The sequence below is a fragment of the Urocitellus parryii genome, unplaced genomic scaffold (assembly GCF_045843805.1).
Source record: "Urocitellus parryii isolate mUroPar1 unplaced genomic scaffold, mUroPar1.hap1 Scaffold_40, whole genome shotgun sequence".
NCBI lineage: Eukaryota > Metazoa > Chordata > Mammalia > Rodentia > Sciuridae > Urocitellus > Urocitellus parryii.
In genome coordinates, this window is record NW_027553586.1 from 4,325,911 (window position 1) to 4,397,999 (window position 72,089).

The 72,089-nt window shown below is 44.0% G+C and overlaps 1 pseudogene; it reads left to right on the plus strand.

Moving 5' to 3' along the window:
* Nucleotides 1-22,003: 22,003 nt before the first annotated feature.
* Nucleotides 22,004-57,322, plus strand: LOC144252319 (ankyrin repeat domain-containing protein 60-like; annotated as a pseudogene).
* The last annotated feature ends 14,767 nt before the right edge of the window (nucleotides 57,323-72,089 follow it).

Genomic DNA, 72,089 nt, shown 5'->3' on the forward strand with positions numbered 1-72,089 from the left:
GAGTAAGGAAAAGCTCTTACACAAAGTCTTGAGGATGTGATCTTGCTATTTAAAATACAGCCCCAAACCCATAAGAAGGGCTCCAGAGCCACACTCAGTTCTTTGGTTGTACTTGAAAATTCTGACCTCCTAGCACAGTGCTTGATACATTAGTATATGCCCTAAATATTCCCAGAATGTGTCTAAAATCACTGGCAGAAATAGCACACAGCTTAGGAATTATTTTGGTGTAATGGTCTTTTTCCTGTAACAGCAGCAATAGTGAGATTTGACCTCTGCATGATACTCTGATACTCTCCTAAGGAACAAAGAAATCTGTGCTCAGAAATATCACAATCTCACTGCCAAAGGGAGCTCCACTTGCTGGCACAACCTGAACTGGTCCTTCCTCTACCTTTAAGTTGCTCTTTCCCAAAGGGAAGGCAATCCTCATCCAACTCTGTGCCACCATTTCAGGTAACCCCTTCACCGTCCCTCTCAAGAAAAAGTCATAGTCCCCCCAGAACAAGCCTTTCATTTTTCAGCTAAAAATGTGGAACCCAAGGCCATTAAACTTTTGATAGAAAAAAAAAACAGGGCTCCACAGGGTCAGAAAAGCATTTTTTCTTCTAGTCATTTTACTAATCAGAAACAGGCCTCAACTGCCATCACCATTATCCATCACCAGAAGGCAAGGGGAGAAACACACACACACACACACACACACACATACATCAAGACAAAGCAAAATCAAAGCCAAAAGGCAATGAATCCTACCCCTTCTTTCCTTATATAGTGAGGGTAATGACGTCTCCATAGAGACTTCATTCAACCAAAGAGCCAATGATGCCAGGAAGTCACCTCATCCACAATTCACTTCCCGGGATTGCTCAGCTGAGCCACTTGTCAGTGTGCGCCACTTTCAATGTCACATAAACATCCCCACCATAGTCTTATGTTCTTCAAAATTTTGACAATCTACAGTCCATCCCCACAAAGAGACCTCAAAATAGGGTTACTTGGCCATGCTCTTTTAATTATTAAGAGAGTGTATTCTCCTATAAGGAATTCAGAATCAATAAAGACAGAGTTGTATTTGTTTAAAAAATTAAGGGAATGGCCACACTACTGAATTTCTGTGCTTTAAGAGGTTATGGCAAATACCTGAATAAGCTACCACAGAACTCTGCAAAGCTCTATTCACAAAAGTTTCATGCCAGGCTATATTCAGAAGTAAATATAAACTATAAAAGTCATAGAAAGAATTACCTGGAAGTCACAAGCCCCATCATCTACTCACATCCTGTCAGCCAAATTCCTTCTATTGCAGTTGAAGGCACCATTTATGGAAGGAGTTGACCCTCCTGGTCCCTAGAAGCCTTGCTGCTGGGCGTGGCAGATAGCAGGGATGCATCTTTCCTGAACTCCTCTGGTCCCCTTCCATGAACTCTATTGTTCTATCTCCTAGTAAGTTCCAGTATGACCTCCACAGACCTGATACTACTTGTCCCTATACAAATATGTTTTGCAAAAGAATACCAATGGGCTGAGATTGTAGCTCAGTGGCAGCGTGCTTGCCTCACATGTGTGAGGCCCTGAGTTCGGTCCCCAGCACCATATAAAAATAAACAAATAAAGATAAAGATATTTTAAAAAAAAAGAATACGAATGTATTTGTTGGGAACAAATACTGAAATTTCACAGAATACTATTTCCCTACCTTTGAATAAAACAATGCTTCCATGCTTAGGGTTCTTGCCTTTAAGCTCTTTAGAAAGCAGAAAACAATTAAAAATTGAACAAACAAAAGAGCTTTTTCAGTTAACATTAATAAAATAAGAGATTTTAGAACTTAGGCTAAATGACCTCTTATTTTTATAACCATGGTTGGATTCAGTAACTTTTTGCATCTTACCACAAAACTACATCTCCTCATTTTTAGTACTTTCTTTTTATTTTTCTCTTCAAATCCTGATTTCATAGAACCTCAGAGGATTTTGACCAACAGATACTCACTTTTGAGTAGCATTTCATGGGGAGAGATGCCTACCACATCAAAAAAAGCAGGTAGCCCACCTCCATTGTACTTTCTATTCTCTGTGTTTAGGTTCCACCTTACCTGAATAACCCAGCATTCACAGCCCAGGTGACTCCCAGAGCCTCCCAAAGCAAAGGAGGCTAAATAGTGGACCCTGACACCCAGAAAGGAAATGAGTTTTAACTTTCTAAGAGTCTTGTCTCAGACCCGCGCTAATTTTTAGTGGAGTCAAACAAATTAATGAAGATTGCATCCTTTACAGCAAAGGAATTTTAAAAAATCTGGACCTAATACTTTGTAATATACACATAGTCACAATATGTTCATATATAATATGCACATAGATGTTTGCTACACTCCAGGAATAATATGATGACATCACTGATATTAATGTATCAACATTGACATGGATAATGCATTTTACAAAAGTATCTCTAGAAACTGAAGCTCCATTCTTAAGCTTTTCCAGTACCTACTTCTAAGTTCCATCTAGTGCATATGTCACCCTATCCTCCTTTCTATCTCTGCTAAAATACACTGGTGGCTGGAGGCTGGCTGGTTCAGAGTTGTAATGTAACATGTAGCCTTTCACCTTTGGGTCACAATACTAATGCCAGGCCACATTAGCAGCATCTGAAAGCAGTTACTGTACCATCTAATGGCCTTGCTCAAGACAAAAGCCTCTCACTGTTGTAGCTTTTGACCCTGGTGGAAAGTTTTAACCAAGAAAGGCAGCAAGGGCTGGATAACAGGCCCCCCAAAGAAACTCCCAATTAGCCTCAGTCCATTAGAATGGTTTGAGAGAGCCCTTTGCAAGAACAGATTGAGAGCTTGAGAGTCTGGTGATTCTGGTGCTTCATCTATAGCAGAGGCCCTTGATGTGTGACACTATGATAAAATTCTCCTTTTTTAACCTGGGAAATGTCAGACACCAGTCAAAGACAGGTATTCAATAACCCATGAAACCTCACAGCTCAGAAGTGTCATTTTCTAGAAAACAGCTGGCAGGACCCAGGCCTAAAGGACATCAGGAGTCTTAGGGTCTAACCTAAGCTTGCTGGTGACATTGATCAAGGGTTAGAGTCCTGAACAGGGACTGATACAGAAGATATATGGAATAAATAGCTGTTGAATAGGAGAAAAATGTTTCTTGGCCTCTTGATTCTTCTCTGTCTTTTGTCTATTAAATGAAGACAGACCACCCCCATATCCATCCCTCACATTTCCTTAAATGGATCCTTTGAGAAGAAGCAGGAAAAGTGGCAATGGCCCAGTTAAGTAACTTGAAAAAGCAGCTATACAAATATAAGGTGGTATTATCTTATCAGAGCTTTAAAAGAGTCCATTTGGTCCAACTCCAAAAAAAGTTATACGTGAAAAGTGTGTTGGCAAATTTGGAAATATTACACTGCCATTCAACATACTACTGTCAAGGACCCAAAAGCTTAATAAATCTTTTTTTTTTCTTGGAGTTTACTGTAAAATGAGAAATGTAATTATAGCAATGCATTAATGACTATTATGCAGGAAACCATTTAACAGCTGCTCTCACAAAGATTTATTTGCTAGCTTAATGTGTTTACTCAGTTATTATGACTGCCCATGAAAACTTTTCAAACTATTAGAGCCACAGAGGAGATGGCTGCTTTGTGTTGAGATCTACAGAACAGAATAACATGGAGCTGGCTTATTGCACATACTATTCCATAGCAAATGCAGAGGGAGGAGTCTTGGCTAGTCATGGCCAGCTCTCTTCTCAGAAGGCAAGTAGAGATCAGAGAAAAGAGAGGGAGGGTGGGAAATCCTATTCCTACATCCCTCTATAGGTGTTCAACTGGCTCCATTTCTGGATAACCTTCCCCTTCCCCTCCTGCATGCCAATAGGCAGAGGACAACAAGTAGAAGCCATGCAGCAGATAGTGCAAGGATCACCTCCTGCCTTGCACCAAATCTTGCTGCAGGATCTTGGTCCAAGAACCTAACCATGCCAAGTTTCCTCTGCTATAAAGTCAGGCAGTAATAGTGCCTGCCTCAGTGTGTTCATGAGGTTCAATGTGAGATTACTCATAATGAGTAACAAATATTATCACAACAACCTTTCATGTGTCATTACTGCATGATCAGGCAGACCATGGGGCTCCATCTTCCCCCCGAACACGATTTTGTGACACAATTTGTAATGTATTATTGGGGGAAGGGAAGGTGATTTTATATAACATCAAATGTCATGTAACATAAAACTGATCATTTAACTATTTTCCAGCGTTCGGTTCCACAGCATTAAGTATTCCCACCATTATACAACCACACATCCCCACTTCATCCAGAACATTTTTCATTTTCTCAAACTCTTCCTAATGTCCATTCTACTAAGGTTTGTTTGTTTGTTTGTTTTGTTTTGTTTTGTTTGGGGTGGTACTGGGGATTGGACCTAGGAGTGCCTTACCACTGAGTTCCATCCCCAATATTTTTTTATTCTATTTTATTTTAAAACAGGGTCTCACTAAGTTGCCCAGGCTGCCCCTGGACTTGCAATCCTTCTGCCTCAGCCTCAGCCTCAGCCTCACTGAGATTACAGGTGTGTGCCACCACACATGGTTCCATCTATGAATTTGAGGACTCTAGGTGCCTCCTGTACATGGAATCATGTTTGTCATTATGTGGCTGGCTTACTTAACTTGCAAATTTCCTCACAGTTCACTGATATGTAGCTTGTGACAGAATGTCTTTCCTTTTTAAGGCTGAGTATTCCACTGTACGGACATAGCACATTGTATTTAGTCTTCTATCTGTCAATAGTCCCTTGGGTAGCTCCCAGCTTTTGGCTTTTATTAATAAGGCTGCTATGAACATGGATCATCCTCTGTTCAAACTCAAGCATAAACCTTACAGTGTTATTTCACTTCTTTTGAAGCCCTCCCACTTGGGACACTTTATGTCTGTTAATACCATTTCCTAGGGCTCCTGCACATCTTCAAGGCTGATTCTGGTCTCTGGGTCTGAGATTCCTCAATTTCTTCACCAACTCCTAAGTATCCATTCCCACTATCACCTTTCCCCTCCATACCTAGCCATGACATCCCTCCGAGGGGTATTGAAGGAAAGAAGGGAAAATGGCAATGGTATCCTACACAGAAGCTCTGGTGACTGTTCCCTGTGTACATGACCCCATTAATATCTGTGGACAAACCATCCTGCCACCCACCTCCTGCCTCTTTGATGTTCTGGACCAAAGGACCTGAAACCAGCTCACATATTTCTCCTCTCACCTCCAAGCTCTGAGGGAGTCTGAAGGAAGAGTCTTAAAGGAAGGATGATTCCTTTATTATTATCACTCCTCCTCCACCCAGGATGTCATTATGTGTTACCATCTCAGCAAACAATGGAGATAGTGAAGAACCACATTACCAGATAAAGGGAAAAATTAAACCCAATACAAACACCATCAGGGAGCCAGCGTCTGGGGAACGAGCCTCATCCTTGCTGTGACAGATGAAATATTTATGTTCCACAAATTCATATATTGAAAGCTCACCCCAAGGTAATGGCATTAGGAGGTGAGGTCTTTACATCTTTCACAATTAGGACATGAGGTTGAAGTTCTCATAAAAGAAGTTTGTGCCCTTCCACAAGAATCACTAGTGAACTAGCCAGTCTTCTCTACCACCTGAGGATACAGGAAGAAAGTACCCCACTCATGAACCAGAAAGCAGGCTCTCACCAGATCCCAAATCTGAGTATCCTGGATTGGATCACTAACAACACACAAGGGGTACAGACTCAAGAAGGAGACACACAAGGGCAAAGAGCTGGGTAAATAAATTCTATCAAAACCACCATAGAGATTCAGAAGCCCAAGTTTTTCTGAGTGACCCTGGGCATGCCTCCTAACACTCTCCATCATTCTGTTATCTCCTTCCTGACCCCCTAAAGGACCATTATGAAGAATCACTAAAAACTAGGAGGACTCTATTAAAAATAATAATAGTAATAATAATAATAATAATAATAATAATAATAATAATGTTAATCAGCACACACCACCACCACAAAAAGCCCACAATCCAGCAACTTTCTTCCCCCAAGTAGATACCTCACACAGGAAGCAGAGAGCCCAATTAGGCATATTAAAATCATGCCTTTGTATTGCATTTATCACCCTGGCTGCAAAATATGTATACACACACACACACACACACACACACACACATATGTGTGTATATGTGTGTATATACATATATATGTGTATGTATATATGTAAATATATGTATACACTCATAAAGCCATCATGGGCATTCTTGCAGCTGCCACCCTCCTCCTCTGCTCCATTCTCAGCCTGCTGCAACAACCCACTATCTTCTCTGCTGAATGCCCTTTTAATTGCACATCCCCTTGACCTCCAACAAAAGCTTCAGCCTAACAATGTCTGAAACCTGAGACAGGATGTCTACCATGTTACCAACTTGTATGCTTCCTTTAGGGTCCACAGAGTGTGTACACACACACACACACCCTTCACACATGCATACACACACACACCCCACATTAGAAAGTCTCCTTTAGAAATTTCAGAACCTTGCAGCTGGGGTTATAGCTCAGTCGTAGTATGCTTGCCTAGCACATGTGGGGCACTGGGTTCCATCCTCAGCACCACATAAAAATAAATAAATAAATAAATAAAGATATTGTATTCATCTACAACAAATTTTTTTTTAAATTTTCAGAACCTAAATTTTATGGTAAATTTAAGGGTAAAGAATAAGAAAAGTAATACAGGGTACACTATCATAATCAGTGAGATAATAATCAGTGAAAACTTATGTGGAAGGTTGGCTGTGAATAGGCCAAAACCCTGTGTTGCGTGGGTTTGGCTACAGGATGCTTTGTTAATGTTGTAATAATGGGTGTGCAGAGAACAAAGAGGAACGATGAAGATGAGCACAAGGTACTTCTGTACCTCGTGCTGCTCTGTGCCTGTTCTCAACTATATTTGCTCTGAAGTCTTAATGTGTGCTGGGCTAGTACAAGCCAAATGAAGCTCTGCTTTTAATATCTGTACTCCATGAAATGTGTTTATACAAAAACATAAAGTATTAGATTTGAAATAAAAGTTGGAGAAAACTTCCCCAGGAAGCAGGTAGTTTAAAGAGGCAACCAGGGGTAAGGATAAAGGTGAAAAACCAAATCAATATTAACTGAATGTTTTCTGTTGGCCCAGCAGGCAGCTACCTGTCATCCTTTTCTCAGCCTATAGCTCAAACACTTCAGGACCATCCAGGCCATGGGCCAATAATATATAAATACTGGCCTAAACAGTTATGGCCCCCTCTAGACACTTGTAAATGCAGAAAAAAAAAGAAAAGAGAAATCAAAGTGGGCAAAAAGGATTTGAGGAAGGTTTCAACAGAGAGTCTGTTTTTAAGAATAATGAATACAGTGTTTAGAGTCTTGGTATTCCTATATTGCTATAGGAAACTCTCCACAAATTGTTTCTAAATCCTAATCAACATGGCAGATATGTTCAACGTAAAACTAACTATAAGTAGGCCTTTCTAAGTCCTAAGGTCATTCTTTGCCTCAAATAATCCTCAATCCAATTGCTCTCATAAAGTCAACTGTCCTTTTTGTTCAAGTTTATTTCTATTTTAAAACATGAATAATATAAAGCAAATAGCTTTACTAAAAACAAGAAGAGGGTCTGGGGGTGTAAATTAGTGGTAGAATGTGTGCTTTGCATGCATGATGGCCTAGGTTCAATTCCCAGAAGAAAGAGAGAAAGAGAGGGAGAGAGGAAGGGAGGGAGAGAAAGAAACAGGAATATCTTTGTCAATCAATTTATGATCCAAATTCCAAAGTCAGAAGCTTCACTGATGAGAGGGCTACCGGCACCTTCACCGGCTGACTAGTGTGATCCAAAGTCTTGCCTCGTGGCAGCCCACAGAACAGCTTGAGGCTCTTGGTTCAGCCAGAAATCTATGCAGGGTTTTGTCAAGCATATTCCTCTGGAATGTGGGAGCCAGGAATGGACTCCATAAAGCTCTGGGTTCCACACCCAGCACCACAAAGAGAGAGAAAGCACAGTGAGCTGGCTAACTTTCCCAAGATCACAATGCTAATTATGCTGGAGGCTGGACTGTAACTCGGTCCCCAGCTCTAAGCACAGTTCTTCTTCAATAAAAATTTGGGATTGTAGACAACCTCTGATGCCTATACCCCCCACTTCTTTGTTTTCTATTTCTGTCACCCTCTCTCTCATCCATCCTCCCTCTCTTCCCCTCTACCCCCCCATCTTATTCTCCTTCTAATCCTTCTCCCCTTTGTCCCTCAGTTCCCATTGCCATGCCTCCTGGCTTGGTGGAAGAAAAATGATGCTCCAATTCCCAGCCATGGTGTCATGAGGAAGATATCCAAGGCCATCTCTTTAGCTGCTCAGGATATAGACCTCCCTCTACAGCTGATTGCTTTTCTTAAACAAAGGTGATTGCTACTTGTCTGCCTGAATTCGACTTTTATTTTCTGCATAACCTCTATATTAGATAGCTCAACAGATTTTGGTGGTTGTTATTTTTGGTGTCTAATTAGTTAATACCTAAGTCTCCCATTGCTACATGAAGCTACCAGTTAGATGGAATAGAAGTAGAGGCAGTGATTATAACTCCAAAGAAAGCAACCACGATAAATAAGGTGATAATGATTCATAGGAAAGCATAACTGCTCACCACTGCTAATTAATAGATGAAATTATATCACAATAAAATCTCAAGCTCTCTAAGCTCCTATGCTATCTTGGGGGGGAGTCCTAGTCAGATGAGATAAAAGAATTATGAAACTAAAATTTATCTTTTTGTTATCCTGTGGTGGAAAAGCATGTTTTGACTTATTATTTCCAATTCATGCTTTTAAACAAAAATCAAACAGAAATTTATCATACATGTAAAAACTATCAAAGACTGGAAAAGCATGCTATGTGTAGAACTAAAACTTCTTCCGAGAACCTTTTGTGGTTGCCAACAGTATTGAACTACAATTCTAAAAACTAGAAAAAATGAATTAAAATAGCCCCTCAGCTGCCACCTAGTCTATGGCACTTAAGATACATTCATATATACTTCTGCTTATCAAAATAACTTGCTCTAGCTTCAGAGCCTTCAGATCTGGAAACCTGTATCGCATCATTCAGAATACATCCTCTTTTTATACTACAATTTACAAGAACCCACTCCTTCCATGTCAACTCCAGCTCTCAGAGCTGAGATAAGGGCAGAAAATACTGCTTGGTGGGGGAGGGTATCATCTCTATTTCCAGACTTCTCCACAGGGTTTGGTTGGAATTGATGCAACAGGATCAGCAAACTATAACTGCAAAGAAAACTGTCTGAGAAAGATAAAACTGGATTAGAAGGCAGATAAGCCCAAATTCCTAGTGATGTTCAGATCTGCATATCACATGCACAGTCACTGGAGGAAATCTGCACTCCTTCTTTCACTAGAGCCTGAAATATAAAATCCTGTCTGCAATACTCCCTTTGGAGGGAGGGGGGCTCTGAGAGGGCAGGGCTTCGAGAAGGGATTTGCATCTGTGACAAAGACTCTCAATCCACATTCATGGTAACCCAACTAAAAGGAGTGGCTATTTGCATCAGTGGAGCTCTCTTAAAACTTTCAATGGTGCTACCTATGAATGAAGAAGTATGAGATGCTTTGTTGACCTGGAGGTGAAGAAACAGCAAAATAAGGAGCTCAATGGCTCCAGTGTTCTCTGACTCCATTTTTCCCCCTCCAATTTTATGTTAAGCCACTAGCAATTGGGGGGAGTAGAGAAGAAAGAAATGAAAGAGAAGAGAAAGGAGGGAAGGAAGGAAGGGGGCTTTCATTAAATTCAGTTTTCTTCTTGTGGAAAGTCATTGGAATAATAATAATAGAAAGTGATGGTTAAATATTATCTCAAAGTTTCACCTAATCTTCACAACCAACCTGGAGGGGTCCTTTCATTATTCCATTGGACAGATGGATTAAGGGATTTTCCCAAGGTCACCATGAAGTGATGGAGCCTGGTTTTGCACTGAAGTCTGTGCACCCCAGGTATTCATAGTCATAAGAACATCAAAAAACGGATCTCTCATAAATTTTAGTGTTCTGACAACTCCAGTACTGACTCACATGTCCTCGTCTCCATCACTACTGAACTTAACTGTCATTGTCTGTCTTTCTCCAGGATGCTAGAAACTCTTCAAAGATCCCCCAAAGACCTTTTTATTTTCCAATTCGGTGGTAGTCTCAGTCGCTGCTTCTTTGATCTCACCAAAGTATCAGATTTCTCACACCAAGCCCCTGAAGCTCAAGATTGCCTCAGTTTGTATATCACCACTTCTCCTATATATTTTTCTACCTCTTTTTTTGGCCTGTTCTTCTTGGTCTGTCTTCTTGACTCCCTTCAATGTCAACAAGCTCCATGGCTCCATGCTCCACTGGTTATTATCCCCACACACCCACACCCACAGGGAACTCACACCATCTGTGAGGTTATTCTATTACCTTGTTCATGTGGGCATCTCCCAGATCCACGTCTCCATCTCTGAACTCACCCTAAGGCCCCAAGTGGATATCACTATATCACTCAGCCTCAAGCTCTAGAAGCCCAAACCAGTTTCATTATCTACAACCATCCTTGAAAACCAGACTTCTAATAACAAAAACTCTCTCCTGCCTTTATTTCCTGTCTGAATAGCTGGCAACACTGTCTTCATACTTGTCCTAACAAGAAATCTATGAGAATGCCTCCTCTCCTTCCTACCCTGCATCTCAGGAGCTACCCAACATGGGTTTTCTACTCACTCATTCAGATCAAGCTGCCACTTCATTTTTGCAGTCAGTTGACACAATTTCACTCAAGCCACTGCAAGGAGTCTCCTAATTGGTCCCTATGACCACCCTTCCAGTCCAATCTCTCTCACAATGAGCAGCTCATTTCAGTCCCTTCCTGTACATCCTCTAATAGCTGCCCATTGCCTACAGATAAGTCCAGATTTTTGCCCACAAGACCCTTCAACCTTTCCCTACCACCTTCCCACCTTATCATTCATTCAATGCACTATGTCAATTCCCCTAGTGTACTGAGCATACATAGCCCTCTTGTGCTTCCACCTGCCATTTCCTCTGACTGGAATATCTAGGCTTCTCCATATTCATATCCTACCCAGCCTTCCAAAGCCAGTTGCAGGCTCCCCTGTCTGCATTCTGTTGCAGTCCTATTGTAGCACTTGAAACACTGTTCCAACTCTTATATTCTATATCTGTCTAATACTAGACTGAGTGGCTCCAAAGCAGGGATTTTAGTCTGTTTCATATTTTGGTTATAATGTGGCACAGTTACAGTAGCAATTGGTACCTAAATGAGAATCTGAAATAATCAGTGGCATATGAATATCAAGCAAAACAATAAATAAAATATCAACCAACTGAATCTAGCAGCATTTTTTAATGCACTGAGACCAAGTAGGATTTATTATGGGAATTCAAGAATGGTTTGCTGTTAGGAAATAAAAGATAATAATTTGCAGTATTGGGCTGGGGATATAATTCAATCAGTGGAGTGCTTGCCTTACATGCTCAAGGCCCTGGGTTCAATCCCCAGCACCACAAATAATAATAATAATAATTTTAAATATTAATAGATGTAAAGAAAAAATTCACATGATTATCTCTCTAAATACTGAAAAGATACTTGGGAAACAACAGCTATCCTAAATAAAATAGTAATTGATAGATACTGCCTTAACTTGTATAACTGTAGGTAGATCTCAGACCGAAAGCCAAAATCTTACATTAAGTCAGGAAAAAACTATAGACACTACTATTTAATATCATGTTAGAAATATTAACCAATATAATAATCAAGATAAAACAGACATACATCCAACAAAGAGAGTTACGACATCTATATTTGAACATCATTTTTTATACTCATGAGTATTAATTTTTTTAAATGAACGTGTTAGTAGAATTTAATAAAGCATTAGGATTATACTAATATGTAAATCAGTATTCCTCATGAATATAACTATCACTTAGAAGAGATAATGGAGGTAAAGACTTCATTCATAATAGTAACAAAAGATAACACCTAAGAAATTTGAGGAGAAATGTGCAAAACCTACATGAGGAAACTCTTAGGAATTGTTGAAATGTAAAATTGTTGAAAAGAAAGCCATTTCAGGTTCTTGGGAAAGTCTCAGCATCATAAAGAAGCCAACTATCTCCCCAGATTAACATGCAAGTGTAACATGGTCCCAGTGAAATTTTTTTTTTTCTGGAGTTAGGCAAGTTTATTCTAAAGTTCATAAGGGAAAATAATCAGGAAGAATAACCAATGATTCCTAGAGAAGTAGGGGATTGTTTGGGTCAGAGAGAGCTAGTCCTACCAAACATTAAAAGGTGCTATAAAGTTTCTAAAATGGTATGGAATTGGTGCACAAGGAGACCAACAAATAAACAGAATAGAAAATCCAGTAAAAGATCCAAATATAACTGGAATTTTGTTTTATGATAATGGTGGAATCTTAAATCTCAATAGGGGAAAGATGGATGTATTAATAAAGGGTTTGGGGGCAATGGATACATATTTAGAAAAAGATAAAATTGATCTCTACCTTTGTGATACCTCCAAATAATCTCCCAATGGATCAGAAATCTAAATACTAAAAAGGCCACTCCATATAAGAAAGCAAGCATGGTAAATTCCTATCATACCTAGAAATAGTGGACAGACCCACTTTTAGCCATGATTCAAAATCCAATTTTCTCAGATGAGTTCCAGATCAGGTCCAAAGGCAAAACAGGATGATAAATACAAACTAATCTGGTATTCTGATAATTATCCCAAGAGTAATTTAGGGATCTTTTTGTACCTATACAAGTAAACTTAGATATTTCAGATTGGTGCATATAAGTATGAAAGGTCAATTGAGAAACCAGTCTAAACAATGTTCCTTTGTCATAGTAAGAAAATAGAGAAAGTTTTCAAAAAGGAAAGAAAAGATGCTTATGAAGCTTGTGACTTGAAAGTGGCTTAGTTTTGTATTCCTGAAAAGAGACAGGGGACCCTCACACACACTGACCAATTTACAATCTTTTCAAAGACAGAACAGCCTAGAAGTCCAGCAGTCCTGCTGAAGTACCACTGAATGTTCAGCTGCAGGGCTCTTCCTCTCAGAAGGTCAGGACAGGGCCCTCAGGCAGGGTTTTCTGTTGGAAAAGGACTGACAACAGCATCTCAGCTGAATGCATTCAGAAACAAGGAAGTTCCCTTCCCACCCCCACCACAAGCCAAGAGAATCTAGTCAATTCAGTCTTGACACTCTTGCATATTTTCCCCAACCTCTCTGCCCCCCAAAAGTGAAATTACCATCCGTGAGCCTAGATAATTATAACCTTCTCAGGCAGGGGTCTTGGAATCACTTATACTGCATTAACAGTGACCCCCCAAAAGCTTTGGGAGACAAAGCATGCTTGGATTTATGTTCCTTATCTAACTTTTTCCTTCTTTTTGTGACCTAAATAATTATCTCAAGCCTCTGGAATTCCAGGGTGAGGAAAAGATATCATGCTCATCTCTTTGCTATGTGAGATTGTGTGTCTTGGTACAGCACCCAACACATAATGTCAATAAGTGTTAGCCATTCGTAACCATCATTATTACCATCACATTATTAGCTGATTAATAGCACAAATTATGATATGATGCCAAACAGCAACTGAGGGGTGGACTAAATTTTAATTGACTAAATCCTTCCAAATGCTAACAAACTACCAGCCTCAGCCCCTTAAAAGTCCCATATCTAAGGCAATAATCCTATCTACAATGAGTGTGGAAGAATTGATTATAGGCCAGGGATTTTTGCAAAGTGAATTAAGTTACTACAAAAACTGACCATGTTGTTTCCACAATTAAAAGTCTAGGAGAATGAAATGTCATTATTCCATAGCTTGCTAAGCCTTAAAGAAGAAATTACAACTCTCATGGCTGTACTGGGAATGTTGTTATAAACTCCTACAATGTTTCAGAAATTATTTCACGATAAATGCTGCAGGACGTTTTCATTATTGATGTTATCAAATAACTACTCCTCTGTCTACAGTACTTCCAAAATGAGAAATTCTAATGAAGCTTTTAGAAAATAACCATGTTTTCTTAGAAGGAGATTTCAACTATAATTCCTTTATGATTAATGAATACTTAAAATGCAATCTCTACTTTTTCTATTTATAAAGTGTTTATGATGGCTTTGGGGGGACCTTATACATAGGGTTATTTTCCATACCCCTCTTTTGGAGCCAGTAAAATACAGAAATATGTATTTATATCTCCCCAAGTCTAGACTTCTCTGGGCCCTGGCTATTTAGAGTCCATGTTTGGTGTTTTTAACCCCTAGGACACATTCCTTTCTTTCATCTCTGTGATTCCTGGCTTCCCTTCTCAGGGTGTCTGGCTAATCTTGCTCATATTTCTGGGGCATAAATGGGCTCAGAATATTTGGCTGCAAAAGGAACATAGTTCTGGACCTTCTCTATATAAAAGAAGATTTTCTTTTATTGATATAGAAATGAACAGATGCCTGATAACCTTTGGCCAACCTGAAACATTTCTTTGTACTTTATGGAATTTCTTTGGACTGATGTTTTGCAGAACTTACACAGTCATTTCAAAAGTTCTATCACCCAATAATAGAATGATCTGAGCTAACTCAAAAATAAGAAACTCATTCCTTGGCCTCTTCTGGCTTGGTGTCTTAACCATCATCCAGAAAGCAGAAAAGACACTCTCACCACTGGACATTAAATAATTTTATATTTACACAGTGGAACACTGTAGTGGGTAAAATAACTGTCCTCACTTAGAAACCCAACACTTAACACATCTGCTGCAGGCTGCTTGGCCCCGGGTCGAGCAGGCTAGCTGAGCTCCGCTCTTGCCGCTGCTGTTGCCGAGCACTGCCTGCCGCACCCCTGCTGAGTGCTTCCCTGCTGGGCTGTCAGTGCACGCCCGGCTTGCAATCTTGCAACCCGGTTGGGCACAAAAACACAAGCCAGTCAAACTGAGACAAAGTTTTCTTTTGTGAGAGGCCGTGTGTGTCCCCTAACAAGTGGGTCCACCACGTGTGTTCTACCTGAGGGAGGGGGGGCTCCACTTCCCCCGGAACACCCTCCTACCATCCTTTCCCAACCAATGGGAACTCTCCCATTACAAGAGTGACATGAGTAACCTGAGTCCCGAAACTGGCCCAGGTAAACAGCAGGAGACAATTACCATAATGTAACTTAACATAATCATAATCTGAATGGCTGGCTGGCAGTCACTAAACCCAAAGGTGCCTGTATCAATATTTTTGCTGTGGCTCCTAGCACACATCCACATTCTTTTGTTTTATCTGACCACTACCACTTACCAGCACTAGAAGAGAAATGATATAAACTGAGTATGCCCTTTTTATTGACTAAGGTAATAAAAGTCAGTACAAATGTTTTACAATCTGCCAACAGGCACAAATCTCTCCTTACTCAGGTAAATTGCTATTGGAAAGATGAATTCAGAGAATCATTAAACAGTTATGTGAGCTCACCCTTGTCATTTCAACATTGCAGAATCTTGAAATAGCCAACAACAAACTGTTTTAAGATCAAATCTTCCTCCATTTTCCATTTCTTTCCAGAAAACTCAAATTCCATCCATATGAACTCAAATCCATTATCATCCTCCTCTCTGTGCTCTATCCAGATCTGGGTCTCCTATCATCACCATTTTCAGTCTCAGTCAGCACCATCACCACCAACCTCGCTACCCAGTAACATCCAAGTCATGTCACCTTCTATCATGAAACCCTGTCATCCATGGGGCCACATAATTCCTAATAGTGCTCAGAGTAGACCAGTAACTCTCAGATCACCATAGCAATTTAATAATTTGAGGGACCAACCAGATACCCTGCAGGGACCTTCCATAACCTCATCTCCTCTCCTTACCCAACTATCCCAAAGATAAAACTAAGGGATCAGGGCTTGCTACCTACAAATTGACATAGTGTGAGAATTAATATGGCAGTGTGATATTTGGGAAATATACTAATGAAATTAGAACCTGAAAGTTGCTAATTTTTTTTAGGAAATAAATTCTATAACATGAATCTAACAAAATCGTTTCTAGTTAATAAATATCAACCAGCACAGTTTACACTGAAGAATGGAAGTACTTTTTGAGCTTTACCTTGGATAATTCTTACAACATTCTAACAGTTTGAATCTTTTTTATTAGAAATGTAATGGGAAAGTTAAAAAATAGAGAGGAAAACTGATTTATTCAATGTCAGAAAATAAACCAGTGGTGGAGAAAGAACCATAGCCAAATCCATCCTAAAATAATAGGGCTCCTGGGTATACTATTCTGCCTTTAATGTTTAACTACTTACCTATGAGACTTGTAATGATAACTAGTAGAATTTAATACTCTATTAAGGAATATATTCCCCAAATACATTTAAGTATCTTAAGCAAATTACAAAGATTATTTTTACTAATATCGCTCAAAAACATATCTTTATCTTCCAGCCTCTAAATCTCCAGGGTGAATTACTTGCTGGAGTACAATGACATCTCTTTGTTCTAATGAAACTTAACTCCTTTGGTGCCTGAGGGCTTCAGAGGTCCACAGTTTGCTCATAAATCCTGCCCATGAGGATTTATTGCCCACCATTCATGGTTCCCAGAACATGGCAATTGTTTTATTAAAATGTTATGAATAGCCACAAGAGGTGGCACACTTCTGTAATCCCAGCTGCTGGGGAGACTGAGGCAGGAGGATCACAAATTCAAAGCCAGCCTCAGCAAAAGTGAGGTGCTAGGCAACTCAGTGAGACCCTATCTCTAAATAAATTGCAAAATAAGACTGGGGATGTAGCTCAGTGGTGGAGTTAAATCCCCAGTGTCCTAAAAAAAGTTGTGAACATTAAAAGGTATAATGGAAATTGGACCTAATGAGAAAGTAGAAATACTTACACACACACACACACACACACACACACCCCTAAAATTATTATTCCTAGAGACATATAAAAGATTGGTAGTTAAAATTGAGGTCCCATATCTCATTACTAATCATGAGCTTAACCAAAAGCACCCTCATTACTGGCTACATCCCTTGTATCTAATGTCATGCTTCACTGAGCTACTTCACATCTAAACTCAGGCAACTATGGTTGTGTTATACTCATATATGCACTCATAGTGATCCTGATGACTACCCCTGTGATGACAGCTCTTCCCTAGATGCATGCCTGGATCACTGTGAGACAGTGTGCAGCACTGAGGTTCAGCCCATCCAATGCTGCTTCTGGAGCTATCACCTTGCTCTGACAATATTATCAGTTTCCCAACATCAATAAAGTTGGCAAATATATTGAGCTACCTCCTTTAACACTGAATGACATTTCCAGGAAGTTTCATCAAAAACAAAAATCCAATTTGTCACATGACCTCACAAATCATAATGGATGCATTTAAGTTTCAATGTTTGTTTCTTCTTCATGTAAGTTTTCCTTCCCCTCTTCCATTGTTATGAAAAGAATCTGTTTTGATTTACTTTTGCGACTGAAGAGCACTCAAACTACAACACAAAGAATTTATTATAAGAATGGGTTCTCTAGAATATTCTAAAATAATTTGGTAGGCTGCAACTTACTAAGATTGCCAAATATCAAATGCTATATGTCTTCAAGAACCAAGACCAAGGTTCTTTAAATCTTTATCAGATGGTCTAGTCCCATTACATAACCTCACAGAATGCCACACTCCCTCCTTCCTAGCACTCAACACAAGTGAATAAATAAATTATGAACTGCAACTTGTAGTTAATGTCTGTATCCTCCATTAGAATACAATCTCTATATAAACAAGGACTGTATGTTTCTGTCATTTTCTCTGCTGTTCCTGACACTTTGCATTCAATGGGAAAGGAAATCAATGAATACTGGCAAATCATCATAAGAGCAAATAAATCTGTGAGTGAAAAAATGGTGTTATATTGGAGGGTCTAGCAATGCAAAGGTGAAATAAGTTTTCAGACTTCCTGGGATTTATTCTTAGAGTGTCCTGGAAGATTTATTAACAACCTATAAAAATGGCAAACTTACAACAATCCATGAGTTAATTATTCTTGAGAAAGGTTATGGATTCAGAAGACCAATTCTGGTGGTGAATTTTCCATATTTTGAATTTTATAACAGTCTGTGGGGATTTGTTTAATTTAACCCTTGTATATAAAAACATCAAAGTGTTGTTTGGGTAAACAGATGAGGCAAGCAGATGCAGTTATTCCTAAACTCCACTACTCGAAATCACAATATTTCATTTCATGGAAATATAAACCAGAAAATGTCATTGAAGGGTGACAGAAACCTCCACAGCAACCCACTGTTTTCTTGATATTTCTCTCTAACTACTGATAAAAACTCTTTGAAGTGGAAAAGTAAATATTATCATTTGATAGTACTTGGACCCAACAATGCAAATACAATTGCATTGTGTTACACTCTGGGGTCTCCCCTGCAGGTCACACAAAGCAGCAGGGTTGCTATGGAAGAACCAATGTGCCTTAGCGCAATAGCAGGCCAGGATGTGGTACTGCTCTTAGGAGCTATCCACCTCTTCTTAATCTTCCTCAGATACACACACACACACACACACACACACACACACACACACACACAGAGGCAGAAAAAGGGCTGGCCTTTGAATGTGTTTCTGTTTCTGTAATCCTGGGGAGGAAGAACCACAAATATGCGATGGGAAACGACAACACCCAAATATCAGCTTGCTGTTACTGCTCCCATTGACATTCTTGTAAAGGATCCCATGTGGGGATGGGAAGAAAGATTTCATAAGCAGTCTGGAGTCCCGAGTGGCGGCACAGCCAGACAAACCACCTGGGGCATCCACCTGGGGCATCCCGGGTGGACCATGAGGCCTGAAGCTGCGGGTGCGCCAACACACTCCTGAGCTAGTTCCCCTGCCCCATGGGGCCTAGGTAAGGGTCCTCCCCAGGGCCGCCATCTGCGCCCCATAGTGTGTAAAGCAGCCCCCTAAATAGCCAAGACCCCTCAGGTGGCGGCGCTGCTCAGGTTCACGATGGGTGGGGCAGCTACTACTCCCCGTAGTTGTCCTGGCCACTGCCCTCCCGGGACATCCCCCGTCCTGGGTCGCCCTCCTGGCTGTCCTGTCGCGCCGCTCACCTTGCCCGGGAAGGGCCCCCGGGAGGAGCAGCTTGAGAGCCTGCCTCTTCAGCTCCACCAGGCTGGCGTTGCAGTTCTAGCACCAGACGCTGAGGTCCCAGCCGGGGGAGGAGCCGCCGCCGCTGCCAGCGCCCGGGGAACCGGTGCCAAAGCCCGGCGAGCCGCCCAGGGAGCCCGGCGAGCTAGTGCTGATGCCCGGAGAGGCGGGACCGGGGATCCGGTGAAGGAGCTCGCGGACGAAGTGCCCGAGCCGGGGAACGGGGTCCCAACGAGCCTGGCGCCGAGCCTGCGCCCACAGGGGTAGGCCAGCTCCCAGAGCGATTCCTCCTATGCTTTCCTGTACCAGCTCTCAGGGGAGAAGGGAGCCACGGGCTTGGTGGGCGAGCAGACCTCATTCACCTGCAGGGTGTCAGGGGCCGAGAAGCAGTGGACTCCCGCTCTCTGGAGCTGGGCCGGCCTGGGGGCGCCGTTTTGCCCACCCGCCGGGGCATCCGCATGCCACTGAGGCCTGGCTGAAAGCCCATGGGCTCTGGTTCCGGGCTGCTGCAAGCCCTGCAGCTAAGTTGCTCTCCATCTATCTCCTTAATTGTCCTAAGTTGATTCCCCGCCTCCCTGACTTCTGCTCCGGTTTCTGGGTGCCGGTTTCTGGGTGCCTGAGGTCAGGAGAAAGGTTTACTTGAAGGGTTTTTCAACGGTTTCTGCAGGGGGTACCCACAGATTCAGCGCCCCAGTGCTTTTGGACCTGGCACCCACCACTCAGAAAGAACCCAGTTACAAGATGCTAGCAGACTCTATTCTGAGGGTCCTGTGACTTATGGGTTTTTATTCATTCGGGGAACAGCCCACCAGATCCTGCCGGTAAAATGAAGAGATCTCCTAGATTCTGGGAAAGGATCCGTTCTACCAAAGGCAGAGAATTCATGGGAAACATGTTTTACGGCTTAAATCTGCCTAGAAGTCCAGGAATAAGGCAAAAGTTATGGGTCCAGGGAAAATAAAGGATTAAACGGACTGAAAAAAATCTGAGATTGAAGTGAGTGTGCGGGTGTCCTCGCAACAGACTCGCCTCCGCACACAGCAGAGATGTCCCTGCAGCGCGAGGAGAGCTCAGATCCGGCGCGCTGGCCGCTGGCTCCTGGGGATAACTCTGCCAGAGCCACCCTTTCCGGAGAAGGAAAGAACCCCGGCAGAGATGGGTCTGGTAAGGCGTCTGAACCCGTCACAACTTACCCCGTATTTCTTGCCCGGTTGGAGACTGCAGCGCAGGCCGGGATCCATTTTAAGGTGTGGCGCTCCTGCCTGACTTTGGGAGGCTGAGGGCCCGGCGGGGGGGGGTCCTAAATCTTGCTCCTGACCGGGAAGTTACTGGCGAGTGGCCTGTGTCCAGGGCTCTAATGAAACAACGCTGCGGAGCCTGGAGCTGAGGAGAAGCGCTGAGCGAGCGTGGTTGGATGGAAATGCTGCGCCTGAGCCTTCCCCCGCCCAAGTTCTTTCTCTTCCTGGTAAGGCTTGCAGGTCTGCCTTTGAAACTCTGTGTAAAACGGATTGAGTCACAAACAGTCCGCAAACATGCCGGGTCCTCTCCCCGCCCTTTGTTCTCCAAGACCTGCCCAGCAAACCTTGTCTAGAATTGCCCTACCACCCCAGGACAAGCCAGGGAGCCTCCCTCGGAACCACAGCCAGAGGACTGGGGACCTTCGGCCCCGCCCGCCGGCTGCACCCTAATCTGTGAAGTACTAAACCGGCCATGGTGAGCCGAGGACCTAGCGGGGTGCTGGAGAGCAAGGGAAACTGAGGGATTCGCTGTGCTGCTCAGGAGCACCCGTACCGCGCGGGCCTGAAGACGAGGCGTGGCCCGAAGTGGCCTTGGCCTCTCCTTGCCCGGGGTCGGTCCCCTCACCCGACTTCCACGCTTTTCTTCCCACATCCGGGATCTGTGGGGTTTCCAGAGCACCCAGTCAACGCCCCCTCCCCTATAACCGCTCCCCCTCCACCCGCCCCTCACACAGTGCCCAGAGGCGCAGGAAGCCGGCATGTGTCAGGCTCCACACGTGGCTGCTCCGGGGTGTCATTTTTAATTTCTCTGGAGGACATTTCTTCTGGTGAGCCAGCAGGTCTATTTTGTTGTGACCTTTAATTAACACCCTGAGAGACACCTCCTGAAGGACCAGCCCAGCGCTGGGATCACGTGAGGTGTAATGGCATCCCCAAGCTCCCAGGAGAGACCGGGTCTGGAGGTAGGTGAGGGAGCAAAGGACTTCTAGGGCTTTCCAGTCGGGGGCTTGGTTCTGAGATATGGGTGAGGCAGGAGGGGGCAGGAAGAGAAAAATTGGGGGTACTGGAACTCTGGGCAACGCCCCCACCCCACTTTCCTGGGGGAAAAAATCTTTCTTGTCCTCTCTGGTGCTGCCATTCCCCCTACACCCCTGGGCTGCAGCCTTTGCCTGGGAATATGTCACAGATACCAAGGCGAGGTAAGAAGGGCAAAATAAAGATGTTGAGAACAGTGTGGAAGTTTCCATTACGTTCCTACTAACAATTTAAAAGCGATCATATCAGTAGAGAACCTTAGGGGGAATAGGAACACCTCCAGGCAGCACAGGCCAGCTCCAGCCGAATCTGTATTCCATATAGGTGCAGCGGAAAATATTGTTGCCATTAGGTATGGGCTGCTTATCAGCCGGAAAGCAGCGTGTGGCCAGGTGAAATGGACGAGCTGGTGAAGACGCGGGTGGGAAGGTGGGATGTGGAGGGGGAGCAAATGGGGAGCTGCGCGATCCACCATGGAGACTGATGAGCCCGGAGCTTATCTGATTTGCATCCCAAAGTATCTGGGGCCCCAGATTGTGTTTTATGGGTTCGGAGAGCCCTCTGTTGATAAAAGTCTATAACTGGAGGCTCCACAAATGATTTGAAGCGTTTAAAAATGTACACGCAGTGAAATGCAAAAATTTTAAACGCATAATTCTGTGCGTTTTTATAAATGTATGCTCATTTTTATAAATTTTATACTCTTGTATAATCCACTACCCCAATTAAGATATCAGTTTCCATCACTCCAGAAAATTCTTTCCTGCCTCTTTAGGCAGGCAGTCGGTCCCCACTCCTCATAAGAAACCACTGTTCTGATGTCTATCACCATAGATTAGTTTTGACTGATCTCGAATATTTTTGTACATAGAACTCTTTTGTGTTTGGCTTAGCATACGTTTTCTTCATTCCATGTTGCCTTTTATGGGTCAGTTTTCCGTTATTCTGTTTCTCATTCCTCCATCTCTCCCATCCTCTCTTATTAATTGAATAATTTTTAGTATTTAATATCATTCTTCTATTGGGTTTTTGTTCTAATGATTACAATATGCATATTTAACTTACTATGGGATAATTAGTGTTAATATTGTACTACTTCACCTAAAATGTAAGTTTGCAACAGTTCAATTCCATTTTCTCTCTCACCTTTAGGCTAATATTTGAATATACTTTATGTGTATATACATTATAAGATCCTGTTTTAGCTAGCTTTTTTGATGCTGAGACCAAAATACCTAACAGGAATAGCATAAAGAATGGAAAATTTATTTGGTGATGGGTCACAGTTTCAGATGTCTCAGACCATAGATGGCCAACTCCATAGCTCTGGCCCAAGGTGATGCAGAACATCATGGACAAAGGGCATGGCAGAAGAAATCAGCTCAAGACATTGTAATCTGGAAGCACATAGAGAGGGCTTTGCTCACCAAGAACAAAATATAAACCCCAAAGCCATGCCCCAGTGACCTACCTCTGCCAGCCACACCCCACTTGCCTATTACCTCCCAGTTAATCCATATCAGTGGATCAATCCCCTGATTAGGTTACAACTTTAATACTCTAACCATTTCACTACTAAATGTTCTTGCATTGGCTCATACATGATCTTTGGGGGGTACACCTCATATCTAAACCATAACAGGCCCACAATACAATTTTATCAATTTTACTTTAAACAATCTGTCATCTTTCCATGAAAAGAGAAAAAAATTCAGTGTTTTGTATATACCTAGTTTTTTATAATATTTATTTTTTTAGTTGTAGATGGACACAATACCCTTATTTTATTTATTCATTCATTTTATGTGATGCTGAGAATTGAATCCAGGGCCTTGCAAGTGCTTGGTGAGTGCTCTACCACTGAGCCACCACCCCAGGCCCTATACCCAGTTTTAACATTTCTGAGACTGTTCATTTTTTTCCCTATTGTGCCAAATGTCCAACTAGATTGTTTCCTGAAGAACTGCCTAAAGAAGTTCACATAGCATTTTTTATAGTGAGGGTTTCTTTACAACATATACTTTCAGATTCTGCTTATCTGAAAATGTCTTTATTTCACTTTTGGGTTTGAGGAATGGTTTAATTAGATGTAGGATTCTTGGTTGGCAGTTATTTTTCTGCCAGCCCTTTAAGAATGTCATTCATTGTCATTCCATGCTTCTGATTAAAGGTAAGCAGTAATTCTTATGGACATTCCCCTGCATGTATTGCATCCCTTTTTTTCCCCTCTGGGTGCCTTGAAGATTTTCTATTTATCTTTGGTTTTCAGAAATTTGACTGATGTTTCTGGATATGATTTTCTACATTTATCCTGCTTAGGTCTGCTGAATTTCTAGGACCTATAAATTGATTGGTAAGTTTTTGATCAAATTTGAGCAATTTACAGTCAATGTTAAAATACCCTTTCTGCCCTATTTTATCTCTTTTTTCTCTGTTTGGGACTTTTGTAAATGTGTATGTTATTATGCTGTTTGATATTATTCTATGGGTTACTGAAGTTCTTTTCATTGTTTGTATTTTTATCCTTATATTCTACGTGTTGTATAACTTATATTGTCCTTCATTAAATTCACCAATTCTTACTTCTTCTATAAGGCCTATCCAGTGATTTTTTTCATTTTAGATTGTGTGTGTGTGTGTGTGTGTGTGTGCGCGCACGCACACATACATGCACACTCACACAGGAGAAAGAGAAAGAAAGACATTTCCATTTCATTTGTTCATTTCCTTTAACTCTTTGAATGTAGTTATAATAGCAGCTTTAAAATTCTTTTCTTTCTTTTTTTTCCCCCAGTGCTAGAGATAGAACCCAGGACCAAGTGCACTACCACTGAACTACATCCCTGTCCCTAATCCTAATGCTTTTCTGAATTCCAACATTTGACTCATTTGGGAACCACTTTCAATTAAATGATTTTTCTCTTTGACTCTGAATCACATTTTCCTGTTTCTTTTCATAGCCAATAAACTTTAACTGCATACTGAATATTGTGGATACTACATTGTAGAAATATTATATTCTGTTGTCTTCATTGAAGAGTACTGATTTTTTAGTCTAGCAGGCAGGTAAGTTACCAGTGGATCACCTTGAACTTGGAGAGGCTTGACTTTTTACCTCTAATGATTATAATATGCATCTTTCATTTGTCACAGCCTACATTGGAAATACCTCTGCTTCAAAACAATGTTCATTGACAAGTACACTGCACAATTTCTACACTCAGGAACCCCTGGTGTACAACCTTATACAAGAGAAACCTCACAAGCATTCTTAGAATACTCTTGCATTAACTACCATCATAAAAAATTAACTATGTATAGGAACATAAAAACAAACAACGTTGGAGATGTGCTTGAAGCTATTGACACCAAATATAAATTCTCAAGAAAAAATAGCAGAAAATACCACCTTCACACATTTCAATAATTTCACTCATTATACTAATAAATCATATCTTGCAACAATAAGAAGGAAAACTATACACTAGAATCAGCATGAATAAAATTCAACTTAATAAACCATACAATAGGAGAACACTTATAATGTTTCATGGAATTGGAAACACACATGAACACACAGTGTGACGCATTGGAACTCAACTAAGCCACATTTCATACTTCTAGAAAAGAGTGTAGTGGCATTATTTGACTATAGAGCACTTCCTATTGCATCATTCATAACACCATATAGTCCACAATATGATCTCCAAACAGAAACCCAGACATATAACAAAATGTTGGTCATGTCTCTATAAGAACTAATGAGAGTAACAAGATTTATGAATACATCTCATAGTATAGATGACAACAAATGTACATCCATATTATCTGTATTCTTTTTGGGTGACCAAGTAGGTGCAATACACATGGACAACAGATTAGACTTTGAAATTTCCTTATATATAAAAACAGACAACCAAATATACATAATACCATAACCAGATAAAGGATAAGACCCTAAACTTAACATAAGTAGTGCTGTATGGATAGATGATTATGTAACACCAGACATACTGATAGGATTGCTGCACTGGAGTCAATGTAAAATTCAATACACCTACTTCTACCCCAGGTATAAGATAAAAGCAGCAGACAAAAGGCCTTAATCATGGTGGAAACAGCAGGCATGAATTTTGATTGAGTATCACAATATAGAGTAGATCATAATATGCTCTACGATTTCTACATGCTACTACAAAAATGGAATAAGCCATGGGAATTAAGTCAAAATTATTTTGTGGCTCAACAGCTCTGTTTAAAAAGAACTTTAATTGCTAAAAGATCATGGCAGAAACAGGAACATGTATTTATTTGTATTATCCATGTCCTCTGAAAGATGTTACATCAGGGACCAACACCAACCATGTATAATTGATAGAAGAGGTATTAATGCCACACATAAACTATTTACAGCACATTACCCATCATGAATGAAATTCTATAGAGAAAGTCCAAGGCTAACAACAATCACCTTATGTAATACCAAATATACAAATTCCTTCACAAATAATTGTAAATCCCATAATTCAGAGGATAACATTAACTATTGACACAACACTATATGCTAAGGAGCTATATAGGAGATGCCATAAAAAAAGAAATGCATATTCCAACAATACAAAGACAACACATTAGAAAAACAAGGGAGATTTTAGAATAGATAGCTATAGCTGGACAGCTATAGCATTAGAATAAATCTTTAGTGCAAAACATAGAGGACATGGATGTTAGAATTACAGCCCTGGAACACATTAGAGACAGAAATTCATGGACTAAAAATAATTTCCAGATCTTTATATACAATCACAGATATCATACATCAAGCTGAACTACAGAGGTGAACTATAGTTCAGACACTAACAGCCCATAAAGAATATTATGATGCTTTTATACAGAAAATGGATAAGAGAATGAAATAAATAAACACATAAAACCACTAATATCAGAAATTAGCCTCAATGGAACAATTTTACTGGAAGTTTCAGTGATACCAATTGACACATTAACTTACCTATACATAAACCATCATATAAACCATCATGAGTTACATGTATCTAAGGTCACTATAATTGTGAAGAAGTAATACGATTCAGAAATAATCTTTTTGCTGTCTGTTCACCTAATACCTTTAGCATAACTATCCATGTAAACACATATACCCTAAACACAAACAATTACAACCACACAAAACACATCTGACAGCAACTCCCACAGTGAGGATTATTATTATTATTACTCTGAATATTCTGACACCAATATATGTTTTGGTAAATGTAAAACAACCCATGAAGCACATGGAAGTTGACATTATACACTAAATCAGGTAAATGTATAACAGCTTTCTCAAATCAACAGATACAGATAAAACACACATTACAAACTAATATGGTATTTGAAGAAAATTAGAGGATAAACCAGACATACAATTGGAATGTATGAAGCAACTTCAAAACCAGACTTAACATATTATACAACAACTACAAAGACAGGATGCCCAAATAATATTGGATATAGCACACCTTAATAACAGAAATCACATTGTCTCACCAGTAGTACATGTAATAAAAACAGATTATTTATCATACAAACATAATGTAGTCAATAGATTATGATGCTCTTGGGCAGATTAACTCTATAAGCTCCTCAAGTTTGACACAGTATGCTGGCACATTCCAAAATGGTTCCAGGACATAAAAGAAATTCTCCACTATGCACTGCTAATATGCATATTCATGATAGCCTTAAAATTTTTAATATGCATGCTAAATGGAATAAAAAAATTAAAACAAGACACAAAGAACTTAAAACACATGTAGGTAATATTAGATGGCTATGGGACCACTCTGCAGTCACCTCTGAATAAGGAGAAGTGGATGTAACATATATGAATAACACCTGCACTTTACAGCACACTTGGATATTGTTGGACCCAGTTATCTGTGTTAACACCCACCTGGATTTCCTGAGAAACAGACTGGGAAACTGAAAATACCATTTTATGACATTGATTGAAAATTACTTCTGCCTTCCATTTGATGCTAACATTTTGACATATATTGGTTGTAACAACCTAATGATTCTTGCAAAATTGTTATAAGTATTCTTAAATTTAGGGTTAAGACTTTGCTGTGTGCTTAAAAACTTTGGAGTACTATATAGACACACCTTAGTTGAGCTGCTGTGGCAGATAATTCCTAACAGATTCACTAGAAAATTAAGATATTTAGGATTTAAGAGAAGCTGGGAACAATAAAAAGTGAGACCATTTATCAGAATTTGACAGATGTTTTAATGACAACCAGACCAGATGTTTCTGACCCCAGGATAAGGGATGCCATGGAGAAATCCAGTGGTAGCTGATAAGGATTGCTAGGGGAAGGTCAAAAAGCCTCAAAATATAGTGTAAAATATAGAGCTAATGGACAGGGATTCAGCCAATAAAAACAAGGGTGCACTTGAGCTGGAGAGCCTGATGAGGACCTGAACTTCCAGCACTTGTCATCATTCTCCTGATCCTCTGTGTGATCCTCATCAATCTCAAATTCTACAGCCTTGTCTGGACCTTGTTGAGAGACTTAACATCTCCCTATGACCCTCTCCTCAACTGATCATCCACTCTATGCTGGGAAAAGCCTGCCTTGGTTCCAGACCTGATCACTGTGATTTGAGTGAGTATGCATATGCTAGACATAATACCTAAGACTTGAGACTTTTGAATTTAGCATGCAGAGAGAATTTCTGTCACTAGCCTCTCATGACTAAGTGTGCTTTGCAATTCTTAGTATTAATCTAGAATTGTTTGCTGTGAATTGATTATGTCTATTGCAGTGCCTACCAATAAGGATTTCTGTTTTCTTGATTAAGAACCTATAGAGTAAAATTATATTGAGTAATTTGAATGAATAAAGCATTGAAAGGGGCAGAAGCGTGTGGACATTCTTTATTTCTCCCTTGACTTCATAAGTCACAATTTTGCCCCCCTGTGACAGGTTGTTATTATTTTTAAAGTATAAAATTAAGGGATTCTTATCACTAAAGATTATGTTTGTCTCCAATTCTAAATGTTGACTTTATTTTTGGTATTATATCTGTACTTTGACTGTTATTAGGTTAAAGATGATTGCTAGAAAATACTTCCTAAACTTGTACATGTTGGGTTATTGGGAATATATGGCTATGTGTTTGCTCTCAAAGCAGAAAAATAAAAAATGCAGAACTTATGATACCAGAAACACAAACATACAGACATCACACTTGCCAGAACATACTGTCTTGGTCTCCAGCACCCACTTGAAGGATTTCTAGAGTTTAATAAATAATATAGTTAATTTTTCTCAAATCTCAGTATTTGAATAATCCTCTTTGTTCTTCTGTACATTAATGGAGTAACTACATTTTTGTTTTGGTGAGAATCATGTCTGTTTTGGATAAGTTATAAATGAACTAGTATGATACACAGACTTTATAAACATTATGTAAGTTATAAGAATATGAATCCAATTTATAGAAATATAATTCTGATAAAAAGTGAGATCACATTATTTTGATGCTTATTATAACGCCTCTATCCCTTCCTGTAAATAAATCAGAATTTTTTTATATATCACTTAATTCAAGGGCTTATCACAATTATTCATACTATATATCATAAACTGAATTAGAGAACAAATTAAATATAATTGCTTTTATATGACTGATAGATAGTCAACTTATTTTTCATTGCAGAATAGCAAATGAGACTGTGCAGAAAGATGTATTTTAGTCTTGGCCATATTTCATTATGGATTTAGACTTAATGACGTGGATTTATATACACATTTGTCTGTTGAAATCTCAAATTTACGAGTACAGTTAGTCCATATTATTTTTCCCAGGTACTCACAGTCAGCTATGACACATAGAATCGGAAGAATTACCCACTAAGACTGGGTTTTTTGGGCTCAGTGGTATAGTACTCACCTAGCATGTGTGAGGCACTGGGTTTGATTCTCAGCACAACATAAAAATAAAACAAAGATACTGTGTGTCCACCTACAACTAAAAATAAATGTTAAAAACAATTATCAAGTAGGAGCATGTGAACTCATGGCAGAATAAAGATGATTCGCAGGGAGACTCCCATGCCAGTTGTACTTAATACCTCAAGTCTTGATTTTATAACATTTTCAATGTTGGTCAGTAAATCAGTGACAGTACCAGTCATACCATGTCCTTGGCAAAATAGGGTGCAGCATAATTACAAAGGAGTGAGGAGGGATGGAAAAGGGAGGAACTGAGGTACAAGATTGACCAAATGATGTATGTACGTATATGAATAGACCTCAGTAAATTCCACCTTCATGTATATCTATAAAGCACCATTTTATTAAACAATAATTAAATGGAAGGAAGACAAATAAGGGGCATGGAGTAGAGGAAGGAGAAAAAAAGCAAAATAAAAGTACTGGGAATAAAATGTAGCAAATTATATCCCATGCATGTACCCATGTCAAAATGGACCCCACTATTATGTATAATAAAGTCCTCTAATAAAACATTTAAAATGAGGAAAAATATATATACACTGCCAATTAAACTGAGAATTTCTCAACCAAATAAAAATGTAATTGATGTGTTTAGTTCCAAAAAATTATGGAATAAGTTTTTAATAAATGCTGATTTTATTAAGAATGATAGTATTGGGGGGGCATAAGGGAAAAGATTGGTTGAGAAACGAGCAGCAAGGAGCACTAGTGAGGAGAAGAACTCCAAATTATATTGTACTCTAGAGGATCCCAAAAGACAACAAAACTCCAATTTCTGTGCACCCATTCACACTTTCTCACAACATTTATTGGCTATCAAGCCTCATAAATTTTCTAGTCTACCCCATATATGATTCTGCACAGAGTTTTTAATGGGAAACTTGTTTACAGATTAGGGGAATAACTGGCCATTCTTACCATACCTTTGATAAACATCTGTTCTTGGGCCTGAAGCCTGCACAGGTGCATTTATACTTCAAAGGGGAGTGGTCAGACTCTCAAGAGAAGTTCTCTACAATCCAAGTTGTAGGGACCCACAGTCAATCAGGCTTCCTGGAGAAAGACTGAGAGATGGCAATGGAATTGACACCTTACCTAGGAGTAGGTTTCTTACCATAGTATTTTTACAATTTCATTTTCCAACCAGGTCTGTTTTGTCATCACAAGGTAACAAATAACTTAGTGGTCTTAACACACTTTTCAATTTTTCAATATTTTTTTAATACTTTAACACTGAAAAAAAAAACATTAATACATCAAAGAAAACAAGTAATTAATTGCACTTGGGACCCATCCCCTCACGCTCAGGAATCTCCATCAGCATTCCTGCTTATTCCCTGCCAGGTTCACAGAAAACAGTGAGGTCACAGTGTTAAATGATGAGAGGCACAGTCTCAAGAAACGGTACTTATTTTCAGTGATACTGTACAAAATAGTGAAGGAGAGAGCTGGGATCAAGCTAGGTTTCCCTCAGATCTGAGGGCCGGGATAAGCCCAGCCTGCATTCCTAGCTTTTATTTATTTATATATTTATTTTATTTTTTTTACAAATCTCAATACAGCTTTCCAGAGTTGTGCTTATTTGCATTTCTACCAACAACATATAAGTGTACCTCCCCCAATTCTCACCAGCATCTAGTATTATTTGTATTCTTTATGTTTGCCATTATAACTGAACTGAGATAAAATTTCAGTGTAGTTTCAATTTTCATTTACCTTTTTAACTAAACTTTTTAAATGTATTTCTTGGCCATTTTTATTTATTCTTTTGAGAAATGCCTATTAATTTATTTTGCCAATTTTCATTGAGTTTTTTTGTTACTGATGTTAAGTGTTTTGAGTTCTTTTATCTGGATATTAATATGTGGTTGGAAGAGAAGCTGCCAAAGATCTCCAATTCTGTAGACTTTATTTATACTTCTGTTTCTTTTGATGAGCAAAAGCTTTTACTTCAAATTCATGACACTTATTTATTCTTAATTTTATTGTTTGAAATTTATGGGTATTTTCAAGGAAGTTGGAGCCTTGAAAATATATTGAAGAATCAGTTTTCTACGACCCCAATATGGCCTTTTCCACGGACTTTCATGTTTATTTTAGAACACCATTATTTTGAATTGAATCACACAGAATAAATAACACTTTACATTTTGCTTTTCAAATGCTCTTCAGCTTCTGCCATATAGTTCATTGTCCATAAGTATTAAAATATATGCAAAGAATAAAGAAAAAGAAGGCTGAAAAAAAGAAAATGACTTTAAAATAGCCATGCATTCCTCTCCCTTTTTCTCTTTTCCTTTTATTCATTCATTCATTCATTCATTCATTCATTTTTAGTACAGGGGAGTGAGTCCAGGACCTCATGTATCCTAGGTAGGTGCTTATCTACTGAACAATATCCCCAGTTCTTTTTTTATTTGGAGACACACTCTTGCTAAGGTTTCAATGCTTGTCTCAAACTTGAAATATTCCTGTCTCACCCTCCCTCTTAGGTGGATAATAGGCATTTGTCACCATGTCTGCAACTTCTCCTGTTAACATTATGCAATGAACACCTGTCACTTCCTTAGCATCTTTAGACACCTAGAACAGTATAGGTAGTTTTAATTGGTGGTCCAAGGAAAACTGTCCCTGGATTCAGTGTGTCTGCAGACACCTAGTACTATGGAAGGTGGTGAGTATGGCAGACTCTCACTGCCTCTGCTCAGCTCAGCCTCAGCATAACCTAGATTGGGATTTCAGGAAGAAAGTTTAAAGATTTAGATCCTCTGAAAGTTAGTGACCACCAAGGCCTCTACTCCTCATCACCTCCTGCCCCCTCCTGCTCCCAGCTCCAGGCACTCAGAACGTTCTCCAGACCTCACATCCTCATAATGCCTTTCTTCATCCTCCAGATACCCTCTCCAAATATTCACCTTTCTCCATATCCTGTTCTTCCTCCAGACCCCACACGCATCCTCCAGACCCTAACACTTCTTTACACACCATCCCTTCTCCTGATTCCCCCAACTCTTCCATATCCACTTTTTACTGTGATCCTGTCAAATTTGCAGTCCCTGCCCCTCTCCCAGTCTCCAGCCCTCCTCAAGTCCGTACACCTACTTCAGAGAAGTTCTCTGTTTCAGGATCAAGCCCTTTTCCAGATACCGACCTCCAGATCCCACCCAGATTGAACCTATTTCTGTATAACCTAACCCTTCCTCTGGACATGTCCCTTCCTAAAGACTCCAACTCTCCCATGCCTTGCCCTCCTGGAGACTCTGCCCTTACTTCAGACCCCACCCTTTTCCAGGCCCTGGCCATTCTAGAGACCCAACCTCTCCTCCAGATGCACCCCTGTTCTCACTCCACCAAATCCTAGCCCCCTCCAGAATCCACCCCATCCCAGGCCCACCTCTCCTCCAGACCCACAGTCCTCCTGTCTCTGCCTTCCCTCCAGATCCCTCCCACCTCTCTCCTGGCACCACCTGCTGGGCAAGGTGGAGCAGCTACACACTGTGTTTCCTCAGTGTGCTAATTGGCAGTTTTTGCAGTGGTACATAAAATAATGCCTATTTTATAGACATCTCTCCTGCAGTGGATGAAGTACCTCAGGTTTTCATATGCGTTAAACCAAATTTTAAAAAAATTCCCCTCCTTCTTTTTTAAATATTTATTTATTTATTTATTTATTTATTTATTTATTTATTTATGTGCCAGTGATCAAAACCAGGGGTTTCTATCCACTGAGCTCCTGACTCAGTGCTTTTTTACTTATTAATTTATTTAATTTTAAGACAAGGTCTTGCTAAGTAGATGAGGCTGGCTTTTAATTCCTGATTCTCCTCCTCCTGATTTGTCAAGCAACTTGGTTAATCACAGACATTAAAATAAAATCAGCTGGGGTTGTGACTCAGAGGTGGAGCGCTTGCCTAGCATGTGTGAGGCACTGAGTTCAATTCTCAGTATTGCAATAAAAATGAATAAATAAAATAAAAGTCGATCAACAGCTAATATATATATTTTACAAAAATAAAATCATAATTTGTCAAAGGTTAATTAACAGCCAATGCTGATCCCTGATGATTCTGATTCTGTGGTCTTTTTCAGTGAAAGATCTCTTAGCATCAGTCCATGTTTTCTATGTTTATTGGTCAGTTTATAGTTTCCTTATTTTAGAGTCATTTTATAATGTCTGTATGTACTCAGAAATCCCCCATGTCCAACTGTCTTCTAGTTCAGCATTTGTTTTCTTCTTTTTCTAGTTTACAACAGAATCTTGTGAACTTTTGCTGTTTTTTATCAACAATATTTTAAAAACATGCTTTTAATTTACTTTATTTTTGATTAAAAGACTTATCTTTTTGGAGATTCTTTTGGTACTATTGATTTATTTTAATTAAGTTGAGCTTATTTAGACATCTTTGAGGGCTGGGCATGAAGCTCATGGCAAAGCACTTGCCTAGCATGTGAGAGGTCCTGGGTTTGATCCCATCACCACACATCCACACAGAAGATGTCTTTGAAAGGACTCAAACATAAGAGGTATCCAGAGATATGGTTAAAAAGATCATGTGCTTATACATATATGTGCTCATAATCCACAATACATCTTTCTTATTTGGATGAAATTATTCTAAGCAAATTTTTTAAAATCAGTTTTAGAAGATAGAAGCAGGATGGTGTGTTTTAATTTAACTTTTTTTTAATTTTTAGGTACTTGTTCTAATCAGTTATACATGACAGCAGAATCCTTTTCAATTTATTGTACACAAATGGAGCTTCCTTTTTCACTTCTATGGTTGTACACAAGGTATGGTCATGCCATTCATGAAATTATACATGTACCTAGGTTAATGATATCTGCCTAATTCCACCAACTTTCTGACCTAGGATGGTGATATTTTTCATATCAACTATTATAATGCATAATACTTAAAACCACTATAGATTAAAATTTCTCAGGACTCAAACTATTACAATATGTAAGAGATAAGTCATGAGCTGCATTTTGTAATTTAAATACATTTTCTAAATAATCTATTTATTATATCTATTTATAATTATTTTTTATAATTTTAAAATTTAGAAAGCATATCCTTATATCTTATTAAAATATACATTCACCAGAAAGTTAATTATTTATTGGTTGCTAGTAAAAGGACAGGCTTTCTGATAAACATCAAACTTTATTGATATCAGGAATAATTGTTGTAGAACTCTATTATGCTTCACTCCTCTTCAAAATATCATTTAAAATGCACCAATTGTGATTTTGGTGTTAGAAGTTTGAATTTTTTTTCTTTGAGATTGTTTGTTTATTAGGGTTATTTCTTGTGAAAGTTCCATGATAATATTTTATCTTAATGTTGGTGCCTCCATGTGCTTATAAGGTAGCTTTTAGAGCAGAGTCAAGTGTACATTCATAGTATTTGGTGGATTCATTAGAAAAGCACACACACTTCTCTTTTTTAATAGTTATAGATGGACACAATAATTTTATTTTATTTATTCATTTTTATTAGTTGTTGAGGATTGAACGCAACACCTCACAGATTCGACGTGAGTTTTCTACCACTAAGCCAAAACCCAAGCCACAACATATACTTTTTATAATATTTAAAACGTTATCTTTTTGAATCATTGAAAGCAGAGTTTAGACATGTTAGTATTGTGAGTTCAGGTATAGTTTAATATTTTTTTGTAAGTTTACATAGTGGCTTCTGCCCTATTCTACTTCTTCTATGATTGTCTGTGATCAGATATATGACCTTGAGAATTTTTTGCACTGTTGATTGGACCTTCGGTTTACACATGCAGGGCAAGCACTGAAGTACAAATATCCCCCGCCCTCTTATAAAGTGTATTTTGAGACAAAGTATTTCTAAATTACCAGGTAGGTCTCAAATTTGTAATCCTAATTCCTTAGCTTCCCAAGTATCTGGGATGACAGGCTAGTGTCAAAGTTTCTGGTGTGTCCTGGAGTATTTATGTCAGTATCATGTTTCCAGTATATTAATAATTTTTAAGCTATACTATGCCCATTTTTTTTAATTTCCCAAAAGTAAAAAAAATAAAGCTTTTTTGGTTGTTTTGGTGGTGTGTTTAATGTAAACATACTTACAATGTTAAACTGAAAGTTTCTCATAGTCTAGCTATGCAATTTAATGAGAGGAAAGTATTTTGATTCTGATAATATCAACTGTATTTCAGGTCCAACATGTTTTCCTAAAAGCAGCGATTATTATTATTTTATTTGATTATACAAATAAGGCCATTTGTTTTCCTTTTATGTGCTGGGAGTTTAGCCCAGTGCATTCTTAATGCTTCTACTGAGTTCCATCTGCAGTTCTCTAAATCTTTTAGTTATTATGACCTTTTTGGCTAGTTAGATTGATAATAAAATCACATTCAATTGAATAAAATTCAATTGAGGTTTTTCCCCTGACTTATTAAGGTGTCGTTGACAAATAAAAATGATATATTCAAGCTATAGAATGTGATGTTTTCATATCCTTATACATTATGAAATGATTGCTAAAACTGATAAGGCAACATACTCATTATCTCACAGTTAACTTTCTTTTTAATGGGAAGATCATTTAATATATAATTAATATCTATTAAGATAACTTAATACTCTTTGCAAATTTCAAATATGCATTGTTAACTATGTCTATTAACAATATGTAGTATTAATTATAGTCCCCATGCTGTACATTAGGTCTCCAAAATTTAAGTGGTCATTTTTGTTTCAAGGCTTTTTTTTACTTTAAAATTTATTTATTTATTAAACATCAGAAACTTATTGTTGCTCAAAACATTACATTGATCTTGACATATAATATATCATACATTTGTTTCAAATGGGGTATGAATTCTTATCATTCCCATGAGTACACATTACAGGACCACATTGATTATACAGCCACATTTATACATACTGCCATACTAGTGTCTGTTGTATTATGCTGCCCTTCCTATCCCCTTCCTATCCCCCCTCCCCAAATGACCGGGCAGTGTCCCTGAGTGGGTGCGAATCAATTGAGTCTTGAACCATTCAAGAGTTACAGCATCTAGTAATTCCTTGTGATTTTTAAAACATAAATTATTTTTTATAAGAAAGCACCTGGGCTGCCATCCATGTTGCTCTCCTCACACCACTTCCTTCAGAGCAGCAAGAGGAGGTGAACATTTATTTTCTATTAAACACTTCTGTTGGGAGGTTTCATTTATTGTGATTACCAACCCTATTTATATTTTTTTGACTACTGGTCACAGTAACAAATATTTGAATCTATCAGTGCTAAAGGATAGGCATAGAAACAAATTAAAGACACTTCTTTGGGAGTGGTGATTCAGACACAAGTAGCCAAATTGCCATTGCAATATATTATATTTTTACACAAAGTCACTCTTTTAAGAAAATTCAGCCATTAAATTTATATAGACTGTTTTTTTATTCCAGTGATCATATTCTTAGAAGGCACACACAAAATGTAGTGACAGAATATATATAATTTACATATGTGTCATGACTTCACATAAACATGTAAAAGAAGAGGCACATATCTTGAATTATATATTAGTTTGGATTCTTTTAATTTTCTTGTGGGTGCTGTGGATTGAACTCAAGGCCTTGTGCATGTGAAGTAAGCACTCAACCTAGCCCTTGATTGGATAATTTGATTTTATTTAATAAGTTTTCATAATATAATAGACAACTAGCTGAGTGTGTAGTTACCAGTAATTTACTGTATAAATAATTTTAAAAGCCTGTGTTTGAGAAAATAGAGCCATGTCTTTATGTTTTATTTTACTGTGATCTCTGCCCTACCAGTCTCTGCTCCAACCCCTTTTCTTACCTCAGCACGGGTAGTCAGGTGGATGGAGCAGGTGCAGAGATGGAGACCATGACCTGACTGAGGTGTGAGAGCAGAGAAAGCAGAGGGCCATGACAGGTTCACCAAGGGACACCAAGCCTTGCACTGGGCTGCCTGCAGGCTATGCTGGAGCAAGGTGGACAGTGAGGAGCAGGGGGGACAGAGAGGAGGAAAGAAGCTGGAATAGAAGCCCAGCTGTCTGCCTGAAAGAGCTCACATTGGGATGTGCACACTGTAAGAACATGGAATTAAGTGCTCTTGAGGATACTGGGCAAGGTGATGAGGAACAGCAAGAAAGACTGCTCAGAGACTGGCGGGGCTGCATGGCCACAGACACAATTCTGGTTGCTCTGCAGAAAGGCTCTCTTTGCCTACATCAACCCCTGGTCACAAAGATGACAGAAAAATGGCTTGATTATTACTGTAGACCTGGTCTTGTACATTCCTAACTGATGAGAGAGGAATACGAAGATTATGACACATGTTTTATAAAAACTAAGGAGCAGAAGCCCAAGGCTTCATGATCTGTGATGACCCTCAAGTGGGCCTGAGGCTCCACACAGAGTGTATGGAATGGGATGAACCAAATCTGGCAGGATCTGCTCAGAAGTGTTTTTGTGATCCACATCAGTGCACACAATGTATTTTTATTCCTAAATACTCATATTTTCTAAAAATGAGAAATTATCTTCTATAACTATGGTGCAATGATCAAAATAGGAAAAGTATAACTATATAGTCTGTAAATCTTTTTCAAAATTCGTCAGTTATTTCAACAATTGTCTTTAAACAAAAATAAATTCAATTTTGGGAAATTTTTAGTATTAATTATTTTTTATAACTGGGATTGTTCCTGAGTATCTCTGGACTATTCATAACACCTATGATTTTTGAATGATGTATGTCAGTAGTAGTTCTGTAGATTTTCCTTCAGTTTGAATCATATGTTTTCTCGTAAGTGGATTCAGGTTATGCCATTAGAGGAAGACCATCATGCATACAATGCCTAGTTCTTACACTAGATTGTATTCTGGCAGCACTGACAGACATGATTACAAATTATGATTAGCCTCTAGTAATGGTGGACATATCCTCCCAGATTTAGACTTAGCCTCCACTTAAGAGTAAACAAATATCTGGGGTCTCATTCACATAAGCCCAAGAAACTATGGAAGTATACAGTGTCTCCATCACTGGTTATTGTTGACTAATTATTTGGGTAAGTAGTATCTGCCAGTTTGGTCCATGATAATCATAGTATTTATTTGTGTTTATAATTTATAAATATTTTATGTGGAGATACTTTGGGAGTTTGTAAATATCTGCTTGGTCCTTAAGATTTCACCCACTAGAATTAATATATTTCCTTGATGATTCCTCCTTGTGTCAAATTATTACTATTATGGTAGCCAAATGACAATTTTTTTCATTGATTCTACATTAACAAATATAGCAAAACCAAACAAAAGTGAGCAAGAAGAAAAAGCTTATCATTTTGGTACTCACATGCCCCAGATATGGACAGTAACTGCCATTTCAAGCTGATTGCACCGATTTTTTATGTGTTCCTATTCATCCTGGAGTGCTTTTGACTTTCTTGCACAACAAGATGTTTCAAGCACATCATTTATTTTCTTGTTATAGAGCTGGAATTATCCTTTTTTTTTCTAGTAGCTCTGTTTTCTCTAGAGGAAAAATAGCTGACAAGTATTTGTGATGGTTGTCATTATTACTTTTGGGGTTTTCATGTTAAGGACATTTATCATATATATAATATAAAAATGTGTATTTTTTCTTTTTAATAGTTTTTCAGTTGTCAATGTCCCTTTATTTTATTTTTTAATGCACAGTGCTGAGAATCAAACCTAGTGCCTAACACATACTAGTTAAGCGCTCTGCCACTGAGCCACAATCCCAGGCCAAAATGTGTACATTTCATATAAAAAAAAACATAAAGAAGGGTCTTTTGTATATATTCTGATTTTGTATATATATATATATATATATATATATATATATATATATATATATTCCTATTTAAAGATGTATACTGAAAAATTATACGTACATATGTAAAGAATCTTTATTATAGAATTTTCTTATGAATTAGAAATAGTCTAAATACTCTTTCAGAATTCTGGATTTTATCTGTAAAATAATGTAGTATGTTATCATTTTTAAAAATGTGAAATTTATAGAGTATGTATTATTTGAAATATAAAGCATATTTAAAACACTTAGTTTCTTAACACATCTTAAGTTCACTTCTAATACTTCTAACAACTTGATAAGTTGAGGAAAGAAGCTGCCTGCCACACTGGCACTCTACCTGCTTACGGAAATTGTATTCATCATTAGATTTTAATTTTCATTACCAGTGGATAAATGCTCAAATATTTGACTCTCAAATTAACCTTAATTCTGTAGGTGGATTGCACATAGGGATACCTGTCCCACCAACCTGTCAATATATTTGGTGACATTAAATCATATCAATGGAATTTGCAAAATATTTCTTCAGAAGACCACATCATGAAAACTTTAGGCTTTGTGAACCAGAATTTCTCTGTGGTCATAGCATAAAATCTGCAATATATAATAATTGAATACCTGATGACATTCCAATAAAACTATATTTTCAAGATAAGGAAGGGACACTCAGTCGTAGATTATTTTCCTAGCATGTGTAAGGACCTGAGTTTGATTCTCAGCACCACATATAAATCAATAAAATAAAGGTATTCTTTCGAACTAATAAATAGTTACAAAAAAACAAATATCTAGTATTTAACCCTCCGACTTTGAACCATATATCACATTCTTAAAAAAAAAAAAAATATATATATATATATATATATATATATATGACTTGGTATCAGCATAATACAGTGTTACAAAGTCACATCAATATTTATAGCAAAACAATTCACAAGAGTTGAGCTATGGGACAAAGCTAGATGCTCATCAACTAATAAATGAATAGAAAAATTGTTGTATATATAAACAATAAAATATTACTCACCCATAAAGAAGAATGACTCTATTACAAATCCCAGTAATTAAATGGATATGAAGACTCATTGTGAGCAAAACGAGAAAAAAAAAAAAACATAGGTGGAATGTTTTTGCTGATAATTGGAGGCTAAACCACAATAAATGAGAGAGGAAAAGGGGAGAAGTTCAGTAGATAATCCAAAGAAGCCTTCAAGAAAGATAGAATAGATAGGAATAGGAAAGACATTAAAATGAATAATTAGAATAATTATGAATTATTGTTTTAACTGGACAAGATATCATTATTTATTTTTATGGTGCTGAGGATTGAACCAGATCTTTACATGTGAGGCAAGCACTTTACCAATGTACTATATTCCCAGCTCGAAAAATTATGAATTATAAATAAGAGTTTCTATGCTTGTATAATTTTATCAAAATGGATTCTATGCCATGTAAACTTATGAATAACAACTAAAATAAAGTTAAAACTAGGAAATAGGAACATGAAACAAAATTGATAGAATAAAAGTCTGATGATTAAATGTCTTTAGGTTCATTTCAGAATTTTCTGAATCTCTCCCTATGTGGAGTCTGCCAAAGTTATTCAGGCCTGAAAGAAAGGTAGAAGTTCAGGATGCTGCAAAGAGAAGACGAAGGGACTGCACCTCTGCTGCATTGATATACAGGTGAAGGGATCCAAATGAGAAGATAATCTCAAGGTCCCCCATGTTTAACTAGGGCAGAGAGGAGCAAGGTGCTTGATTATATATTTATTTAATGGCACATACATGGAGATATATATAGAATTATAAAAATCTGAAATTAGTTTTCCTGGATTTACAAATGAAAGCCAAATGTTTTTTCCTTGAAGAAAGAGATCCTTGACCCTCTTTTAACACTAAGTCTCATCTGTATTATATGACTTTTTGCACCCCTGATGTTTAGGGAGCAAGATACAGATCTCTCTTTTGAATCTTATCAAAACAAGCAGGCAGAGGTGAGAAGTAAGTAATGCTGTTTTTTTTTCTTTGTAAAGTGCAGAGTGTCCAGCTGCAATTAAGGATGCACCCCTTGGCAAGGCTTTTTTGACTGTTGTAGGAAGGCAGGTGAGCACCCAGGTCCCAGAATCAAGGTGAGTGGCAGGAGGCAGAAAGATTGCCCAGGTTTGCCTTGTTCTGTGGAAATCTGCCATCATGTGGCCACCATAGGTATTTCTTTCAAAAAATGTCTCACCAGTGACCAAGGGAGCCCAGGGACAGCTGGATTTTATATGTCTGTGCTCTCTGATGTCTCTTCTGTGCTAATCTTCTTATTCTGCCTCCAGAATAAACCACTTAGAGAAAAACCAGGCTCTAATTCTGACATCCACATCCAAGTCTACTACAGGGCACCTGTCAAGCCTGCTGGAAGCACTCACCAATGTGGGCAAAAGGCAATGTGTTTATTTGGCACTGAATATTTCTTTTCTGTTTCTACTGTTTTTGTTTTAGCTACCTGCCCCAGGTAGCCCATGTAGCAGTCAATTCTACTGGCCTTCCAGTACTTTTACAAGATGTATTGACAACTTTTTAACAAACTGAAAGACCATATTCATTTGCATATGTTTAAATATATAAAAGATGAAACGTCAGCACTCCAAAGAATGCTTTGTGATAGTCTTATTATAGGAAGTGGCCCAGGTAATGAAGCTTTCAAATCAACCTCAATTTTTTAGCATTAGATCCAAATAGAACTTAGAACTCTGGTAACCAGGCACACACATTCCATAGAGGGTGCATTATTCATCTCATATAAAGGGAGATGCACAAGATAAAGAGATGTTTTCATGACATATTCAAACCTTTCAGGGTTCTAGGCACAAATATGTCCAAACCACATTTGCACATTGGCTCAGCCTTCACATCAGGACCTATGACTATTTATCAGAAGGCATTTATGGGTAAAAGAGAGAAGTTTAGAGAAGACCAATCCAGACAAGTCCTCATCTGGGATCACAGCTGGTAAGTTTTTTGACATTCCCCTTCTGTATGTGGGGGGGGGGAAGTAATTGAGGGGCACCTTCAATGGAAGAATTAGGTTATATCAGGACATGGGTGGTAAGGTGGATATTTAAATATTGGGTTCTAGTTTTTTTTTTTTTAACTGAAATTACTATTCAAAGACCTTATTCTGTAATCCAATGTGTGGAGGTCTATGCATATATTCATCTATTTCTAGATGAGTCGCATCCCCCCAAAAATAAAACCACTAAAGGCATGACAGTGCAGTTATGTTGGGTCACAGGCTAGAATGGAATTAATCCATCGTGATGTCTTATTTAAGGGGAACGAGTGGGCGATTATGCAGTTCATGGCCCTGAGGTAGGAACCAGATGCCAGATAAAGATCACTATTAGCTACCCCCCAAGTTAAAATGGGATCAGAGCAAGAAGAGGGACACTGAGTGGGCGAGTAGATGGTTTCACGGAGGTTGGTAGATTATGAGACCAAAGTTGGTAGGGGATAGTCATTTGGAGCGAGAAGGGTTTATGACTAAATGTGGTATGTACCGCCAGTGATTTTAATGTGCTATGCACTTTGAACGATGGCTATATGGTAGATCACTGTCGTATTGACGAGCATTTAATGTGAAGGGATAATATACTGTATTATGTACTATGTTAGTATTATGAATGTGCTTATATGCATGGGGAGAGTGTTATTAATGTTGGTTAAACATATAATGTCCTATGTACATGGATTAATAGTAGTCTAATGGGGAAGAGCAAGTAATGCACGATATACATGGAAGTGAATTGTTGGATGAAAGTTAATAGTGACATAAAAGTCAAGATTTAAGTAACTGGTCGAGTGCAGGGAATAGTTTAAGTAAGAAATATCAGCTTTGGGAGTTGAAGGTGAAAAGTGTATTTTCTTCCCTGATGGGCTGCTCTAAGAAGTCTATAGCTTCATTTTTGGTTTACAAGACCAAAGTAATGTTTATACTATTAGGGCTCTTCATTTAAGAAGTTTGTTTTCAATTAGGCTAACGGTTGGTAAGATTAAGAGAATGATGGTGAAGTAGAGGATTGATGCTAATTGACCAATAATGATAAACGGATATTCAACAGGTTGGCCTCTGATTCAGGTTATCGTAAATAGGTCTGCTACTAGAATTCAGAATATGCATTGACTTAATGGTCGAAATATTATACTGCTTTGTTTAGATAGATGGAGTAGTGGAAAAAGTGTTAGAATAAGGATTGAAAAAACTAGAGCTAAGACACCTCCTAGTTTGTTGGGGATAGATCGTAGGATAGCATAGGCAAACAAGAAATATCATTCTGGTTTAATATGAGGTGGAGTGCTTAGGGGGTTTGCGGGTGTGTAATTGTCAGGGTCTCCTAGAAGGTCAGGTGAAAATAGAACTAGAGTTATCAGAGCTAGAATGAGAAGAAGGACTCCGAGGACATCTTTAATAGTGTAATATGGGTGAAAAGGAATTTTGTCTGAATCAGAAATAAGGCCTGAGGGGTTGTTTGATCCGGTTTCATGGAGGAAAAGAAGGTGGACTATGACTAGAGCTGCAATGATGAATGGAAGAACAAAGTGGAATGCGAAAAATTGTGTTAGAGTAGCTTTGTCTACTGAGAAACCACCTCAAATTCATTCTACTAAGGTTGTACCGATGTATGGGATGGCAGATAAAAGATTAGTGATTACGGTTGCTCCTCAGAATGATATTTGGCCTCAGGGGAGGACATAGCCCATAAAAGCTGTGGCTATTACTGCGAATAGAAGAATGACTCCAATGTTTCATGATTCAAAGTAAGAATATGAGCCGTAGTATAATCCTCGGCCTACATGAAGAAAGAGGCAGATGAAGAACATAGATGCACCGTTAGCATGTATATAGCGGATAAGTCAGCCGGAATTTACATCTCGACAGAAATGAGTGACTGATGAAAAGGCTGTTATAGTATCAGATGTGTAATGCATTGCTAGAAATAGCCCCGTGAGGATTTGGATAGCTAGGTAGAGGCCTAATAAGGATCCAAAGTTTCATCATGCGGAAATATTGGAAGGTGCAGGTAAATCAATAAAAGAATGATTGATGATTTTGATTAAAGGGTGAGTTTTGCGAGTGTTTGTCATTAGTGTTTTTATAGTTGAATAACAACGATGATTTTTTATGTCATTAGTCATGGTTAGACTCCATGTAAAAATAATGACGTATGTAACGTATTTATTGAGTATACTCTTTGTTTTAGGTTTTGTAGGATTTTCTTCAAAGCCTTCTCCTATTTATGGGGGTTTAGGATTAATTGTTAGTGGGGGAATTGGATGTGGGGTTGTATTATATTTTAGAGGGTCTGAGCAAGACTAAGTTAATAAAATCTGTGTGTTCTTTGAATGGTTTATTTCTACACCCCAATATAGGGAGAGGTTATATCCTTCCCTGTACCTGTACCTCTGCCCCACCCACGAGCAACTGCCCTCCTCCTGTCTTCCACTTGGTGCCAGTTCTTTTATATTTCAGGGAAAACAAGTAATATTAATTTTTTTTACTTACTATAATTTTTTAAATATGCAAAACTATTGGGAGTCCATCTTTAAAAGTTAGATACTTACTAATGAAGGCATTTTGTCATTTGAAAGGACGTCCATATGACTATTCTATTAAAATGACTTGTTATCCTGATGTGGTTTAACAACAGCAGCAGCAACTAGAGGATGTGTTAAGACACAGTTCATGGCACATGTGATACGAACTTGTGATTTCTCTCCTCAGGGTATTTTAGAAATGCAAGTAACCCTCATCTTGAAGTTGCTGGAGAGACCATCTTGGCTTTGCAATCTGACCAGGACCAAGATGTTTCCTTTTTGCCACCCTAGAACCAAGCGACAGAGTCTTCTGGACCCTACTGCACCAGGAAAACAGGATGGACTCCTCTGGGAAGGTTGTTTCATGCCTGGCACCTTTGGCTTGTGACCTGAAGGGGAACTGATTTTATTTTATCTGGTGAAGAAGAAAAGATTTCTGAAACTTCCGCATAGTGCACCCAAATGACAGACCCCTTTCCTGTCTAAGGCTCCCAGACTGAATCTCGGTGGGGACTTAAGTGCAGATGGCTAGGCCTGTGCCACATTCCCCAGCCCCACAGGCCTGACCCAGGACACCTTGTGGACAGGGTGCAGGCCGGCCAGCAACTTGTTTTGTTCAAGACAGACTGTATTCAAGTCTCCCCTCCCAATCGCTTATTAGAAGCTCTGAAATCTTTACTAGACTTGCATATTTGTTTCCCTTTTGCTTTTATATAAAATATAGTTTATGGTGTTATATTTATTTTTAACTGAGATACTGTACATATGTAAATATCTTTTTTTTATTTTTAGATGAGAGCTCACTAAGTTGCTCAAGCTGGCCTTGAACTTGGGACCCATCTGCCTCAGCCTCCCAAGCAGCCGGGATTACAGGCTTTGTGCACTGCCATGCCCAGCTTGTAAATAGCTCTTGACAGGAAGAAAATATATGAATGTAATATTAGCTTCCTATCAGTGAACTGAACAAATATATCATTGAAATTTATGCTGCAATCTGAGTTGCTGCAAACATAGCCCAGTTTGTTTACTTTTGAAAAATGTGACAAAGCTACTAAGAATGATTTATGGCAGGCTTTCTACTACTGTGGGTGGGACTTCTTAAGCACTCACCCTCTGCTTCTCCCGGGAACTCTCCTCACAAAGATGGCATTGGTGTAAAGCTGAAGGATTTTTCATTTTTGTACAGATATATTGTCGACGTTTAAGAACTTGAGAGGGAAGTAGATAACTGAGATGCATGGATATCAACTTTCATGCTTTAGAATACTAAAAGATAGGAAACCATAGTTCTGATCAGAACTTGCCCACAAATACCAGCGATTCTGGGGGGTTAAATCATGTACTCTTCAAATTGATGTAAGTACACCAAACTTAGATTTCATGCTTTTAAAATTTAGACTCAAATGCTTTAGAATTTAAACAGTTTTTTCATTAGTTAATAATTCAAGGTTCTGTAAACATTTGATTAAACTCTGCATGCATATGTCATTGTTCTTGTTTTTCTGTTTATCTTCTCAACAATGGGCCCAGAGAAGAAGGAAGAGTAGCCCACTGGGGATTTAGGAACCAGCTGCCAAGGGCCCTCTTTTCCTCTCTGATCTTTTTTTTTTTTGTATGTCTTTTTCTTCTTTTTTTTAAATAAAATTTCTGAAGCTACACATTGAATTTCCTGATATAAAGGATACCCCCTTCCCAATCCCCAAATTCTATTGAACTGGTTCTCTGAGAAAAACAGAAGGAATCCATACCTACCATGCCAAAGAAAATAAGACGTATGAGATTTTAGTTTGTAATCCAGGGTGACATTTAGGCAATTTGACAGAATGAGTTAATCACAATCAGAAGCCACATTAAAAAAAAAAAAAAAGTCTTGGAGATACTGTTTTTCTTTGGTAACAAGCAATCTTTAATTTTTTTTTTATTGCTCAGAAAGTGAGACTGTCATGTTGTTAAAATCTGTTAATCTAGTATCAAATACAGTTATTCAAGTGCAATCTTGTATTATATACAGAGATTAATTTACCATTAAGGCAAAAAATGAGCTTCTACACGTGTTGTGAGGTGTAGAATTTGCATGCTGAACCACAAGGTGCCTGTGAAGCCCTTAGGGACTCTGTAAATAGTTAACCTTTATTTACAATTCAATTTGTATGTTAAAATTGTCTATGTGAATGCCTTTCCAAAGCAAAGATTTCTCCTGGCTGCAGTTTCTTTTCAGAAAGTATCTCAAAGCTTAGGTTTGATTCTTTTTTGTAACAACAGAATTTTCCAAGGTGGTTATTGGCTCTCCTCTCTCCTCTGCCTGCCTCCGCCCTGCCCCCCTCCAGCCCCTGTTTGTAGGTGTTAATTGCTCCTGGGCTCCTTGCTGAGTGTGACTTGAGCCCACAGATAAACTTCCTGTTTACTTGAAAGCTGGGTGAATTGATGGAAACACCTTTCTCCCTCCATGCGCTCAAGGACATTTTCAAAGTTGGTGAGGTTTAGTGTCGTTTTGCGAATTTCCTTGGAGGCCTCAGGGGAGCCCACGTCGTTTCTGCCATGCTGACCGGTCCCTGGCCAAGGTCTGCACCTGGCTGCCCCCTGAACAACGTGGAGACTTTCTCACGCGTAATTCCTCCATGTGGCTTGCCCTGAATTACGCCAAGGTTGTATTTTAAACAGACCCGGAGAGGGAACAGTTTCCCAGCAGCAGCAACCCCCCCCCACACACACACACACTGTTATCCAGGGTGACAGGGGCGGGGGCGAGCGGAGGCCAGCCCCTGGTCAGGTAGCTCAGGCCCTTGGAGGCCACGCATTGTCCTTCCCGGTGCCTGGCCGCTGCCGCCCGTCGTCATAGTTGGGCGGGGGCGTGGGCCCGGGGCGCGCGGGGGCGGGCGGCAATGACGCGTGGCCACTGAGCTCCAGCAGGGAGGACGCGCGGCCGGGCCAAGCGGCGGGCGGCAGGGGCGGGCGGTGCGCTACCGGAGCGGCCGCTGGGGGGCGCCCCGAGCCAGGCCTCTTTGCCGCCCAGGGCCCGCGCCCGCAGCCAGAGCAAGCAGCAGGCGGGTGAGCCGGTGGACTCGGACCCTGAGGTCTTCTTCTTGCGGGTGTGGCTAGAGGACACTGGGGAGGTGTTCCGAGTGTCAAACTGCCGTGGTGACACAACCGTGCGGGAGCTTAGAGAGGACCTGGACCTGATTGTCGGCATCTCCTTCAACCTCCAGGGGCTCCACTACTTGGACCAAGGTGGCCCCTGCCCTCCCCACATCCCTTGAGCTCTGGTGAGGGGTACCTGGTACTCCTCCTGCCTGAGTTATAAAGGGAGGCCTGCCTGCGAGGGTACCCCGGGTGTTAACACACACTGGCCACCTTTAAACCCCAGGTGGAAGAGCCACTGGGGGTCTTAGCCACATAGGGACTTTTCAGCCCCAAACACTGGATTCACAACAGACCCAAACTCAAGGCAGACCTCACAGCAGGCCCCCTAGTCCACAGAAATCCTGCCTGGGTCAGACTACATCTGCCAACCTCTAGTAAGTCCAGCTCATAGGAGGACCCCAGATCTCCACACCACAGCAAGGTACCCCAGAAGCCCAGACCCTCAAGTTCCCCATGTCTTCATAAGGGAACTATGCCCCAAAGCCAGCTGTGTCCACACAAGACCATAAACCGAACAAACAAAAAACCCCCTATCCTCAGAAGTACCCCCAAACCCAGGACAATCTGCCTGTCAGAACCCCAAACTCCAATCAAACCCAAGTCCTCATGTCATACTTGTGAACATTGGAACCCCAAGTCCCCTAGCCAGCCATGTTCTCACAAGCTCACAAAGCCTGAGACAAACCCTGTTGATCTCAGGACCCCAGTCCGGAACAGAACTGCCCATGACTGAACCCCAAATCTCCAAGCTAAACAATATAGCCTCAAACCCCAGATCCTTCACCAGCTGGGTCTGTCCAAGGAAGCTAAAATTCCAACCCTTCCCCCACAAGACCCCTAAGCTCAGAAAAAACCTTGCCAAATTTGAAACCCCAATCCCCCAGGCTAATGATGACTACCTCACAACTGGAGTCCTCCAGCAACTGTGTCCATGCAAGCATGCCACAGCTTGAATGCCCACGTTGGGACCCCAGCTCAGAGCAGACCTGCCCAAGACTGAGCCCCAGTTCCAGGCTAACCATCCTTATGTTAGAACCCCCAAACTCCCATCAGCCATGTCCATGCAAGGATGTCAAAACTCAAAAAAGCCCTGCCCACACTAGGACCCCAAAACAGAGCATACATGCCCAAGACTCAACCCCAAACCTCCAAGCTAACCATTGCTACCTCAGAACCCCAAAACTTCCATCAATGGTGTCCACACAAGGACTAAGTGAAGCGTTACCCATCCCAGGACCCCAAGACCCAGAACAAATGGCCAAATTTGAACCCCAAGTCTTCAGGTAATGACCATTACCTCAGAACCCTGACTCCTCCAGCAACTGGGTCCACACAAAGATGCCAAAATTCAAACCAACCTGGACCACCTCAGTACCCCAACCAAGAACCGAATCCCAGATCCCCACACTGGAGTACTACCTCAGAACCTGGAGTCCTCTGGCAACCATGTCTACACAAGGATGTTGGAGCTCAGTACAAACCCTACCCACCTCAGGACCCCAAAACCAAGGTCAAACTTGGCCAGATCTTGAGCCCCAATTCCCCAAGAGAGTCATGTGACCTTCAGAACCTGAGTCCTCCAACAGCCGTGTCCACACCAGGGTGCCAAACTTGGAGAAGAACTCTGCTCCCTCAGGATCCCATGATCTCTCTGCAAGCACTGTCACATTTGCCCCTCAGATCCTGGAGCTGCCCTGGTGTCCAAGAAATCCTAAATCCCAGAGCAGACTCTACCCAAAACTCTGGATTCTAAATCCCGTCTCCAGCAAGCCATCTCTATCTCCACACCCCAGACCATCAACAACTTTTGTCAAAGCCCCAGACAAACCCTGTCCTCATCCAGACCCCCAAACCCAAAGCCAGCTGTGCCCACATCTTAAAGCTAGTCCCTGAGGTTACCATGACCGCATCAGAACCCCAATCCAGGCAAAGTGTCCTCAGAAGATTTCCAAGAATGAGACAAATCCTGCCTACAACAGGACCCCAAAACTCAAGTGAAATATCCCCGTACTGAACCCACAAACCTCCATGAAATCACAGCTACCCCAACTCTCCAAGGTTGAAGTCAACCATGTCCATGTCAGGAAGTCAAGGTTCAAAACAAGCTTTGCCTGTATGAGGACCCCAAAACTCAAAAGCAAACTATGCTTATATTTGAAACTCAGATTCTTTTAGCTAAACCCACCCATACCAGGATCCCCAATTATAGACCAAACCCTGACAAATTCAGTCAGAACCCTAAATCTTGGAGCAGATCCTATCACCAAGACCCCAAATCTCAGTGTACACCTGCCTGATTTCCTAACCTACAGTTTCCACACTATACGGGCTTCATGAGAACCCCGAATCCCAAAACAAGTCCTGGACATACAAGGACTCCAAATACCATACAAAAGACCCTTCCCAAACCAGGACTCCTAAACAAACAGCAAAACTTGTTTGCATCAGAATCCCAAATCCAGAGCAAATTCTATCCTTATCAGGACCCCAAAACTCAAAGCAAACCATGTCCACATTTGAACCCCAGTACTGGCTCTAACCCAGTCTGTATCAGAATCCTGAATTCTGAGCTGTGTTCTTGCCTAGGAGCTCAAAGCTAGCCCAACCGGAATCAGAACTCAGTATCCGAAGCTCACCATGCTTAAAGCAGGACCCCCAAAGACCCTTTGTCCATACAGATCCCATGTGGAAGGTAGGTACCTGGGGGAGGCCAAAGACCCCACGGCTCAGGTCTCCCTCCACTCATCTCCTTCCCTCAACCTGAGGAAGTGGTTTCCCTATCCCGATTCCCTACAGTATTTAGAATATGAGAACAGGATCAAAGCCCCTGAGATCCATCATCTCCCCACCTGGTTGAAATCAACACAAAACACTTCAAGAAAATGAAGATATTAAAAAAAATCTCTGGGCTGCTGCACAGAGATGTGAGGAGCCAATATTGCAGAGAGACTGCAGCTGTACTGCAGGGCCGGGAGGCGATGGAGACGAGACCTGAGAGCAGCCTGTCTCCACCAGCCAGCTCCTGGACTGCCCTTCTGGGCTCAGTTTCCTAATCCGTAAAGCAGAGCCCCATTAGCTCTGGAATTCTCCGTGCTGTTCCCCCATGGACAGGAATGACTCAGGAAACTCCAAACGGACGCTTTTGCACTCTTTAAAGTAGGTTCAACATTTTTCCATGGCATATTTATTTTTCTGCAGGAACATTCAAAAGATGTTCTTGGGCATTTTCAAGGCCTTATTTAGCAGGAAGAGTGTCTCGAGCCTAGAGTGTACCTCACATGTTAAGAACGACGGTGAATCATTGAAGGACTGATTAAGGGTCCCCCACAAGTAATTTGAAAATTATGTATCTCCAACTACAAATGTCTGGACCCCTTCTGTTCATTTATTTTCACTGATGAGCCCTGCTGAGCAATAAATTCAAGAGAGTTAAGAGGGAAAGAGAGAGATGGGGTGAGTTAACACTGATGTCACAGAGCTGTTACTCAGCAGCCACTTAGCAACTGCTACAGAGCATGACCTCTCTCTGTTGCGTGGTCCTTCCTGTAGATGGCAAACGAGAGAGAAGATGGTACTACTTCAGTGTTATGAGAAATTTGGGCTACTGTCTATAATCTGGGGATGCTACTCTTGCCCACTGCGAAGGAGGAAGAGGGAAGAGCGAATGAGATCGTGTGTGAGCATCCCATCCAAGCAAGTGGTCAGGGAGTCAGCGAGTGAGGCGAGGGGCGCCCTTCCTATCCTTGGGCAACTCTGCTGATTGACTTAGCTGGCGATAGTGCCTAAGGCCCGGCTGTCTGCCTGTCAAGGGGCGTGCTCTGCATGTGTCACCTGCCCGCCTTTGCCAGGGAGCACAGCTTTCCTCAGTGTCTCAGAGCTGTCTGGATGTCGAGTTGTCTTAGACTGATTGCTAAAGATCCTCTGTGTTCCAGCCACAGACAGGACCCCGATGAACAGATTGGTTAGTCACTATCCTCCACTTCCATCCACTCTTTGGAATTTCTAGTGATCAAATGGTGCCCCTAAAGCCCACAAAGCTCCAGTCTGTTAGCAGATGGCTTTGCCCATTCCAGCCAGGGGAGCCTCTGTGTGCTCCTAGCAGACAGATGTGCACCTGTCTTAAGAGGTTGTCGAGAGGATCAAAGAACTTAGTGCAGGCACAAGGCACTCACTTTGAAGGACTGAACACACAGGCCCACAGGGGTCCCTGCCACCCGATCCCAGCAGACCAGCGAGCTCCACTCCCTGGGAATGTGCGTCGGCCTGGCATGGGCAGACCCGAGGCACACTTGTCATTCTTGAGACTGTAGATGGTCAACGCGAGAAAACGCATGCATTTGAAAAGGTCAACCAAATACAACTTGAACCATCTAAAAAATGCTCTCTATTAATATTCATGTTACCACTGCCGATGGTCTTCCCCAGAGCCTGGATCTGTGAACTTAGAACAGACCCACCCTGTGTCCTTCACGTGGATAAGCCTCTGTGCCAGGTGATGACAGGCTTAGGAGCTCAAACACGCCAAGACCCAGCACAGTGAAAGTCAATATTTGTTCCTTATGTGGCCATGGGACTGCCTTGAGATGATCTTGTCCCCCGGGGCCATTGGCAACACCTGAAGACGTTTTTGACTATGGGAACCAGGTGCAGGGGCTCCTGATCCCCTTGGGTAGAGACCAGGGAGTCTGCCTCACGTCCTGAAGTGCACAGGGCAGAGAGCACTCAAGTTCAAAATGGCAGGTGTGCCAGCATGGAGAAACCCTGCCCAGGGTCGTCATGTGAATCCAACAATTTTTGTTCACTGTCACCTCTTTGGTTAGCAAATGACAACATTGACCAGAGCTGGTCTTTTAGTTAAATGTATGTAACTTGTGTAAGTGCATTTTACCGCAATACATAGTTGTCTCAAGTTTAAGTAGTTCTCTTTGTAAGAGTTTGCCTCATAAAACATCTTTACTGACTCATGTATTTTTTCACAACAGGACAAGCTATAATTGCAGAATTTTATAAATGGTTGCCATTGTGTTTTTGGTCCAGCTTCAATCCTAGCTGAGCCAAATTAATTTTCTAAAAAGCATTAACGACAACAGGCTCATGCGGAATCATCAAATGAGATCTTTGTTCAAGATTCTAAAATTATCTTTGCGATTCCCAAGGTCAGATAATCTCCTAGCCAATGTAATAAGTTTTCTTTAATGCCCAGTTTTTTTAAAAGGAAACATTGCTCCCCACAGGAGATATGATAGATGACGGCACCCTCAAGTTCCATGACGTCATGCCCGGAGGAGTGATTTCCCTGAGCATTTGGCATTATAATGGTTGGATAGAACTGGTTTTGGCAGCCATGGAAGGGGACCTCAGTAAGGTGCTTCCCGCTTCTTTCCAGGGGTGTTGCACAGAGCGACAATCTTTATTGTGCGGGTTTGAGTGGAGGCTTCAGAGAAAGGAAGAAAGATGAGGACCTTGGTCCCCATGATGGCACACTGTTTCAGGAGCTTCCCCTCACTCTCGGGGAGCACAGTTCCACGGCCTTTACTTATTTATGGCTTAGGGACCCACTCATCCCTCACCCCCCACAATCAAGGCAGCGCATACGTCCATTTGCCTTCTGAGGTTGAGAGTCACTTGACCCTGGTGGAGGGCTCCAGAGCTCTGGGCCTTGCCTGCCTGCTGCAGCCGTGCCCAGGTGAGCGGGAGGTGACCCAGTTCCGGGGGGCACCCACAGCACCCTGGATGGCAGCAGGACCCACTGTTTGCCAGGCCTCCCCCGTGGGGCACTCAGCTGACTCTGGGTGGGAGGGAAGGACAAAGACCAGGATGTTTACCCATCAGAGAAGATGAATCGCTGACACGGGGGTTGGTGGATGTTTTCCTGTGGATCAGATTCAGGGGGAGAGGGTGCAGTTCCCTCGCTGGGCTGTGGCCAAGCAAGGGCCGGCCGCAGGCCCTGGCAGGAAGGGTGGCCCATCCCGGTCATTGCAATCCTCCTCCAGACCCGTCCTTGCTGCTGTCCCTTCTGTGTCCCAGCATCCCCATCCCTGGGCCTTTCTTCTGCTGCCAGCAGTTTGGTCTGGGCTCAGCTTTCTGGCTCTCGCCACGATGTAGGGTTCTCTCTCTCCTGTTTGGGGTTTTGAGTCAGAACTGCGGCAGACCCATGTCCTTATGTCTGTCACTTCTGTCTCCTGTGCTGTTCCCTACCTGGCCCTGATGTCTGGGGCAGAGTCCTTCCTGTGGATCCTGCAGCCTTCCTCCCATGTTCCATGAGGTGACCATATGACAGGGCCCCTGTGAGAGGGGTTCAGAGTACTCCACAGAGGCACTGGGCACCAAAGTGGACAGGAGGATAGAATTCGGGCCGTCTCGAGGAGACTTCCCCCTTGGGCTGCCGTCTGGTTGGTGTCTTTGTTAAGGCCACAACTACCTTCCTCTGGCCACCAAAAAAGCTATTTGCTCTCGTTAAAACATCAACTGGGATGTTCCTGCCTCCCCAAGTTGACGGATGGTGATTTTGTCTAGGGAACACCCACGGGGCGTTGAAGAGTGTCCCCCACCACCCTTCCCTGGCTTCCTACCATTTCTTGCCCTCTCCTTTCCCGTCATGCACCTTGGTGTGGGTCAAGCAGACAGACCTTTCCTGAGCCACCCTCAGCCTCTGACTGCACCTACTGCACTTCCCAGAGTAACAGTCTGTGTTCTCTCCCCCAGCTGTCCTGTCTCAGAATCACTGAAGATTCCTTCTACCGAACAGCAAATTCACGCTACTTGGAGGGTGAGAAGTGGAAGTGGTGGACATCCCAGAGAGCATTTGTGGCCTTGTACATTGCCTCCCACAGAGGTCACTGTGACGTGGTGTAGTACCTTCTAGAACAAGGTAATCTGGGCAGAAAGCATGGTACTTTGGAGAGTCTCGGGGGACCGCATCTTGGTCTTCCTGGATCCTTCAAGTGCTGATTCTCTGGGTCTGATTCCTGTCACTCACAGAGCTGGGTCCGTGCCAGGCCTCCATGGGTGTCTGGGAGTGTCTCAGTTCATGCCAGGCAGAGGCTGTCGAGGCCAGACCCTGGAAGATGCTGCTGTTGCAGGGAGACCAACCAGAACACTGCTGGGGACATGGCCACACTGTCTGCACAATTCTAGTCCCACCTGCAGTTGGAACATCCCAGGTGGCCTGGCCCACGGGTGGTCCTCGGACGGGCCCTGCCTTCTTTCTGCAAGTCTTGCAGTTACTTCCTCTGGTGACATTCTCCCCAGACTCTTCTCACTCTTGTCTCCACTTAGGGGTGACCATTGTTCTGTCTGTCCCCAGGGAGCCCGCATTTCCTCTGAACTGAAGGGTTTTGCTTGAGATTCTGCAGCAGTACTCTTTATCCTCCTCTGACACAGGGTATTTTGTGTGGGGGGGCGTGCTCATGATTGAGATGCAGAAGATTGGAATCCTGTAGGCAAGAGCTGCAGGGCCCTGGGGAGAGGAGGCTGGCGAGGCCGCGAGGGCTTGACGGGCAGGCTCCATGTCAGACCCCTCCTCTCAGCTCCTCTATTATCCCCACTCCACCAAGCATGGTGGAGAGCAGCCCGGGTTTCCTGGGCAAGATGACTGGGCTGCGTGTCAGGCACATGAACCTCTGAGCTGGGCAAGGGTTGGCGACTGTGCCCTCTGCCTTCCTCCACTGCCTCTTTCCTGTTGAAGAATGAAATATGGCTTCTCACAGCCCAGCAGTCCTTTAAGCTCATGAAAAGTCATTTTCACTCTGATGGAACCGTGATGTATTTGAGGGCACCAGTTAAAAAAATGACAGCTGGCTTTGCAAAGTTTTTTGTCCTCTGCAGACGCTGCTGGGAGGAGGCATGTGGGGTGGACTCCACCATCCAGAGTCTGATGGAGACTTCACCTCACCAGCCAGCCATAGCTCATGAAAACAGGCCCCGGAAATGTCAGCCGAGTTTAATTGAATTGCCTTGTTTTCTGTGTCATGATATTTGTTACCCAGAATTTGATTCGATTCAACAAGTCCACACTGGACACCTGCCATTAGCCCGTCCATCTTCGGGAGACAGTGAGACATTCAATCGAAGGGAGATCTGTCCATGAGTCAGGCTGCTGGTCGTCCGTCACTTCCCAGTGCCTGTCTCCTCCAGGCCCGAGCTACGTGCCTGGGGTGAAAACAGCAGTGATCAAAATGAGTATCTTCTACCCTCATGGAGCTCACTGGGGAAGTTATCAGATTACAAATAATTAATTCCATGGTCAGTCACATGGGGGTATTTTAAAGGTGGCAGATGTCTGCTGAATTCATGAAGGGGTGCTGTGGGGAAGGGGAGCTGAGGAGGGCTTCCCAGGAAGGTGAATGGAACACTTAAGAAGGATAAGAGTTGTCCCAGGACTGGGGGAAAACAGGCAAGAGTTTTGTTTGTGACAGGAACAGTTTGTACAAAGGGCCGGGGGCAGGATGCAGAGCAGGGTTTAAGGGTAAAGACAGAAGGTAGGTGAAATTAGACCCTCCACTGTGGGCAGGGTCATGGAGGAAGAATGTGGGGGGCTGGTGCTGCACTGATTGGGGGATTACGGGTGAGAGAGCAGCAAAGATCAAGACATTGACCCCACAGCAGGGGGATTGCCATGATGAGGTCTAAGTGGGAGATGACATGGCACTGTGGAAAGACATTGGCTGTCAGGAGAGGACAGGCTGGTGCTGAGGGGTGCTGGAAGGGCAGCAGTGCCCGGTCCTGCCCCTTTTGTGTTCCTGGTGCCAACTGTCTCTAAGGGAGAGTGGCCCTCGCTGACCCGGCTTTCTCATTTTACAGGTACCAACTTCCTGGATAGCACGCCCCTGGGCAGGACTCCCCTGCACGTGGCCGTGGCCATGGGCCGGCTGGACTGTATGAAACTCCTGCTGGAGCACAGGGCCCCCATCCAGGAGAAGGACGCCAAGGGGGAGACCCCCATCTCCATTGCCCGCTGCATGAACCACAAGCTGACGGGGAGCAACGCCTGTTCCTGCTCTACTGGCTGGCCAAGGGGACGGGGAAGATGCACATCAAGGACCTGATCCTGAGGCAGGTCTTCCAGAGGATGTGCTCCAGCTTGGGCTCCAGGAAGACCTCAAGTTAGCTCCCCTGGAGATGTCTGCACACCAAAGCTGACCCCGGCGCCTGGGCAGAGGTCACCCCGTGGGACCCCGGCAGTGCTCGCCAGGGTGGGGAAGGGGAGATGAGCCAGACTCAGACGCGGAGTTCACCGTCCTGCTGGAGGGAGGGTGACTTGGGGAGGGGGTGGCGGGGCCGCGTGTTCCTGCGCATGTTCTGACCCATTACAGACCCACAGGCCCGCACGGCCTTTAATTCTAAGCTGTTTGCGCCTCGTGTCCCGTCATGCTGAGGCAGGGGGTGACAGGAACAGACCCCCCACCCAGGCTGTTCAGGGCAGCGCTGTCCAGGACGGATCACAGTAATGAGCGCGACTGTCACTCTGCAAAGCAAGTGCCCGCCACTGTCGGGAGGTCGCGAGGGTTCAGTGCGTGAGATCCTTGCAGCTGGGCGCTCCCTGGCTAGGGGTGTTCAGGAAGCGTGGCCAAGCCATGTTTGAGGGACAGAAGCCAAGCAGGGGGGAGCTTGGTTCTCCCACGTGGCTGCCTCAGGACCTCAGCAAGGTGCGGTGGAGGGTGGTGGGAGACGAGTGAGCTCACACAGGACAGAGCCTGGTTTCTGCTGTGGCCAGTGCCAGCCCCACAGCCTCCCTGCAGGCAGGCAGACACCCTGAGTGTCTGCGCCCGACTCAGGCCACCTCCGTCAGGCTGGGAGTGGGCCTGCAGCAGCCGCGCCTGCCCTGCAGATGGGGGCCTGGGCTTGGAAGTAAACAGAGAAGGTCTGCAGAGGGCACCGGGACCCAGAAACAGTAGAAATTCAAGCCCAAGGCTGCTCGGTGGTTCTAGAGCTTTCTAGGGCAGAAACCTGACTTTTTGAAAAGATAACTTCTGGTTTTTAAATGTTGGCTTGAATTTTGGGGGAAGACGGCATGGTACAGAAAGAGTGAGAAGATTTGAGGCACCCACACACCCTGTGTGCTGTCCAGCTCATCTGCTCCTCCTGGGAACCAACCTAAGGACCCGTGGGACCATGCATAGCTCTGAGCCACTGCCAGGGAACGGCCAGGATGCTCACAAGGTGCCACGTGTCATGCACCTGCTGCCCCACCCACCCGTGGCTGTTTACGTTTTCCTGAAGCCCTATATTCCAGCACCACCTCCAGTATCCGAACTTGTGGCCAAGGTCTCCTGACATTCGAGGGGCTATCTTTGCGGTGATGGAAAATGACTGTGTGTCCTGGCTGCCCTTCCTTCCCACTTACATCCCAGAAACCGGATTTGGCTTTTAAATTAATGGGCCACATTTCCTGCTGTCACAGCAAGCAAGGTCTTGTTGACACTGGGGTCTTGTACTCCTCTACGTGGCCTGCCCAGCTCAGCAACCTGTTTGACAAATAAGAGTCAGGAAGAAATAGCTTCGCGTCAGCCACGTCCAAGCTGAGATCTTGTGTTTGGCAGACGTTCCCTAAAGTCAATAGGCAGATATTAAGTCACCCCAATCCAACGGGTCAGTGCACTTAGCTAATGAGGTGTGCGGAGGTGTGACTCGTGCGCCTTTTAACTTAAAAGGTGGCGTCACTCCAGGTCCGCGTCTGGCAATAGCTTTGCTCGGCTGTCCTGGTTGTTGGGAGAGACAGCTGCCTGGCACCTGAACCCACAGTTCTGGGAGGAAGTGCTGTAGCTTCACTTGCCCCCAATTCAATTAGGTGCTTGGCCAGGTGTAGGGCAAGTTGCACACTCACTCTCTGCGGTGCCAGTTTGCTCAGTCTGTGGCAGGGTCATTTGCACACTTGGGGCCTGGGGAGAGCTCCTCTCTGTAGGCAATCTAACACCCTGTGTTGGAGCTGGGGTGCAGCTCAGTCTGTGCAGGGATCTGGGTTCAGTCCCCAGCACCAAAAAGAAAAAAAAAAACAAAAACAAAAAACAAAAAAAAACCCAAAAACCCAAACCAACCCCTGCATCTCACCTGGGAACAAGCCCGAATCGTGTAGCATAAGAAATACGTTCATAATCACAAAATTTAAAGCTGCAACTCGTCTATATGTTGCATCTTGTAGTTAATTCATTAAATGTTAATTTTTTGGTGTGTTTTCTTGCTTAGGGAGCAAACAACAATTGGGGGAGAGTTGATCCTGAACACTTTGGTGGGACCTTAAAATCCTTGTAGGTCCAGGCCCTGGAGAGGGCGGAGCAGCTGTGGTCTGCATGGGCCAGCTGGGCCACCCCTCTTTGTGCAGAGGAAGTGGAGCTCCTTGGAGAGGAGCTCCCATGCACCTTTGCACATGGAGTGCTGGCCTTTCAATCTCCAGCAGGAGGGGCCACCTGCGCGGCTGGGCCAGCGCAGGCCTCAGGTGGCATCTGGCCAGTTCTGCCATGGTGGGCCCCGCTGCTCTGAGACAAGGGTCTCCTATAGAGAAGTGTGGAGGAGATCTTTGTTCGTGGTCCATGAGGGTGCTGGATGCCACTGCTGTCCGAGAGCATAACTGGGAACCTGGCTGGAGTCTGAGAGAAGAGAGGAGACCCATCAGGGCCTCTCCTGGGCTCTCAAGTTGTGACCACTGGAATTGGACTCAGCTCAGCACCCCGGGAGATGTGGCTGCCTGACCTGGCCTCTCTTGGAGGCACAGGAGGGTTCCCCTCGTCTCATCACTGCCAGTAACGCTGCTCACCTGTAGCTCTGAGCAGAGCTGGACATGGGCTGCAAGAGGATGAGGAGGCGGGTGCATCGCTGTTCTGTTTCCATCTCCTTGGCGGCTGGGATGCTCCACCAAGGCCAGTGTCCACCTGGAGCACACCTGCCCCCTGGCCTTTCCCCCTCCATGTAACCTCCCTCTATGTCGTGTGTAATTGCAAGTTGCCTCCTTGTGAAAGTGTGATGGAAATTAAAAAGCAGTGAGCAGACTCTAGGTCTTAGACAGTGACCTAAATATCCTTCCCACTTGGCCTCCATGTGGCCTCCATTCCAGGTATCACTACAGAGGTGCTATTCTACCCTGCTGACCCGCTAGACCTTTGAGCACCCTGGGTCTCTTGGACATCACCTGCTCTTTGGCACTTGGCCCTGGCTAGACCCTTTCAGATGAACGGTTGACCAGGCTCTCCCATGGGCAATGCTGCTCTGTGGCACCTGGTACCATTGCCATGTATTCCGTGTGTTGTAGGCCAGGTTTCCATTCCTCTCTCCCTCTTCCTACTTGTGTGGCCTTGGGAGTGAACGTCACCTGCTCCTTCCCAACCTGGTGTTGCTGGTGAAATGACCAGTGTGGACTGTGTTCTCAGACCCCTGGTCTGACCCTTGGTCTTGCAGTGCCATAGGAAGCACCAGGGGTTGTGGCCTGGTAGATCTGGTTAGAATGTCCCTCTGCCTCCTACCGTGTGGCTCTGGGCCAGGCAGTATCACCTGTCAGAGCCTCGGTTTCCTCATCTTTACTTTGAGGTAATGACACCTGTCTCCTGTTGTCACTGGAGGGATTAGATGCTTGGCATAGAGCAGACAATTGAAAAATGTCAGCCATTATTATTATTACTACTGCCACTTAATTTGCTTAAAATGTTTACTCACTGGGAATCAATACACTCTCTGTTTCCAGAGAGCCTCATACATTTTCAGCAAACCTTATACAATGAGAGTCTCCATCCGGAACTAATCATTCCCAAAGTGGGAGATGAATAATTTCCCTCCGACTTGCTGATTTTGATATGAAGTGGAGGCCTTCGTCAGCGACTTGCAGACTGCGCTCTGAACTTGAAACTCCAGGACCAGTTCTGCAGGAGAGGAAAATAATCTCTAAGGCGAGAGGAAAATTCCAGTCGCTGAGCTCTGCCTCCACAGTGCGCACCAACTACGGCAGCCTCCAGCAGGGGACACAGACACTCATTAACATTTAGAAAAACACCGGTGTTTGTGTTCATTACAAATGTCAGAGATGCTGCAGTCTGCGCCACTTTGAAAACTCAAAGGTGGGATCACATGGGGGGATGGCAGCCACATATTTCTGCCTGAACCACAAAACTGTCCAGAGGGGGAATACACACATATCACACACACAGCTCTCATGACATCCCAAAGGAATCAGTAAGCCCACCCAGGGTAACAAGAAGCTCTACCACACCACCTGCCAAAGAGAACACCCCAACGTGTCACCGCGATGTCACTCTCGACCCATTTGGTGGGTGTGCATTCCAAATTTACAGTTGAAATATGGTTAATACTGGTTATGCCTGGGCTGTGGTGGGTGTGAGCATGCCTGGAAGTGTCCTGACCCCGAACGGGGGGAGCAGGTCAGGTCCTACATCCTTGCAGGATCACGATCAGTCAATATGTTTAGAACCTGGCAAGTGGGCCGAGCCACCCCTCATGTGTCAATCATCCTACAGAGACCAGGCCTTTGTACATAAGGGGCATGTTTGTGAGTGCTCATAACAGCTGTTCTGGCAGCAAGGCCTGGAAACACTCCAAATGCCCACCAGGGGGACGTGGGGGCACATTTAGCAGCTGCTGTGTATGTATAGGCCAAGGCAGGAGGGGCATCTGTGACGTGTCATTAAGAGAACTAGTTGCCCAGGAAATGTGTGTGTGCACTGAGCTGCAGTTTTAAAGAGAGGCCAACCCAACGCCTGTGCACGTTGGGTGGATCATGAAGGCTGATGTGTGCAAGATGCGCCCTGAACCCCAGCGTCACTTGCTTCAGGGAAATCCTGGGATAGAGACTTGTGAATTGTGAAAGATGGTATCTCTTCTCTCTACTGTGTCAACACACACAAAATTTACCATTGATGGCCTTCAGTGCACCACATGTGGTGCAAGCATTGCGGCACCACACTGGGGAGCAGAAAATATTCCAGAATATTCCAGCCACACCTTGAAGGCTCCTTGCAGCCCTCAGCAACCGCCAGTCCACTTCTGCCTGAATGGATTTTCATGTTTGGGATATTTCTAGTGAATCAATCACACCAGGGAGGCCTTTTGTATCTGAGGTTAGCATAGTGTCCTGGGGGTTCACCTACATTGCATCACAGCTTAGTATTTTGTTCCCCTTTATGATCCCCATTTTATTCATGCATTCATCAGCTGGGGAACATTCAGTTGCTTCCACCTTTTGGCTACTAGGAGTAGAGCTGCGGTGAGCGTGATGTCCACTACTGATGGCTCGTTCCAGCTTTCAGCTCTTTCAGGTGATCACCTAGGAGGGGAATTGTCATGGCGATTCTAACAACGTATCTCCCTTTCACTCTTAAAAAAATTGATGTCAAAAAGGAAAGGAAGGACAAAGAAACCCCTTGCTCCGGCTCTGCCAAGTTGGCAAGCCACAGCACGCCCCACCCAACACTTTCCCAGGTGTCCACCTCATTCTCTCGTTCATTCTTTTCAACAACCCTGGAAAGCAGACCGTCTGCAACCGAACCTAGAGAGGGTTTGTTCAAGAGGTCACTGACCCCGCATTAACTGTGCCAGCTCACAGCACTGCCCCTTCTCTATGGGGCTGGTGAACTCTGTCCCACACCCCTCTGGAGGATAGGCTGGATATTGCTGGTGGATCTTCCTGGCCCTGCTTTCTCCTCTGAGCCCCCTTTCCCACTTGTACATTCAGAAAATGCTGACACTTATTTTCAAAGCATGGAGGAAGTGCCCGGCCAGAGTCCTGGCTGGGCACCAGTGGGGAGTGTAGGATTCAGGACCTATGGGCAGGTGCTCAGGCCCCATAGACACTTCTTCCGGATCCTGAGGGAAGACAGCCACCATTAGGGAACACAGCCACCACTAGGGAACACCTTTTTTCTCTCTTGATCCTGGATTTGGAAGGAAACCCCTCCCGGGCCGACTAGCTACCGGCTCCCGATAGGTGGCGCTGTTGCTCGCCGCTGCCACAGGTGGGGGATGCGTCGGCCCTGGCGGCCGCCAGGTGGCGCAACGAGACCACAAATGACTCACGGAGCCGGAAACTTGCTATTAACCTGACTTGAAGGTCCTGCGTCGCTTTTCTCCTCCGATTTGGACACTTGTGCCCCAAGAGCTTCCCACTCTTGATTCTCTTCTGCTCTCTGGATATTTTCATAGTTTATAATGTTTATAAAAAGCTTATAATGTTTATATAAAGCTTTATGTGAGTAGTATTTCCACATAAAACTGGTAGTCTAAAAACTTGGGCACTGGGTTCTCCAATTGACTCCAAAGTCCTCCTCCAGGGCCCGGGGTGAGAGCTAGCCAGCTCTTTCCCGCTCCCCTTCCACACTGGGGACTGAACCCAGGGTTTCACTGGACTGTACCCCTAGCCTTTTTTATTTTTATTTTGAGACAGGGTCTGGCTAAGTTATCCAGGTTGGTCTTGAAATTGTGATCCTCCTGCTTCAGCCTCCCTGGAAGCAGAGACTACAGGCCTGTGGGGCAAGAGCTAGTAAGTTTTAGGGGCAAATTCTATTTCTCACCCCCCTCCATGGCGGGGAAAAATCTGTGCTCTTTCTTTTACTTCTAATGAGCATTTTAATTAATGTCTCTGCCACCCAGAAGGGGTGACCAAGGAAGGTGAGAAGGAAGAGCACTGTCTTAGGAATTCTGAAGTTCACAACCCTCAGCCTTATTCCTCTCCAGCAATGTCCCAGCCATGTACGGGCAGAAGGACTGAGATATAAAAGGAGCACACCTCGGAATTACGGTTTTTACCAAATTTTTCCTTCAAGCAATTCATGATGTATCTCCAACTTCCTGCGAATGGCAGTACCTTTTGTACCTGGCTCCCCTCAGGTGGGGCTTGAGAATTGCAGGGGAGGAATGAAGACATGTACAGGCCTGGTTATGTCTGTGCTATGAAGTGTTCGATTCTTTAATTGGTTCTGTAATACCCCTTGAGATTTTGTGTTTCCCACCTCACAGATGGGGCTGGGGCTGGGGGAACCAAGGCCCCTACCCAGCTTTGATAAGGAGACGAATAGGGACTGCTGTGGGGAGCCCTGTCCCTGGGCAGGGGTGGAGTTTTCTCAGCAGGATGACCCACCGGAGCCCCCCACTCTCCTCCAGGCCAGGTCCTCGGGTGGGTCCCACCAGGAAATGGTTTCACCCTCTCCCCGCCTCTGCCCATGCCCATGCCCATGCCCATGCCCTGGCTCGAGCTTCCCCTCTGCCTCTGAGGGTGCCAGATCCGACAGTCTCCTCTACAGGTCTCAAAAGCCCAGAAGAACCCAGTGTTTCCCTCTCAGGGGGCCCTCCCTGCTCAGGGCTGCCCTGCAGGGCCAAGGGGCTGACCCCTCTGCGCCCTCCCCAGCCCGCTCCACTTGTTACCTGAGTGGCAGACCCTCTCTTTAGAAGGTGGGGACACATCCCTATGTCCTTACTGTGGACATCAGTTAAAGTCCCCAGAGAGCAGCCCTCACAGAGCTGATGGCTTGGGGCAATGATGGGACAGTCCTGGGAGGATAATGAAGCTGGGCTCTATGGGAAGGACCCACAGCTATGGGCAGAGAGCCACAGTGGGCAGTGCTGCAGGGGACAGGGCCAGGTGGCTGTCCAGAGCAGATGAGATGGAGCTGAAACCTGAGGAGCCGGAGGACCCTGGGCAGCCCTAGAAATTTCCAGAAGCCACTGGCATGTGACAGCTTAGTTCCCAAAGGAGGAAGCAGAGGTTAAAGGTGGGTAAGGCAGGACGGTGAGGCAGGTCCACTGAGCCCCGAGGCTGCAGCAGTGGCCATGGCCAGGCAGTGCTGTGTAACAGTCCCTGGCCGGACCAACAAGGACCACTTTCCACTTGGACATCTGTAGCCAGGGTGGGCACAGCTGGTGTGTCTCCTCCTATGCCTCTCAGTGTCCTTGCAAGGGCAAGTGGGTGGGCACCTTCTGGGCAAGGGGGACGTGCAGAGCAGGCTCAGAACTACTCACTCTTTCTCTGGATGCAGATCAGTGGTCCAGCAAGTCAGAGGCCAAGCCCAAGGTGAAGGTCAGCTTTGCGGAGTGGTGGCAGGGGTGGAGGACAGAGGGGTGAGAAGGCTGGCCTGGCCAGAGAGGAACTTGCATCCTCCTGCCTCGGCCTCCCAAGTCACTGGCATTACAAGCTGTGTTTTACAGACAATAGTCAGCAGGAGAGGGGGTGGGGCTGGGGCTCAGCGGTACAGCGCTCACCTAGCACCCAAAGGTGCTGGGTTCGATCCTCAGCACCACATAAAAATAAATAAATAAAATAAACATTAAGAAAAAAACTTATGAGTCAACAAAGAAACCATAGTAAAAAACATAAAGAAAAAATAGTCAGCAGGAGGCAAGAGTGGGAACCTTTAGGCCAACTACAGGAGATTGCTGCGGTCCAGCGGGGAGAGGACGATGACCAGGCCAGGAGTGGGGTGGGGTGGGGGATGGGCAAAGGGACGGAGGCCAGAGGTATGGGGAGGGGGCAGGTGAAGCTGGGCTGGGAAAGACGTGTCCTTGGAGCAGCTTGGGATGGTGTGCCGCTTACTGAGAAGGGAGAAGCGGAAGATGGGGGTGAACCAAGCCTTCTCTGTCTCCTGTGGCCCGTCACAAATCATATGAATTCCGTGACTTCAACAGCAAGCTTCCTTTCTCACGGTCTGCATGGAGGTGACCGCAGGGCTGCGCTACCCTCCTTGAAGGGTTTGGGGCGGGAGCCTTCTGCTCCTCCAGCATCAGGGGCTTCTGTCCCTGGGCTTGTGGCTGTGACACTACTCTCTGACTCGGCCTTCACGTGACCTCTTCTTCGTGGTGCCGTGTGTCTTGTTTCCGAGCCATTGAGTTCAGGGTTCACCCCAATCCTGGACGGTCTCATCTCAGGCCCTCACTTAGTCACATCTGCAGCGACCTTGTTTCCAGATAAGCTGTGCTTTACAGGTTCTGGGTGGACATGTCTCTGGGGACCACCTTTCTGCCCGCTGCAGCCATTACATCTGCAATGTCTACCGCCCATCAAGCAGATGAGCAGAAGCCCTCAGGGCACACCTGCTGGGCACACCTGGCTGGGGCTCACGGGAAGGCGCTCACTATGTGTGTATGTTTGGAGGATGTCAGCAAACAGTGACCTAGGGCAGAGGGCTTTGATAGAGGACAGCCCATGCCCAGGCCCCAGGGTCTCCTTTACTTAGAGCCCAGGTAAAGGGGAGCCGGCACATAGGAGAGGAGAGGAGAGGCTTCGGTGCAGAGGGGCAGCAGCCCATACGAGGAGGTGCAGAGAAACTGAGCCACAGCAGGCAGGTGTGACCGTCCACTTTGCCAGGGACAGTTTCTGAGGGACACTGGGGACAGGCGTCTTATTGAAGGGGATTGAAGAGCATGTTGGAGAGCCAGAGAAATGAGACTACAAGTGGGGAGACTCCCCTGAGGACCTGCCTGCCCCGTGGAGCCAGAGGGGACTGTGCCTTGAAGGACAGGGGACAGGGCAGTCCACGCCTGTGCCAATGGGAAGCCTGGCCAGGAGGGAGCAGCCAATGATGGAGGAGGGAGGGCCAGCTCGAGGCCCCTGGAGGTCCTGCGAGAGCCGTGGTGGGGTGCAGGGGACACCCTTGAAGATGGGACACCCCCATCCCCTCCCATGGCCCGGCTTCCTGGTCCAGACCAGGTTTCCTCATGAGGCTTTATAAGCCTTTCACTCTGACACATTAGGAAGGTGGAACCAGAGAATCATCCAGGCTGACCAGCAGTTGCTAACTTCTGATTCCCTATCTAGCTGCTTTGCCCAAGCAGGTGACCTGTCACCCCAGGGCCTTCTCCTCCTGAACATAGCCCAGAATGTCAGGTGGTTCCCAGGGAGCCTCTGTGTGAGTCTCTATGGCCGCTGTGACAGTGGGCACAGTTGTAGTGTGAGATTTGTGATCTCACAGTTCTGGGGACCAGAAATCTGAACTGGGGCTCATGGGCCCAACCCAGCAGGGCCAGCCGCTGTGGAGGCTCCGGGCAAGAGCCACACCTGGCCTGCCAGTCTCTGGGGTGCCACTCAGCTCCTGCTCCTTCCTCCTCTTCAAAGTCAGCAGCGTCACGGTGGCCTGCCCTGCGTCTGCCTGCCCATCCTCCCTCACGTAAAGACCCTGTGACCAGTGGGGCCAGGCGTCTCCCCAGCTCAGGATCCCTGGCTGCACCTGCAGCCTCCCTCTGCCATGCATGGTGACACAGGTTCTGGGGCCACGTCTCAGACCAAAGCATCTAATGGTCAGTCTCAGTAGCGTCTCCCCAGGTGTCCCCAAATGTCCGTTCCAGCTGCTGTTTCCCGGCGCGTCCCCTTGCTGAGCCATTGCCCTTGGCTGTGAGGTCCCTGGAGTGTCTAACCTGGAAGAGACTCACCTCGGCCCCTGTTTTCGTGACACTGGCCTGTCGGGAAGGCCAGTTTCGGAGTCCTGTGTGATACCCGCATCCCAAGCGCCTGTGATTCCCATGGGTCCTTCGCCAGTTTCCTTTTCCCTGATTTCTGGTGATCTGGACGTGGACTCCACAGGTGACCTCAGACTCAGGGTGGCCGTTTTCCACCAGGCCTCTTAGTGGGTGATGGGTGCACCTCCCAGGGTGTTCCTGCAGCAGGGACTGAGCCACTGACCGCTGCCCCTCCTGTGAAAGGCTCTGTGCCCAGCCCCCTGGGGTCAGAGCAATTGTGGGCATGGCCCAGTTCTACTCGACCTTTCATTCCTGTGGTAAAACACACCGCAGGGCATTTGCCCTTGTAACTCCTTGTGCAGTTCAGTGGCGTCTAATTCACACATGTTATGTTGGGAAGGCAGCTGCCCGCATCCAAGAACTCTGTTGTCTTCCCAAATGCAACTCTAAACCCACTGTCCACGAGTGCCCATCCCTCCTTTTCCCCAGCCCCTGGCACTCGCCATGGAACTTCCTACCTGTGACTTGGGGTACCCTAGGACCCCCTTGAGTGCTGACGCATCCCCTGTTTGTCCCCGTCCACCAGGTGGAGTGCAGGGTTCAGTGTGCTATGCGGCTGGCCGCTCCACCAATCCCAAACGTTCGTGTTGTCCAAGGACACCCTGCACTCATGAAGGAAGCAGTCACTTCCTGTCCAAGGAGACCCTGGTAACCACTCCCCTGGCAACCACTGACTAGGTTGCTATGGATTCACCTGTTCCAAGCATTTCAGATCCGCGGAATCACACAATAGGTGGCTACGTTTGGCCTCTTTCACTTAGCAGAGTGTCTTTGAGGTCATTTCCTGCGTTTCATGGTGGAGTGGCCCCTCCACAGGACCACGCCTCCTCTCTCTGAGTCTGTCTGGAGATGGTCCTCTGCCCTCCCCTCCTCAGCTCTCTCAACAGTGCTGCCCTGAGCTGGGGGCGCCTGCTCTCCATGTGGACGCACAGCTCAGGCCATCTTGGGTGCATACCTAGAGTGGGGTGGAGGGGCCTGCAGCCCCTGGGTGGTCACCTTTTGGGCACCTGCTGAGCTGTTTTCCAAACCAGAGTCCATTACCTCCTCTGACTTTGCGTTCAGCCTGGGTTTCTAGCGTTGTCATCTGCGCTGTCCTGTCTTTTGAACCGAGCGTCCCCTCACCTCACCTCCTGTGTCCACCTTTGAGCCAGCTGCTGTTCCTGAGGGGCCAGCTGCTTCCCGGAGCTGCAGAGCGGTGGGCTCCACCTCCTGACTGCCGCTCCTGCAGTTCCTTCCCCATATCCTTGCAGGGAGCTGGCTTCACTGTCTGGAGCCAAGTGCGTTCCGACTGAAGGGGCAGGGGACATGGCTCTCTGGCCTTAGGGGTGTGGCTGTTTCTGTTTGGGGTGGCGGGATTCCACCTGCCAGTTATTACTGATGCCCGGATAATCCCGCAGTGGGTCAGCGGGTTCTGATGCCCTCTGAGGTGCTACTCAACAATTTTCAGCACTCTTGCCATCGTCATCGCAGTTCAGTGTGAAGAACGTCACTCTCTGACTTTGAGATGGGAACAGTGCCTATTCATCTACCCACGGCAGAGAATGTTCCAGAAGCCCCCAGGGAGGCAGCATCCACCCTTTCTCCAGCGCTCACGCCCTGTGGACACCCTTGGTGACACTGCTGAGGCCTTCTGGGCCTTTCTGTGGTGGTGTTAGGCCATTCTGGGAGAGTCCCTGCTCTGCAGCCTCTGCTCACCTGGGACGGGGAAGTGCACCCGGGGAGTGGCCCATGTTCTTACTTCCCCAGACCTTCCCCCAGAGCCCCCTGCACCCTCCTCCCCTCTGAGCATGAGCCTTGGGGAACCCCAGAGCCCAGAACCAACTCTCGGTGTCTTCTGGAGTAACAGCGTGATGCTTGTTTCCCCCACTAGCAGAGGGACCGAGGAGCCAAGAAGGGGGAAATGTATGATTTGATACAAATATGATTGCCTTGGAGTTTCATCCCTGGGGCAGGCAGTAAATTGTTAAGACCTATGGGCTCTGCCCCTCTCATCAGATGAGAGCCCAGTGTCCTGGGCACGCTCGGTCCTTCCCTGGCCTGATGGCACCAGGATGTATGTGCCCATTTTGGGGTCCCAAGAGTCTTTTGCAAGGGCAAGACCCCCAGTGTCTGGGGTGCCCCTGGGCAGTGACTGGCTGGGGTAGGTAGCAGCTGCCCCAGTCCCCACCACACCCTCCTGGCTTTTCCCCAGTCCCACCCACTTGCAGGGCTTGCCTGGTCCCCAGAGTCTGTGACCGCTAGAAAGATGGCTTGGGTTTTCTTACCACTCGGGGCACCACTAGGCCTGCCTAGGGGCCGGGTGGGCAAAGAACACAGGGCAGAAGTGATTTAACATTCCCACAACTCCTGCTGCCGCCAATGGTTGGTGATTTATTTTGGGAAAGGCTATAGGCTGAGAGGGCCCCTTGCAGTTCCTCCCCCAGGAAGTTTAGAATTAGAACCAGAGAATATGACTCCACGGTGCCTCTACCGTAGTGAGTCCAAGGGGGAAGACCTTGACCCCTTTGATTCCGTCTCAGACCCTGCCATCAGGTCTGGCATCGTTACGTCTGTGTGTGATATATGACATGTGCATACAGGACACATGATGGATGGATGTAGTCTTGCTGAATCCTTGGGAGCAAGACATCTCAACATCCTCTTTTCATATGTCCTGAGCAAAAGATAAGGACCTGATTTAGACCCACGGAGTGCCCCGGGACCCCTTCATGCCGGGCAGACCTGCCTTCCCTCCTCCCAGAGCCCGATGGCCAGTGGAATGTGAGGCCGACCTCGTCTGGGAGACTTTTCTTTCCAGGGAGCCCTGAGGTCAGGTCCCACCTACGCGGGCCCCTGGGAGCCAGAGGGTGCTCTGTGGCTCGGTCACTTAACCGTGGGTGCTGGCTTTGTTTGCAGGGAACCCGACTCATGAGTTTGGGGGTTGGGGGCTCTATGTGAAAGAGTGGACCCTCCAACGACACCAGAAGCATTTGCCACATCCATCTACCTCTGTGGACGCAGCCCAGCCAGGATTGGTGGACGCGAGCCCCGGTGATAAACCGGGTGGGAGGATCCCTAGGGAGTTGGACGAGCACAGAGCACCTGCTCACAGAGAGCGTGTGGGAGCCGAATGCGAGGTCCCCGTGGCACCAGCTGGGGAGGGTGTGGCAAGCCAGGTGCAGCTGTGTGGAGGTGCAGGCCAGGGGAGCTCCGAACTCTCGGGGTGAAGTGGACGTAGCTGATGAGAGGCCTGGGCAAGTCCTCTGCTGAGCTGCGCTAGGTCACGGTTTGGGGTCTGAAAGTCATCATTTAGGTTGGGCTCTAAATCACACCCAATACTGACCCAACTCCCTCCTGCCCCATCTCAGGATAGGGCCCTGCCCAGCCAGTCCTCCCTCACTCCATGTCCTGCCTGCCTCCAGCCCTCCCACCACTCACTGGTGCTGTCACCTGGCTCTTGGGGACATATCTTCTGCTCCCCTCGGCTCCCCTCTAAGTCACCAGAAGGATCTTTCCCAAGTCACATGTCTATTTTGAACCCTCTGTGGCTCCCCACTGTCCTTCTGGTGAAATCAGAATTCCCAGCCCCAGGCCTTTAGGCTCTCTGAGCCACACAGACTTCTTTGCAGATTTTGTTCTGGGCCAGACTCCTTTTGGGAGTCTGGGGCTCAGGAGGGTGGCCTCCTTGCTTTTCCTTCCTATATTAGATCCTCTGTATGAGCTCTTGCTGATCTGATGCCTAGGTTCCTTCTGCGTCTCCTTGTCAGGCTGATCCCAAGTCACCTTCCTGTTCTGCAGCCTTTCTTTTTGTCTTTTCAGCTGGATCCCACCATGTTTTGTACTTCGATGTGATGGCTGGATACAAGGCAGCCACATTGCAACTTTTAAGACCAAGGAAATTGCAGAGACTCCAGCTCTTATTCCACGGAGCTGCCTCTAGTAGCTGCCAGCTACCTTTTCCTAACATGAGGAAAAAGAAATCAATTTTTTGTAAAGCCCCATTAGTGGATTCTTATGCTATTTTTGGTCAAGAGCTTCCTAACTGATAGTCTGTGTATTTCCAGGCATTTTCCTATATGAACACGGATGTGTCCAGATGTAAGTCCCACTCTATTCTGTCCTGCAGCTGCATCATCACTACAGCATTGGAGGCTCGGAGAGACAGTGTTAGGAGCACAGGTAGGGCTGGCTGCCAGACACTGCAGCTGGGAGGAGAGCTTGTCATTGTCCCCAAGGCCAGGTCTGGGCTCTGCTTCTGCTCTGGCCAGAGGTCCGGGGGTCGTTTGGGGACTGGCAGAGGAATCCTGCTCCTGGCTTCCTGTCTGACCTGAATCTAACTGGTGGCCAGTGGCCTTGGGTGGGAGGTTGTGCGCTGAAACACAGAAGCCTGGTGGGGACCCGTCCACCTCTCACAGGTGTGGGAGTGGCCTGGACAGTGACTGGGTGCAGACAGG